Consider the following 71942-nt stretch of genomic DNA (forward strand, 5'->3'; position numbering starts at 1 on the left):
TGGAAACGAACAAGTACCAGCCACTGCAAAAACATACCAAATTTTAAAGACCACCAATACTATGACGAAATTACACCAACTAATGGGCAAAATAGCCAGCTAGCATCATAATGACAGGATCAAATTCAGACATAACAATATTAACCTTAAATATAAATGGGCTAAATGCCCCAATTAAAAGACATGGACTGGAAAATTGGATAAAGAGTCAAGTTCCATCAGTGTGCTGTATTCAGGTGACCCATCTCATGTGCAAGGATGCACATAGGCTCAAAATAAAGGGATGGGGGAGGATATAACAAGCAAATGGAAAGCAAAAACAGCAGGGGTGGCAATCCTAGTCTCTGATAAACTTTAAACCAACAAAGATCAAAAGAGACAGAGAAGGCCATTACATGATGGTAAAAGGACCAATGCAACAAGAAGAGCTAACTATCCTGAATATATATGCACCCAATACAGGAGCACCCAGATTCATAAAGCAAGTTCTTAGAGACCTACAAAGACACTTAGACTCCCACACAATAATACTGGGAGAATTTAACACCCTACTGTCAATATTAGACAGATCAATGAGACAGAAAATTAACAAGGATATTCAGGACTTGAACTCAGCTCTGCACCAAGTGGACCCCAAATCAACAGAATATACATTCTTCTCAGCCACTCATCGCACTTATTCTAAAATTGACCACATAATTGGAAGTAAAACACTCCCTAGCAAAGGCAAAAGAACAGAAACTATAACAAACACTCTCTCAGACCACAGTGCAATCAAATTAGAACTCAGGATTAAGAAACTCACTCAAAACCACACAACTACATGGAAACTGAACAACCTGCTCCTGAATGACTACTGTGTAAATAATGAAATGAAGGCAAAATAAAGATGTTCTTTGAAACCAATGAGAACAAAGACACAACATACCAGAATCTCTGGGACACATTTAAAGCGGTGTTTAGAGAGAAATTTATAGAACTAAATGCCCACAAGAGAAAGCAGGAAAGATCTAAAACCAACACCCTAACATCACAATTAAAAGAACTAGAGAAGCAAGAGCAAACAAATTCAAAAGCTAGCAGAAGGCAAGAAATAACTAAGATCAGAGCAGAACTGAAGGAGATAGAGACACAAAAAATCCTGCAAAACATCAATGAATCCAGGAGCTGGTTTTTTGAAAAGATCAACAAAAAAGATAAACCACTAACCAGATTAATAAAGAAGAAAAGAGAGAAGAATCAAATAGATGCAATAAAAAATTATAAAAGGGATATCACCACCAATCCCACAGAAATACAAACTACCATCAGAGAATACTATGAACACCTCTACATAAATAAACTAGAAAATCTAAAAGAAATGGATAAATTCCTGGACATATACAACCTCCCAAGTCTAAACCATGAAGAAGTCAAATTCCTGAATAGACCAATAAGTTCTGAAATTGAGGCAGTAATAGCCTACCAACCAAAAAAAATCCAGGAACAGACGGATTCACAGCTGAATTCTACCAGAGGCACAAAAAGAAGCTGGTACCATTCCTTCTGAAACTATTCCAGACAATAGAAAAAGAGGGAATCCTCCCTAAGTCATTTTATGAGGCCAGCATCATCCTGATACCAAAACCTGGCAGAGACACAACAAAATACTCACAGAAAATTTCAGGCCTTCATCCTTGATGAACATTAATGCAAAAACCCTCAATAAAATACTGGCAAACTGAATCCAGCCTCATTAAACTCCTTGCCTGTCATGAGTGGTGAAACAGGAGTGTCAAATGCATTTATTTTTTATTATGTATAAGTCTCTAAACAGTTTACACCAAAGACTATCAGTGTTCTCCATACTATTAGGAGTAGAGTCCTTAGCATTTTTCGGTCGAATTATATTAAGTAGCTAACTCCAGAAACCCCCAAAACAACGAAAGAACTTCATCCTTAATATTCTGTTCCTCTAGAACCACTCCTGGTACCAAAATCTGTATTAAGGTTCTCTAGAGTATAAAAACTAATAGGAGATATAGACATATATGAATTTGTTATATTATATAACATATATTGTATATAATACAATTTTAATATATATTATATTTATGTGAGTTTATTAAGTATTGACTTATATGATCACAGGGTCCCGCAATAGGCTGCCTGCTGCCTGCAAGCTTGAGAAGCAAGGAGAGCCAGTAAGAGTCTCAAAACTGAAGACCCTGGAGTCCGATGTTTGAGAGCAGGAAGCTTCCAGCATGGAAGAAAGATGTAGGCTGGGAGGCTAGGCCAGTCTCTCCTTTTCAAGTTTTTCTGCCTGCTTTATATTCACTGGCGGCTGATTAGATGGTGTCCCAATTAAGAGTGGGTCTGCCTTTCCCAGTCCACTGACTCAACACCCTCACAGACACAGCCACGACCAATACTTTGTATCATTGCATCCAATCAAGTTGACAGCATTTTTTTTTTTTTTTTTGAGATGGAGTCTCGCTCTGTCACCCAGGCTGGAGTGCAGTGGCACCATCTCAGCTCACTGCAAGTTCCACCTCTGGGGTTCACGCCGTTCTCCTGCCTCAGCCTCCCGAGTAGCTGGGACTAAAGGTGCCCGCCACCACGCCCAGCTAATTTTTTTTTTTTTTTGTATTTTTAGTAGAGACAGGGTTTCACCATGTTAGCCAGGATGGTCTCGATCTTCTGACCCCGTGGTCCGCCCACCTCGGCCTCCCAAAGTGCTGGGATTACAGGAGTGAGCCACCGCGCCCAGCCTAAGTTGATAGTATTAGGCATCACACACTGGTTCTCAATTTTTACCTCCTTGCTTCCACATAAGGAATCCCAGAGAGAGAACTGCCTAGCAGTGACCTAAGCCAGGTCCTCACACCTCTTCTTGTCCATCCCCACAGTGTATAAAGTGTGCTCACCCACCTATAAGGTACCTGTATGTATTTGTAAGTTGGCCCCACGTGTAAACAACACACATGAGAACAGCAAACCACAACCACATTGAAGGTACTAAATGAAAAGATGGGTATTTGAGTCCTTTGCCAAAACAGGTGCCATTTAGGAGATAAAATAAATAGATTTTCTCCATCTTTTTCTGGAGAAGAAAGCAGTTACCCTGTGAAATCCGCAGCAGGTTGGATGCAGTGTTGTATGAATTCTGGAAAAGCTGGGCAGAGAAGCAGAATAAATAACCTCAGGATACGTGAGATAGAGCAGGAAACTGATGGGCTGATCCTCACTGTGGGTTTCTAGAGACAGTTTACTGAACTTGATAGTTTACTCAGCAGAAAGTCCTTTCTTCCTATAAAGTGCATTGCAATGACGTGGATAATAAAACCTTTTGTGCTATTTGTCATTGGCCTCCATTAACCCCATTAGTTCTGATACTTTATGTACACCTAGCCGTACGTAGCATCTTCCCTGAAAAGCCTCTGGCTGTAAGTCAGCCACCCTTTGGCACTAAGGCATAAATTTGCAGAATTTTTTCCTATTCCACGATGATCTAATATCTGGTTATTGCCCGTTAAGCCTCCTGTGGTTGTTCTTAGATGTATTTATTGAGCTAATTAAGCCTCATTTATTATATTGTAGGCAACAAACTTTCCAGCTATTAACTCTTCAGTGGGTCAGATAAATGGCCTCCAACTGGATGAAAAATTAAGACCAAGACTCTAGATTATCATCAGGGGAAGCCAGATAAGGCTGATTTTTCCTTAGGTCCAGATTTACTTTTTCCTCTGTATCCTCCTACTGCTAACGTGGAGGCCTGTGTATTTCCCATCCCACAACCACATGGCAGCTGGCTCCTTGTGAGTCTGCAGTGGAAGGTATTGCTGGGAGATTGGAAGCTGGGAGGAGGCAGGAGTCATGTTTCTCTGCTTCTGACATGGCCTCTTGCAGTAACTGTGGCAGCAGAACCTGCAGAACCCAGCAGCCCAGCAGGGCCATGCGCAGTGTGAAGGCTGTCATTCCCGCTTAGGCGGATCAGTTCCAGAAAGAGCAGTGGTTGTCCTAAGACACCCAGGATGGTTCCTCTAAGCAATTTGGAGTCTCATCTGTTTCCCAGTCTAGCCACTTGGAGTCCCTTGTCTATAATAGACCAGGACTCTGGGGGCAACAGTGATGGGTTTCTCGGGGGTCTTCAAGAAGTTCTGGGTGTGGGTTACCTTATGCCTGAAAGATTTGAGGCATAGTTTGTCACCATGCTCAAGTTTGCTAAAGGCCCTTCTCTGGGAATGCCACACAGAGAAGCCAAGAAGAATCTGAACAGCAGGACTTGCTGGATTTTCCCACACCGTCTATTCGCATGAGATTATTCCCTTTTTGTCCAATCACATTTCTACACAGCTGTTACTATTAAATCTAACCTTTAAAATGAATAGTTTTCCCTTGGTTCTTTGTGACTTCATTTCTGAAGCTTTCCATGTCAAGTAAAACTTTGATTAAATGAACTCGTTATGCTTTAAAAAAAAAAAAACCAAAGGGGAAAAAAAATCCTCTTCTCGAGACTGTTCATTTTGTCGGCAATTTCAGAAGCTCTTATGTCTGTCACCTACCATTCACAGGGTCCCCTTTCCACTGCATGGGACTGACATGCTCGTACATAGGCTCATCCACAAGCGCAAACCTGGTTTTGGATGTGGGATGTTCCCTACGTAGCATGAGTATCCTGGAGTGGCCCCTTCCCTTACAACCTGTTGCCTCTCAAGCATGTATATGGCCCCCTCACCAAATGGTTCAGGCCCTTCTCTATACAGATTTATATTTTCTGCTACCGTGTGCCCAACTTCTAGTTCTTAGCTCTGAATCTCTTCTCCCTTTTCCTCTCTTTCAGGACCTTAAACCAAAGAGGGTGGCCTGTGGTTTTTGGAAGTTGTTGGGCGTAAGGCTTCATTGAGACTTTTGAAGGTCACAGTTATTTTACTGCCTTCATAGGCCATTTATCCACAAAAAAAATATTAAACTTTGTATTTTACAACTACATTGGTAAAATAGAGTATATATTCCTGGCTAGAGTCATTGATATATATTCATCACTGTTATATGCACTTTAGGAAATGATTCTTTAAAATTATTTCTTTTTTATGGTCCCTTACCGATATTGTGGGCCTGGATCCCTGCACCTGCCTTGCCTGAGAAAAGAGTCAGCCCTAGTGGAGCTGAGTTGTCCTGAGAAATAGACAGGGTCTTCTTGGGTGAATGGATGGCCCCAGAAAGAAGAAGGTCAAGCTGAAGCAAGAGCAGAAGAGGTGGCAATAGCCTACCCCTGGTGACAGGAACGCTGGGGACAGGACATAAAGGAGGCCCCAGGTTCCATATAAACATCCCCTGCTGTGCTGGGTCCCTGCATGGCACACTCACTCCCCTCAACCCTCATTGCCTTTGCAGCTCACTGTGGGGCAGGGGAGAATGGACCCCATTCCTACTGCAGAGACACGACTCAGGGAAACTCAGTAATTTAAGGAGGGTGCTATGAAACTCAGTAATTACATTTTTATATGCCTAAAATAATATAATATTATAAATGATACTTTAATGTAACATTTAAAGAAATTGAATCTGAGGCCAACATCCATAACGAGCAAAAATCATAAGTTAAAAGCCAGACACCATCCAGCCTGCTTTGTAGGTCTCCCTTCCCTGGCTGGCTCTTGTCTGGACCCTGCACACCTGGGGGAGGCCCAGGGACAGTGCAGAGGAGCCTGGCATGGCCAGCAGGGCTCAGCACACACAAGAGGACTGGAATGAAAGCAGGCCCTCTGAGCAGGACTCCACCTCAGAACCTAGAGCCTGAGAACCCCAGAGAGAGTCACGTGGGGAAGTGGTGGGATGCAGGTAGGAAACAGTCTTCAGAGAGAGGCCCAATGCTTGGGCAAGAGTTGAAGAGAAAGCAAGTGCTTCGCAGAAGCCTCGGTCCCTCACCCAGCACTTGCAAGGCCTGTCTATGGCCTGTCTGTGTCTGCCTCCCACAGGCAGCCTGACTGTGAGGCCTGGAAAGCCTCCCTTTCCTGAAACAACAAAAGAAACTTTATGATTTGCAGTTAGTTTATTGAAATGAGAAAGAATTTGAGGTTTCAACAGTTTCCCTGAAGTTTCCACAAAAAAAGGTCCAAAGGAAAAAGAAAACAAGAAAAATGGCAGTTTCTAGCTGTAGGCAGCAGTTTTCTGGCCATCTTCTCTCTCGTCTTGTCTGAGCCAAAGGTCTTGCATAAAGTTAGAAGGCCCTACACCAAGGGCTGTCGTATATTATTTTCTGGGAAACAAAAGCAAATAGACAATTAGATTTATAAATCACTCTTAGAAAGTGAAATATTAAGATACAGAAACTTTTCTTCATGTTGTTTTCCTGCATTTGTCCATGATCATCTAACACTCAGGAAAATTTGCACTGGAAGCAAAACAAGAATTTTCTTTTCATTTATTCTGTCATCCAGGAGACACCTTTATATTTTGTTAGTTTGTTTTTTGTTGTTGGGTTTTTTGTTTGTTTTGTTTTGTTTTTTGAGACAAAGGTTTCCTCTGCTTCCGAGGCTGCAGTGCAGTGGCACGATCTCAGCTCACTGCAGCCTCCGCCTCCAGGTTCAAGCCATTCTCCTGCCTCAGCCTCCCAGGTAGCTGAGATTACAGGTGGCTGCCACCATGCCCAGCTAATTTTTGTATTTTTGGTAGAGATGGGTTTTCGCCATGTTGGCCAGGCTGGTTTGAACTACTGACCTCAGGTGATCCACCCGCCTCAGCCTCCCAGAGTGCTGGGATTACAGTTATGAGGCACCGCGCAAGGCCCAGGAGACACTTATTCCTACAGGGGTGCTAACCGGGGTCAGGGTTTTAGGATCTTTTCCCTGACAGGATCCTCTTAATATTTTCTTCTCCAAAACTTCTATTCTTTGAAATAGTTTATCCAATAAATATGTGACGTACACTATTTGATGAAGACCTGCCAGTTTAAACTGATTCTGAGACCGCTCTTTCAACACAGAATCGTTAAAAACCTCAGCTCAAATATATGAATGTGATGGTTTGGAGTTGCTGTGTGGCCTTACAAGCGAGAAATATTGTAACAGCCTGAGGCACTCCACCACTACCTTGATATAGATTTAAAAATATTGGAGCTAGGTATGATTAGTCTGCTCCAGGTTTTTAAAGAAGAAATGATTCTACAAATATTTGGTAGGTCTTTACATTTTCTACCATAAAATCTTTCAAATGGAATTTTGGAATATTACGTAAATGTTAAAAATAGAATCTGTAGGTAGCATATTTTTTAAAACAGGCAGAAATACTTGTTGTTATAACCATTGAGTTTTATTTTAAAGAACTCCGGCACTCATGCTGTTTTGCATCCATGACCTGCACTTCTCGTTTCCTGAGGTGCTTAATTAAATGGTGCATGATCCCCAGTCATGTATGCTGGCAAATCTGGGCGTGAGTTCTAAATTCTTTATATTAGAATCTGTAGAATTTGCACAAATGGTATTTTCTGGACTGTGTAAAATTATTTTGAGAACATTTGTATTATTTATTATTGTGAAAGGGAAAAATTGCATTGTTGGTTGCTCCTAGTAGTGACTGGTTCTTTGAGAATCAGATACTTCCTCTTGATAGAAAATGTCCAGCCTCGCCAACATGGTGAAACCCCATCTCTACCAAAAAATACAAAATTTGCCTGGTGTGGTGGCGGGCACCTGTAATTCCAGCTACTCAGGAGACTGTGGCAGGAGAATCCCTTGAAGTTGGGAGGCGGAGGTTGCAGTGAGCCGAGATCGAACCACTGCACTCCAGCCTAGGTGACAGAGTGAGACCCTGTCTCACAAAAATTAAAGAAAGAAGGAAAAGTGTGTCTGTGTGTGTGTATGTGTGTGTGTGTGTGCATGTGTGCCTGTTAGTCTGTGTGTATGTGTTTCTTTTTGTGTGTCTATGTGCATGCGTCTGTGTGTTTCTATGTACCTGTGCATCTGTGTCTCTGATTCTGTGTGTGTGTTTCTGTGTGTTTGTGTCTATGTGTGTGCGTCTGTGTGTTTCTATGTGTGTGTGAGAGAGAGAGAGAATGGACTGGGGAGCTGATGATTTGCTCTGCCTTTTCTGGAGCTTGCTTTTTTTTTTTTTTTTTTTTTTTTTGCCTTTTCCATTTATCACTCCCTGAAGACTCTCAAAGTGAAGTGTCAAAGCACCGTAAGGACAAAATTAAATTAAATGATGTACAAAGAAACCTTGTTCACCAGATGCTTAACACTCCTTGTGGCACATTTAGAGCCTGTTTGTTTCTGGACAGTGATTTTAAAGGGCACATAAGAAAAAAATGAAATTACCATCATTAAATCAAAATTCTGCAGAGTTTCATTGGACTGGTTGAGGAAACACTGTTTGAATTCACCTACAGCCTCTTGATCAGCATCACTGTCTAGGAACTCTTGCAAATATTGCTGGTATTCTGATAAAGACACTTCAGGATCGATGGTCTTTTCAACCACATCATCCAGCAGTTGGCAGCCAGAACCAGAACCTGAGAAAAAGGCACAAGAACATGGGCCATCCCCAGAGGAGTGAACTCATTTTGGGCATGAGCCGTGAGGCTGGTCATCTTCTTACCTCCCAGGAGAGACCAAGGTTCAGAAAGATTATGGTGCAGCATGCCAAGTTCTCTTCTAGGAGCATAAACTCAGTCTGTGCAAATTCTCCCAACCTCTGTAGCTCAGATCAGCCCAACCCTGTGCATCCTTGGTGAAGAGGACCCTTGGGAAATGAGGTGCTCTGACTGGGGACACACACCAAACACTGCTTGAGCTTCTTTGGTTCAGAATCGTGCCATGCTTCCCTTTTATCTTTCCCAGCATCAAGTAGGGGTTCAATGACTTCAGATGAATTGGTCTAGGATATTGTCCATTAGTTCCATTAACTCTACTGCAATAAAAAGGAGCCTGAAACAGAACTTCTTGCTCATGATAGAATCTGAGGTGGCCCCCACTTTCGGGGAGTGGAAAGTGCTCAGGACTCGGATTCCTGTGAGCCTCTTGTGCTCTGGGCTCTGCTGTTTTCTATTTAGTTGACTGTGAGCTTGTTAGCTATTAACCAATTTGCACCTAATTTGGCAACAAATGAGGCAGAGTATGCAGGGTAAGCTTTGTGAATTGCACAAGGCAAGCCACTGACGGGACCTATCATTGCTGATTCCAGCTGTCTGGGCTTTTTCTTCCCACTGGATGTTCAGTGCTGGAAGAAGACTTCAGGGGGTGTGAATTCTCCTCCCCAGTCTGCCTTGAGCCTGAAGGAACTGGGATGGAAAAGGCATCCCAGAATGACTCCTCTGAGAACACAGAGTGAGGCCCACAGAATGCAAGATGCTGGATTACACTCTGCAGCCTGCGACTTCTGTTTTAAGAGGTTTGCTGTTTCTTTACACATTCAAGGACACCCATGATTGTTGCATTGATTGTGGGAGCACATGTCATGGGGCCTTCGTTCATGTCTCTCTCTTGCAACACTGAAATAGCTCATTTCAATATTCAGTCTTGAGACTCATCCTGGTTTCTATGGTCACTGTGATCATAGTGGGACCCTGAGTGCCATGACACACAACGTGAGGCTCCAATGCAGGGAACAGCTCATGAAGGCACAGCATGCTTGATTGTCAGGAGCTAAAGGGAACCCTAAGGCCTGTCACACCCAGACCCTTTGTACTGAAGCTGACCTGTGCTGGGAACTGGGGTCTGGGAGTTCTTTTACAGGGGCCTGGGTGACAAGCCCTAACTCTGAGGCAGCCCTCTCTACCCAGAACTCACCTGCATAGCAGAGCAGCGGGAGGGCCGCCAGCATGAGGACTATCAATAGCTTCATGGCGTGGCAGCTGCTGTCGGTGTTCAGTCGTGTGTGGCAGGGATCAAGGAAGCTGCTATGGAGGTGAGAACCCAGCCCTGCTCTATTTATTCCCCAGTTTGGCACCTAAGTCCCTTCCAGGAATGAAGCAATATGTTAACCTGGCATGGGACCGGGACACAATAGTGTACACCAAGGGGAACCCAGCCAGCCTGTGCTCTGTTTGTAAACACCAAGAAGGCAGTGATTTTTGGACCCCTGACAATTTGAGGACTGCAATAACGACACATGGCTCCAGGTAAATTGGATGTGACAGTGTTTTCCAAATATAAAGCAAAGCCCAGCAGTGTGGCCTTGTACTTTCGTCACTGTTGTGATTATAATTGTGTCTTCTCTATTCCTTCCTGCCTTGAGCTTCCTGCCGCCTCAACTCTTTCTTCTTCTGCTTCTCTTCACCTCTTCTTCTTCTCCTCCTATTCTTCAAGGTGTAGACAGCTTCATATCCTGTATGTCTGTCTGTCCTGGAACTATTATAGTTGGAGTAAGTGCGATACCTGTATCTCCCTCTGGGAGGTAGTCCTTCCTCACCCAGAGCCATTCCTTTTTCATTAAAGGTGTTTCAAGTTTAAAGGGAAATATATTAATATCTAATCTCTGGGTTTTTTATTGTTTTTTTTTTTAAGTTTCAGAGCACATGTGCAGTATGTGCCACTTTGTTACATAGGTAAATGTGTGCCATGGTCGTTTGCTGCACCTATCAACCCATCACCTAGGTATTAACCCAAGCATGCATCAGCTCTTTTCCTTAATACTGTCCCTTCGTGCTCTCCCACAACAGGCCCCAGCAAGTGTTGTGTCCCTCCATGTGTCCATGTATTCTCATTGTTAAGCTTCCACTTATAAGTGAGAATATGCGACACTTGCTTTTCTGTTCCTGTGTTAGTTACTGAGGATAATGTCTTCCAGCTTCATCCATGTCCCTGCAAAAGACATGATCTCCTTCCTTTTTATAAATGTATAGCATTCCATGAGGTATATATACCACATTTTCTTTATCCAGTCTATCATTGCTGGGAATTTGGATTGATACCATGACTTTGCTACTGTGAATAGTGCTGCAATGAACATACACATGCATGTATCTTTGTAACAGAATAGATTTCTTTGGGCATATACCTAGTAATGAGTTTGCTGGGGCAAATGTTATCTCCATTTCCAGATCTCTGAGAACTCACCACACTGTCTTTCACAATGGTTGAACTAATTTATATTCCCACCAACAGTGTAAAATCATTCCCACTTCCCCGCAACCTCACCAGCATCTGTTGTTTCTTAACTTTTTAATAATCGCCATTCTTACTGGTGTGAGATGATATATCATTGTGGTTTTGATTTGCCTTTCTCTAATGATCAGTGATGTTGAGCTATTTTTCATGTATTTCTTGGCCACTGAAAGTTTCAATGTTTTAAAAATAAGAAATTAACCCAAGTTGACAAATTCACTGTAGTAGAAGTCTATGAATTAATGATTGTTTATCTCTTTGGTAGCTTTTTTATTTTTGAGACATAGTCTTGCTCTGTCACCCAGGCTAGGCTGCAGTGGCACAGTCTCAGCTCACTGCAACTTCTGCCTCCCGGGTTCAAGAGATTCTCCTGCCTCAGTCTCCCAAGTAGCTGGGATTACAGGCACCCGCCACTGCGCCAGACTAATTTTTGTATTTTTAGCAGAGACGGGGTTTCACCATCTTGGCCAAGCTGGTCTTCAATTCCTAACCTCGTGATCCACCTGCCTCAGCCTCCCAAAGTGTTGGGATTACAGGCATGAGCCACTGCACCCAGCCTATTTGGTAGCTTTTTAAGTTTTCCCTCCCACTGATTGAAAGGATGCTTTGAGTTAATGGAGTAACTGACTTCCTGGGCAGGCAGTGCTGGGCAGTGGGCAGTGATGGGATTTAAGCTCATGCAGATGTGAGCTTAGATCTTGGAGGCCATATGTAGTCATGCCATGTCTCTGGACAAGTTACATGCTCGTTTCTCTAGGATTTTTTTCTCTCTTTTGTGAAATGGGTATAAGTGATACCATGCTACAATTTGGAGTGATGATGGATACCCTATGCCAAGTTTTTATAACATGGTGTAGCAAAAGAGAATTCTGAATACATGGCAGTTTTCATCTATGTACACATCTATTTTTGACCACATAACCCATGGGCTTCTCCGATGAGCTGGGCCAGACAAATTTCATGGTAGACAAAGATTCAATCAAGTACTTGTTTTCATGTAATTTTCTTTCCCAGAAGAAAGGCCAAACATAACCCTACAAATGAATGAGAGATATCAGGAAGTGAGAATTGCTGCAAAGAACAGCAGAATATCCATAATGGCAGAAAGCTGTCATGGACTGGAGGGTGATGGGCAGTGTCCTGTAAGCAGCCCCAGGCACCCTGGAGAAGCAGGTGTTCTTTCAGGGAGACTTAAATGAATGGACAGTGACATACAGAAACACATCCGAGGAAGAGTGTTCCAGGATGGGAACAGCAACTACAGAGACCTGAGGGCAGAGGGTACTTGGTAAGGTCAGGGAAAGTAGGGAACATGTAACTTTTGTGGACAAGAGGGCTTAACATGATAGAAACCAACCTTAGTTTATTTAGGGATAATATAAAGGCAAAAGATACCAGAAACACAAAGCTGGTTCAAGTTTAACAGGAAAAAATGAGACAGCCAGAATGATGAGTCCCTTCTTAATTACTCATGAATGCATTATTTGCTGTCTGGGTTACTTGTGACGTATTTTTGCCATCATTCAGCCAGAGCCTCAGATGACAAGAACAAACATAATTTTGTGAGGACAGAAAGTAGAAGAGTTGTGTACTTACCTGTGTAAAGAGTTGGCCATGGCTGGCATCTTTCCTTCCCAGGGGAAGTAAGAACTTTGATCAGGAAATGAGGCACTGTCTTTTCAGCTGAGACTTATTGGGTGTCTGCCTAATGCCACAGTCCCTATGGCCCTGCTCTGTTAACTCATGGGCCAGAGGTCACAGGTGCAGGTGCCCACACTAAAAAGCTTGTGTTTTCTTTAACCTCCATAAGGACATCTGAAGGGGATTATTCTCTCATGAGTCAAATAACAGTAACTCAAGCCTAAAAAGACTCACTGGCAATGCAGCCTTCCCAGGAAGAACTAGGAGAGCCCCAGAGCTCAGCATACTCGTGTTGCTGGTGCAGTTTTTTCTCTTCACAAAGGATCTTTGCTTGAGTCTCTTAACGAAGTTCACAAACTGGAGAATTCTAGTGTCCTTCAGTGTTGTGCTTGGTTTCACTAATATTTATTCATCACCTGCTGTGGCAAGCACACTACAAAGATAAACTACTTACAAGTTCTCTCTGGAGTGAGCTGGTGTCTCTAGAAAGAATGAAAGTCTTGGGTAAGAAATAGTGAGGTTTAGGAGGCAGTCAGTGGAGCCAAGATGGCCGAATAGGAACAGCTCCAGTCTACAGCTCCCAGCATGAGCGATGCAGAAGAGGAGTGATTTCTGCATTTCCAACTGAAGTACCGGGTTCATCTCACTGGGGAGTGTTGGACAGTGGGTGCAGGACAGTGGGTGCAGTGCACCAAGAATGAGCTGAAGCAGGGCGAGGCATCATCTCACCCAGGAAACAAAAGGGGTCAGGGAATTCCCTTTCCTAGTCAAAGAAAGGGGTGACAGATGGCACCTGGAAAATTGGGTCACTCTGACCCTAATACTGTGCTTTTCCAATGGTCTTAGCAAAGGGCACACCAGGAGATTATACCCAACACCTGGCTTGGACGGTCCTATGCCCATGGAGCCTCGTTCATTGCTAGAACAGCAGTCTGAGATCAAACTGCAAGGCAGCAGCGAGGCTGGGGGATGGGCACCCACCATTGCTGAGGCTTGAGTAGGTAAGCAAAGCAGCCAGGAATCTCGAACTGGGTGGAGCCCACCACAGCTCAAGGAGGCCTGCCTGCCTGTGTAGACTCCACCTCTGGGGGCAGGGCATAGCCAAACAAAAGGCAGCAGAAACCTCTGCAGACTTAAATGTCCCTGTCTGACAGCTTTGAAGAGAGTAGTGGTTCTCCCAGCATGGAGTTTGAGATCTGGAAACAGACAGACTGCCTCCTCAATGGGTCCCTGGCCCCCGAGTAGCCTAACTGGGAGGCACCCCCCATTAGGGGCAGTCTGACACCTCACACGGCCGGGTACTCCTCTGAGACAAAACTTCCAGAGGAACGATCAGGCAGCAACATTTGCCGTTCACCAATATCCACTGTTCTGCAGCCTCTGCTGCTGATACCCAGGCAAACAGGGTCTGGAGTGGACCTCCAGCAAACTCCACCAGACCTACAGCTGAGGGTCCTGACTGTTAGAAGGAAAACCAACAAACAGAAAGGACATCCACACCAAAACCCCATCTGTATGTCACCAATATCAAAGATCAAAGGTAGATAAAACCACAAAGATAGGGAAAAAACAGAGCAGAAAAACTGGAAACTCTAAAAATCAGAGTGCCTTTCCTCCTCCAAAGGAACGCAGCTCCTCACAAGCAACGGAACAAAGCTGGATGGAGAATGACTTTGAGGAGTTGAGAGAAGAAGGCTTCAGATGATCAAACTACTCTGAGCTAAAGAAGGAAGTTCGAACCCATGACAAAGAAGTTAAAACCCTTGAAAAAAAGACGAATGGCTAACTAGAATAACCAATGCAGAGAAGTCCTTAAAGGACCTGATGGAGCTGAAAACCACAGCACGAGAACTACATGACGAATGCACAAGCCTCAGTAACCAATCCAATCAACAGGAAGAAAGGGTATCAGTGATGGAAGATCAAATGAATGAAATGAAGCAAGAAGAGACGTTTAGAGAAAAAAGAATAAAAAGAAACGAACAAAGCCTCCAAGAAATATGGGACTATGTGAAAAGACCAAATCTATGTCTGATTGGTGTACCTGAAAGTGACGGAGAGAATGGAACCAAGTAGGAAAACACTCTGCAGGATATTATCCAGGAGAATTTCTCCAACCTAGCAAGGCAAGCCAACATTCCAATTCAGGAAATACAGAGAACACCACAGAGATACACCTCGAGAAGAGCAACTCCAAGCCACTTAATTGTCAGATTCACCAAGGTTGAAATCAAGGAAAAAATGTTAAGGGCAGCCAGAGAGAAACATTGGGTTACCCACAAGGGGAAGCCCATCAGACTAACAGCAGATCTCTTGACAGAAACTCTACAAGCCAGAAGAGAGTGAGGGCCAATATTCAACATTCTTAAAGAAAAGAATTTTCAAACCAGAATTTCATATCCAGCCAAACTAAGCTTCATAAGTGAAGGAGAAATAAAATCCTTTACAGGCAAGCAAATGCTGAGAGATTTTGTCACCACCAGGCCTGCCCTAAAAGAGCTCTTGAAGGAAGCACTAAACATGAAAGGGAACAACCAGTACCAGCCACTGCAAAAACATGCCAAATTATAAAGAGCATCGAGGGTAGGAAAAAACTGCATCAACTAACGAGCAAAATAACCAACTAACATCATAATGATAGGATCAAATTCACACATAACAATATTAACCTTCAATATAAATGGGCTAAATGCTCCAATTAAAAGACACAGACTGGCAAATTTGATAGAGTCAAGACCCATCAGTGCGCTGTATTCAGGAAACCCATCTCACGTGCAGAGACAGATATAGGCTCAAAATAAAGGGATACAGGAATATCTACCAAGCAAATGAAAAACAAAAAAGGCAGAGCTTGCAATCCTAGTCTCTGATAGACTTTAAACCAACAAAGATCAAAAGAGACAAAGAAGGCCATTACATAATGGTAAAGGGATCAATTCAACAAGAAGAGCTAACTGTCCTAAATATATATGCACCCAACACAGGAGCACCCAGATTCATAAAGCAAGTACTTAGAGACCTACAAAAAGAGACTTAGACACCCACACAATAATACTGGGAGACTTTTAACACCCCACTGTCAACATTAGACCAAAGAACGAGACAGAAAGTTAACAAGGATATCCAGGAACTGAATTCAGCTCTGCACCAAGCAGACCTAATAGACATCTACAAAACTCTCCACCCAAAATCAATAGAATATACATTCTTTTCAGCACCACACCACACCTATTCCAAAATTGACCACAGAGTTGGAAGAAAAGCACTCCTCAGCAAATGTAAAAGAACAGAAATTATAACAGTCTCTCAGACCACAGTGCAAACAAAATAGAACTCAGGATTAAGAAACTCACTCAAAACCGCTCAACTACATGGAAACTGAACAACCTGCTCCTGAATGACTATTGGGTACACAACGAAATGAAGGCAGAAATAAAGATGTTCTTTGAAACCAACAAGAACAAAGACACAACATACCAGAATCTCTGGGACACATTCAAAGCAGTGTGTAGAGGGAAATTTATAGCATTAAATGCCCACAAGAGAAATAGGAAAGATCTAAAATTGACACCCTAACATCACAATTAAAAGAACTAGAGAAGCAAGAGCAAACAAATTCAAAAGCTAGCAGAAGGCAAGAAATAACTAAGATCAGAGCAGAACTGAAGGAAATAGAGACACAAAAAGCCCTTCAAAAAATCAATGAATCCAGGAGTTGGTTTTTTGAAAAGAACAACAAAATTGATAGACCACTAGCAAGACTAATAAAGAAGAAAAGAGAGAAGAATCAAATAGATGCAATAAAAAACGATAAAGGAGATATCACCACCGATCCCACAGAAATACAATCTACCATCAGAGAATACCAAAAACACCTCTACGCAAATAAACTAGAAAATCCAGAAGAAATGGATAAATTCCTCGACACATACACCCTCCCAAGACTAAACAAGGAAGAAGTTGAATCTCTGAATAGACCAAAAACAGGCTCTGAAATTGAGGCAATAATTAATAGCTTACCAACCAAGAAAAGTCCAGGACCAGATGAATTCACAGCCGAATTCTCCCAGAGGTAAAAGGAGGAGCTGGTACCACTCCTTCTGAAAATATTCCAATCAATAGAAAAAGAGGGAATCCTCCCTAACACGTTTGATGAGGCCAGCATCATCCTGATACCAAAGCTGGGCAGAGACACAACAAAAAAAGAGAATTTTAGACCAATATCCCTGATGAACATCGATGCAAAAATTCTCAATAAAATACTGGCAAACCGAATCCAGCAGCACATCAAAAAGCTTATCCATCATGATCAAGTGGGCTTCATCCCTGGGATGCAAGGCTTTTTCAACATAGGCAAATCAATAAATGTAATCCAGCATATAAACAGAACCAAAGACAAAAACCACATGATTATCTCAATAGATGCAGAAAAGGTCTTTGACAAAATTCAACACTTCATGCTAAAAACTCTCAATAAATTAGGTATTGATGGGACGTATCTCAAAATAATAAGAGCTATCTATGACAAACCCACAGCCAATATCATACTGAATGGGCAAAAACTGGAAGCATTCCCTTTGAAAACTGGCACAAGAGAGGGATGCCCTCTCTCACCACTTGTATTCTACATACTGTTGGAACTTCTAGCCAGGACAATCAGGCAGGAGAAGGAAGTAAACTGTATTCAATTAGGAAAAGAGGAAGTCAAATTGTCCCTGTTTGCAGATGACGTGATTTTATGTCTAGAAAACCCCATCGTCTCAGCCCAAAATCTCATTAAGCTGATAGGCAACTTCAGCAAATCTCAGGATACAAAATCAATGTGCAAAAATCACAAGCATTCTTATACACTGATAACAGACAGAGAGCCAAATCAGAAGTGAACTCCCATTCACAATTGCTTCAAAGAGAATAAAATACCTAGGAATCCAACTTACAAGGGATGTGAAGGACCTCTTCAAGGAGAACTACAAACCACTGCTCAATCAATTAAAAGAGGATACAAACAAATGGAAGAACATTTCATGCTCATGGGTTGGAAGAATCAATATTGTGAAAATGGCCATACTGCCCAAGGTAATTTATAGATTCAATGCCATCCCCATCAAGCTACCAATGACTTTCTTCACAGAATTGGAAAAAACTACTTGAAAGTTCATATGGAACCAAAAAAGAGCCTGCATCGCCAAGTCAATCTTAAGCCAAAAGAACAAAGCTGGAGGCATCATGCTACCTGACTTCAAACTATACTACAAGGCTACAGTCACCAAAACAGCATGGTACTGGTACCACAACAGAGACATAGACCAATGGAACAGAACAGAGCCCTCAGAAATAATACCGCATATCTACAACTATCTGATCTTTGACAAACCTGACAAAAACAAGAAATGGGGAAAGGATTCTCTATTTAATAAATGGTGCTGGGAAAACTGGCTAGCCATATGTAGAAAGCTGAAACTGGATCCCTTCCTTACATCTTATACAAAAATTAATTCAAGATGGATTAAAGACTCACATGTTAGACCTAAAACCATGAAAACCCTAGAAGAAAACCTAGGCAATACCATTCAGGACATAGGCATGGGCAAGGACTTCACGTCTAAAACACCAAAAACAATGGCAACAAAAGCCAAAATTGACAAATGGGATCTAATTAAACTAAAGAGCTTCTGCACAGCAAAAGAAACCACCATCAGAGTGAACAGGCAACCTACAGAATGGGAGAAAAATTTTGCAAACTGACAAAGGGCTAATATCCAGAACCTACAATGAACTCAAACAAATGTACAAGAAAAAACAACCCCATCAACAAGTGGGCGAAGGATATGCACAGACACTTCTCAAAAGAAGACATTTATGCAGCCAAAAGACATTTGAAAAAATGCTCATCATCACTGGCCATCAGAGAAATGCAAATCAAAACCACAATGAGATACCATCCCACACGAGTTAGAATGGCAATCATTAAAAAGTCAGGAAACAACAGGTGCTGGAGAGGATGTGGAGAAATAGGAACACTTTTACACTGTTGTGGGACTGTAAACTAGTTCAACCATTGTGGAAGTCAGTGTGGCGATTCCTCAGGGATCTACAACTAGAATTACCATTTGACCCAGCCATCGCATTACTGGGTATATACCCAAGGGATTATAAATCATGCTGCTCTAAAGACACATGCACAGGTATGATTATTGCGGCACTATTCACAATAGCAAACACTTGGAACCAACCCAAATATCCAACAATGACAGACTGGATTAAGAAAATGTGGCACATATATACCATGGAATACTATGCAGGCATAAAAATGATGAGTTCATGTCATTTGTGGGACATGGATGAAGCTGGAAGCCATCATTCTCAGCAAACTACCGCAAGGACAAAAAAACAAATACCGCATGCTCTCACTCATAGGAGGGAATTGAACAATGAGAACACATGGACACAGGAAGGGGAACATTACACACTGGGGCCTGTTGTGGGGTGGGGGGAGAGGGGAGTGATAGCATTAGGAGATATACCTAATGCTAAATGAGTTAATGAGTGCAGCACACCAACATGGCACATGTATGCATATGTAACTAACCTGCAATTTGTGCACATGTACCCTAAAACTTAAAGCATAATAAAAATAAAAATAAAATGTGGCACATATATGCCATGTAATACTGTGCAGCCATACAAAAGGATGAGTTCATGACCATTGTAGGGACATGGATGAAGCTGGAAACCATCATCTGAGCAAACTATCACAAGGACAGAAAACCAAACACCACATGTTCTCACTCACAGGTGGGAACTGAACAATGAGAACACTTGGACACAGGATAGGGAACATCATACACCAGGGCCTGTCATGGGGTATGGGGAAGGGGGAAGGACAGCATTAGGAGATATACCTAATGTAAATGACAAGTTAATGGGTGCAGCACACCAACATGGCACATGGATACATACATAACCTGCACATTGTGCACATGTACCCTAGAACTTAAAGCATAATAAGTAGATAAATAAATAAATAAGCGATGACTGAATCAAAACTTCGGATTCAGAATATTGAGCTTGTCATAATGTGTAAGATGGATCATGGGGAGAAGACACTGGAGGAAAAGTGTCTAGGCAGAGACTGATAATATTTGTCCAGAGGGCAAATTATGAGACTCTACTTAGCTCAGTTTTCATGAGAGACGCCTGAAGAAATAAAGTCAAGAGACCCTGCATGAGTCAATCCTACATACTTGGTAAACCACATTCTCAGGTTTTTGAACTAGATGTTCTTCAAAATTAGTAATATCATTAGCAAAGAAGAAATCCTGAATGTCAATCAATGAGCACACGCCGGGTGCGGTGGCTCACTCTTGTAATCCCAGCACTTTGGGAGGCCGAGGCGGGCGGATCACGAGGTCAGGAGATCGAGACCACGATGAAACCCTGTAAATATAAAAAAATTAGCCTGGCGTGGTGGCGGGCGCCTGTAGTCCCAGCTACTCATAGAGGCTGAGACAGGAGAATGGCGTGAACCCGGGAGGCGGAGCTTGCAGTGAGCCGAGATTGCGCCACTGCACTCCAGCCTGGGCGACAGAGCAAGACTCCGTCTCAAAAAAAAAAAATCAATGAGCACATCGACACCGAGAAAGCTGACTATGAGATGCTGGCAGGTTTGGAAGGCGTTTCTAGGGGTAAAATACAAGCCCAGTTCCCCTGCAGTTACATTCCTCCTCCCCCTCAGAGAGTAGCAGTCCTTGCATTCTTTTATTGTATTGTCATTTGATGAAACTTTTCATTTCAATCATTTTTAAGTGTGCAATTATGTGGCCTTCAGTGTATTCTTGATGTTGTCACACTATACATTTCTGGGAAATTCTCATTCCAAACAGAAACCCTGTACTTCTTAACAATGACTTCGATACCCTCTTCTCCCTGTCCCAGCCTGAGCGGTCTTGCTGGATCCCACTTCACACTCTTTTAACAGCGTCTCTGGAAGGAAACTCTTACCGTATGTGATATGAATGTGATCAGCTTTGAATGATGAGAAGAGTGAGCACCTTGCGACCCCCAGGCTTCAAAGGCTATGGAAGTAGCTAAGGCAGCAGCCCTAAGTGACAGCCCTGGTGATGCCAGGAGTCCTGTGAGTATCATGGGGGACTCCTGTACCAGCTACTGCCTCCCCAGGTCACTGGATGACTGCACCTATAGAAGAGAGAGGTAAGAGAATGAGGACTGCGTGGGCTCTACTTATACACAGATTCATGTGTTCCAGACAGAGCCTGGGCGTCACCTGCTTTTGACAGCTTCCCAGTGGATTCCAAAACAGAGCCAGGATTAAGGTGCCCTGGGTAGGCATTGCTCATTCTCATGTTCATTAGTGGAAACAATCTTGGACCTTCCTGCATATTAGTGAGGACTAAAAAACAAAGGAAAAATGTTCCAGCAAAATTCATACTGGGGTGTTCAATAAATAGAAATTTTTATTAATTGCAAGCATTCGAGTAATAATTTCTACGATATATTGAGTGCTTTATAGTATTAAATTACCTAATGTGTTCTCACAACAATGCATTCTATTTCACAGGAAAATAAGTGAATGATTAAAAAGGATATCTATGCATGTGGGTGCATGTGTGTATAAAGATGTAATGTAAGGTGTGGGCATCCATGGGGGCCTCACAGAGAAGGAGACATGTGAAGTGCATTCTGTGGATGGAGTGGTCAATTGTCTGAGGCAGGTAAGGCCATAAAGGCAAAGGAAAACCTATATGCCCTGGTGCAATGATGTGACTTATGTGATGTATAAGAAATGAGATATAAACAACTGCGGCTGAGGACAGAGCACCCAGGAAAACAGAAGATGAGGAGACAGGGCTCCCAGGAGCAAGGTCTTGGAAGTCCTCATGTGGAACACAAGGCTGTGGATGTGTTCCTCCAGCAGTGGTTCCTCTCTGGTGTTCTCAGAATGTAGCCTGTGCTCTGGGAATCCTTGTGTCTCTCTGTGAATCCTTGTGTGTGTCTGTGAATCCTTCTGTGTGTCTGTGAATCCTTGTGTCTGTCCATGCACAATGTGTAGGCTAAACTGGTCATGAGTTTCACACAGTTAGGTTCTATTTTTTTAAGTGTCAATATTTTCTGGTGTTATTAAAATACAAATTTCTTTTAAAAGCAAAGTATAATAATAACCACTGTTATCTACTATTTTCTCAGTTGTATAAAAACAGGTATTTTTATATAAATATGAGTTTAGGGTAAAAAATATCTTCTCTTACTTGAAACCCTTGAGAACATGTGCCCTCTGGTCATTTAGGGTTGTTGGAGGATAGGACCATTTTTCAGTTTTGGGAGGCTCTCATTGGCATGAATAAGGAGGATTTATCACAGGAAGGGCTCACAGAGGCTGGGAGACAATTAAGGAGACATTAATCTGAGTTGAGTTTAGAAGGACTCGGACAAGACTGTTAGGTGGCTGTGTGATGGGAAAGAAGGGACTCATGGAGGTGATGCTGTGGCCATGGAGTAAACAGAACTTAGGGTACGGTGAGGAGTCAGGAGGGAGGGAAGCTGTAGTTGGCTTATTTATGCCTCCATCTCCCAAAAGATATACACATTCTAATCCCTGGAATCTGTGAATGGCCCATTGCAAGATGAAAAGGCATTATGTAGACGTGATTCAGTTAAGGATCTTGAGATGGGGACATTATTCTGAATAATCTGGTGCTTCCTAACCCCAACCTCTGTATTTTGTAATAAAAAGTCAGAGAGGGATTTGACATGGAAAGGAAAGGAGATGGGAATGTATCATGGAGGCAGAGGTTGGAGTGATGTGGCCACAGGACCAGGATGGTCAGCAGCCAAGAAGCCGGAAGCAGCCCTTAGTGAACTCGCCCGGAAAGCCCCCAGAAGGAACAGAGCCCTGATGCCCCCTGACTTCCCCACAGTGATACCAGTGTTGGGCTTCTGACCTTCAGATGTACAAGAGAATCCTTTGTTTTAAGCCACCAAGCTTTCGAAGGTTTCTTGCAGCAGCCACAGGACATCAAGCCACGAACCTGTGGCATCTCCCTGTGTCCTGGTCAGGGGACTTGCTAGGTTGGGTGCATTAGTCTGGATGGGCTTATGGAAGGGAGAGCAGGCTGGGGGCAGATCCTGTGCTCAATTTTACATCCTGCTCCTGAAATGACTGTGGAGTGCGCACTGGGAGCTGTCCAGTGGGCAAGGGGTGCTGGACTCTAGAGCTCTTGGGAGAGCTCGAGGAAGGAAGCATTCGCCTCAGGTGCTGGTGAGTAAGGCAGACACTGAGGAGTGCTCTCAGTGTGGGGAGTAAAACAATGTGAACTCCAGGTTGAAACCTGGAGATGCCCTCAAATTGTGATAAATGGAAAATAAAGTATACTGGATATGACTGGGTGCAGAGAGAGCACCAAGCAGGCTGGCTGTGCCTCTGAGGGGACAACAAACTAGGGCTAGGGCTGCTGCTAGTGGGAACCATGTGCCTGGACACCAAGGCAGGCTGGGAGATCCCTCAGTCCAAGACCAGCAGGACCACTGTAATTGCAGTTTTTCTATTGCCATGGTTTTCATTCGCGAATGCAGGATGGGAAATCTGTAAGGAATGCAGGATGATTTCTGCAAATATTTCCTTCTGGGATGCTTGCATTCAAGCCCCATTAGTAACAGATGCTGGTTACTCTAGAGTTGATTGTCAGCAACAGCAAAAGGCCGCTCGCCTATGGAAACCACCCTCAACTCAAGGCCCGAGACTGCAGGATCATAACAAGACCAGTGGAGATGTGCAGGGCAAGTGATTTATTAAAGCAATATGTTGAAACCTTTACAATTTTTAGTGAAGATCAGGGTATCGTTGAAAGGCTGTGGAAACCAGGTTGAGCATTTTTACGTGTCACACACCACATTTTTCCACTATTCTCAGCTGAAATCCAAAAAAAAAGAAAGGAAGGAAGGTGAGGTCAGTCATGCTGCTGCTGGTGATGATAGGCTAATATCAAAGAGGCCAATGGGATTTTGCCCCAATGGCAATTGGAAAGGCAGAGGAAAGAACTCAGTTTGGGAAACTGAGGCCTAGACCTGGTGGCCTTACAACACCCATTCTGGTGAGAAAGCAGCCTTTCCCCACCAGACCAATAGACCTGGGAAGACCCAGGAGTTAGGCCCAGGGTTTTCATGGAGGAGTAGGTGGGGTGTTGACAGTGCAGCCAGAGGTTGTTGTCTGGGCTGTCCCAGGACTGTGGAGTCTCCTGATCCCTGTAATGGGGGACCCAGGGCTCTGAAGCCAGGCAGGGCAGGGAGGGCCTCTGGGAAACACAGCTTCCAGGAGACTCCAGCCTTCCCATGGGAGAATTCTGCCTAACGGCCAAGGGTCTTATCAGCCCTGACCCTGAAGCTTCTGTGGGTATTTGCAGCCAAACCTCAGGACAGCAATCCAGAGGCAGCCAGGCTGAGAGGGCCCTGGAATCTCTGATTTCTTGAGAAAGACATAGTGAGAACATCCCACTTGCATGGCATTGCAGGAGGTAGAGCAGCGAAAAAGTCTTGGCCCACTGGCTGTGGTCAGGACAGTGTCATGGATGAGGAGTGGATAGTGGCCCTGAGGAGCTGCAAGGGGCTCCTGGCTCTGCAGAAGCTGCAGAGGAGCCCAGTTCACCAGCACCCTGTCTGTGGAAGGCCCAGCTCTAGGTCTCCTCAAGCTTTCTCTCCCTGTTCAAATCTCCCACACTCCCCGGGACATTCCACAGTGACTGTGTCCACTGCGTGAGGGTAGGTTGACCTCAGGAAACCTCCCAGCAGGTAGGCGGCCATGCTTGGCCCTTCACCATCCCTGCCTTGGCCCTAGATCACTCCCCATGTCCTTAGCACACTCTGGGGACACAGCATCCAGGCAGGTGACCTGACAAGAAACATGCAAGAGGCTGTGTGCAGCTGAGCTGAATTCTGCCTCTGCATAAAGGAGAAAGAAATTACCAGGATTCTTCCAATGAGAATTCGTTTCCTCAAAGGCATCTGATCCGTGCAGTGCTTCACTTCCAACTTGGCTGCAAGAGCTTCTGGAGGTGGATTAAATTTGGCAACTATTAACTTTACCACATTGTCACTTAAGAAGAAGAAGGCTGTGATCTCAGAAGCAAGAGCTGGGCAGACAAGAGCATTGGCTGCAGCACAAAAATAAAAATATTGTTGATGTTAGGAAAGTCAATTTTTCTCTCATGGCTCCCTGATGTTACACCAGACGGGATCCCCTGGGTTCTATGTTTCTATACCATTATCATGCTGATGACAATACCAGAAACTCCAGATGTGACTTTCTCAAGGTCACGCAACAAAGGGAAGAGCTTCATATCCTCAGCTAGACTTCTTTTTCTTTTTTTTTGAGATAGGGTCACCCAGACTGGAATGCAGTGGCACAATTCTCGGCTCACTGCAGCCTGAATGTCTTGGGCTCAAGCGATCCTCCCTCAGCCCCCAAAGTGGCTGAGACTACCAGTGCATGCCACCATGCCCAGCTAATTTTTGTGGGTTTTTGGTTTTTTTTTGTAGAGATGGGGTTTTGCCATGTTGCCCAGGCTGGTGCTGAACTCCTGAGCTCAAGTGATCTGTCCACTGTGGCCCCCAAAGTGCTGATTACAGGAGTGAGACACGATGCCTGGCCCACAGCTTGACTCTTGACAACCATAACCTTACTTCATTCTCATAGCCACTCCTGGCAGAAGCTTTAACCTCCTAAGAGGAGGCTCAAGGAGGGTGAGCACTGTGCCCAAGATCAAGGGGTGGGAAGTGTCGAAGCCCAGGTTCACCCCAGACCTCACATTACATCATCTGACACAGATCCCATTCAGAAGTGAAGCTCAGGCAGAAGAATTCCTAATATTTGCCCGAAATGATTTTTCTATAAAACTTCTTAAATACTGGGGATTAGAAGAAATAGCTCTAAGCAGCCAGGGGCGGTGGCTCATGCCTGTTATCCCAGCACTTTAGGAGGCCGAGGCGGGCAGATCATCTGAGGTCGAGAGTTCGAGACCAGCCTGACAAACATGGAGAAACCCCATCTCTACTAAAAATACAAAATTAGCCAGGTGTGGTGTCCCATGTCTGTAATCCCAGCTACTCAGGAAGGCTGAGGCAGAAGAATCACTTGAACCAGGGAGGCAGAGGTTGCAGTGAACCAAGATCGTGCCACTGCACTCCAGCCTGGGCAACAAGAGCAAAACTCAAAAAAAAAAAAAGGAAGAAGAAAGAAGAAATAGCTCTAAGCTTTATGAATCTTATTCAACAAGCACAGAAAAGGGTCTGGAATTTTGTTTGGTTTTGTGCAGACCCCAACCCAAAGCACAAATAGGTGATCTTGTGCTCAGAGGAGGTGCATCCCAGGGGCTTTTGCTGGACTCATGACTGACGTACTCACCCTGGTAGGAGCAAAGGGCCAGCGAGACCATCAGGAGACACACCGACAGCCTCATGTTGGCTTATTCGGCTGTGAGCTCAGCTTTCACAATGAGTGATTTGGATTCGACTCCAGGAGCCTGTGTAGTCAAGGAGGCCAGGGCTATTTGTACCTAGGAAGACTGGCTGGTCCTACCTACTGGGGCACCCGGTAGGTCATGAGGCCTGGCTCCCAGCCCGCCCTTCCAAGCCAGGGCTGCTGCCATCCATCAATGTCACTTCCTTAGGAATCTCTGCATCTGAGTGGGGAGGAGCACAAGACAGCAGCCTTGTGGGAACCTTGCTGTGTGCTCCAGGTGAGTGTTCAGGTACATCTGGAAATGTTCCTAGGTTTCTCAATTTCCTTACGAGCTTTTGCTGATTAGTTCTTTTTATCTTTGTAGCAGTGCAGGGGCACCGGTGAATTATGGCTTCGCAAGGCACAGGAAGCTGGAAGGCTGTGTTCTTGTTATGGGAGAGCAGGGACATAAGGAAACCCTGCTTTGATCTCCCTGCATGTCTGACAACCAGCAGGATTGTTTCATTTGCACATTGGGCAAGTCTCCTTCCCCTCAGCCCCTTCCATCACCACCATGTACACTGCATAGGTACTGAAAACATAGTTGAATACATCCCACCTGTAGAAGATCTGATAATTAAATAACCCAACTCTTTTTCTCAAGAGCTTTTGGAGTGTTCAGAGCCAATCATACATCAGTGGGGCTCCAGGCTGGGAAGATAATAGAAGCGAAGAGACAGAGGAACAGGGTGGGTAGTCACTTCCCCCTAACCCCTAGGCTCAAGTTTTCCACTTCAAACCTAGCTGTGCTGCCTGGGCCAATCCCATTTCTAAGGGAAAGTGAAGGAAGCCCCCAGACAAAGCAATACACACCCCCCTTCCATCCCATTGCCGTGCCTTCATGTTGTGTGAGTTTAATCACCAGAAATTTGTCTCTTAAATAAACTTACATTTGAGAGGAGTCACAGCCCAGGCCATAGATTTCCATTCTCAGCTATGCAATCAAATCACTTGGAGCTTTTAAAATATACTGACCCCACAGTCTTCTCTCTCTGGAAATTTTGATTCAGTAGCATTGGGGTGAATCCCTCCTTTCTGTACTGTTTAAACTGCTCTGGTGTTTCTCACAGACAGCAGGGCTGAGAATCAGCCAGGAAAACCTTTAAGAAGGAAGGGGACCCTACGGGTTTGGTCATGAAAGACACATTATCAGGTTTACTTGAGTCCAAGCTGAGGGCAACAGTGGATCTCACTTTCATCACATAGGATGACGAGGGAGTCCCTGAGTCATCCCTGCTGCCACCAAGGAGGAGGAGGGTTGGTGGTGAGGTTTACGGCTATGAGGGATCAGATCCTCATTTATGGGCTCCTGGAGCTTAGGAAAATTATTCAGTTTATGTAACCCCAGTTTTCTTATTCGTCAAAGTAGGCTGCTAATGGTGCCTACATCATTGGGTTGATAGATGATCAAATGAGTGTGCTCATGGGTGGGTGGGTGTGTGGGTGTTTAAAATATACCAAGTTCTTGTACATAGTCGTTCTCAATGTAAACTGCCATTGTCTTGTCCCATTTGTCATATATGTCATGGTTTGCCAGTAGTTCCTAATTTAGAGCACAGCCAAAATCCACAGAATCTCCTACTTGCAGAACTACATGGACACCTACATACACCATTTCTCTCTGAAATAAATGGAAAAGGAAACCCAGCTCATGGTCTTGGAAGCTACAAACCCATGAATATGGGCTTCAGGACTGAGGCCTCTTTTACAGCAGACAGTTCTGTGAGGCACCCACCCTATTTGTGGATGACAGTTTATCCTCACACAGGTTTGACATTCACCTTGTCATCTGTACAGTCCATTGGGGAGGATGTGTATCTCTGAGAGAGGATTGTTTGCATGTACTTTTATTAGTCCTACCACGATTAACACCTATGCAGGGTTTTTTTGTTTTCATCATTGATGCTTTTTATGGCTCCCTCCTTTTTACACAATTGACTCAAGATTTTAGTTTATTCTTTCCATCCATGGACATTGTTGCCTGACCCCGATGACTTGGTCAATACTTCCCTTCATAGACTCTGCTGGAACCATGCACCTCTCATTTGCAGCAACCTCAAGGCTGTTGTATTACAAATGTGTAATCATTTCATTGATGCAAGTTTTTCTTGACTGTCAGCTCCATAATCAGGGGGTCAGTATCTGATTTTGTTCATCCTGGCTTAGCACAGTGGCTGGCATGGAGAAGAATATCAGCAAGCCATCTTTTAACAAATTAATGATAAATGTATGAATCAAAAAACTGCGAAATGGCCGGGTGCGGTGGCTCACACTTGTAATCCCAGCACTTTGGGAGGCCAAGACCGGCGGATCACGAGGTCAGGAGATCGAGACCACAGTGAAACCCCGTCTCTACTAAAAATACAAAAAAATTAGCCGGGCGTGGTGGTGGGTGCCTGTAGTCCCAGCTACTCGGAGAGGCTGAGGCAGGAGAATGGCGTGAACCCGGGAGGTGGAGCTTGCAGTGAGCCGAGATTGCGCCACTACACTACAGCCTGCGCGACAGAGCGAGACTCCGTCTAAAAAAAAAAAAAAAAACTGGAAAATGGGTGATGGTCATGTTTATTGTAAAACAATGCTCATGGGACTGGTTTTCTGTAAGCAGTTGAGGGTGAAAGTTGAGTAGCATGGTGGTGACTGTGAAACTCATCAGTCTTCCACATCACTAGAGAGAACAGTGGCAAGAGGATGGTGCTGCACCAACCACCCAACCCCTAATCTTCTAGTGCAAGCCAAGACTTAATCTCGGGGAAATTTAATATCAACTCACCAAGCTCTATATCCACTAACAGGAACTCCTCTTTAGTTTCTCTTCCAATTAGGAGCATCACAGCTTCTGAGTTTCCAGGGTCACAGCAGTAGAGCAGCCCATGGGGATTATTCTTCTGCCTCTCCCCAGCCATGAGCAGAGTGCTCCCGGGAAATACAGGGGAGGCATGGAATGTTCTGGGTGAAGGCATTGAGATGTGAGGCTTGGAATACAGAGAAGTGTATCTAAGTCCTGCTCAGGGACACATAGCAGTTGATTCACAAAACAAAACAATGTGGAAGAATTGCACAGGGAATAGCATGAGAGAAGTTGACATGGCATAAACAAAGTGGCTTGTGAGGGACATCAGATAGCCAGGTGAGTCTGAAACAGACAGGTGCCCATGCTAGAACAGGGGAGGGTTTGTGGCTGGAGAACAGGATTGGGCAAATGGAGGGGAGCTTGCAAGTTCCTCTGTGGGTCATGACAGCAGAATGGGTGGGAGAGGTGAGACACCTTCAGATTTTGTTACCCCACTGATTTTTTTTTACATTTTCAAATCTCAGGTCAAAATAACACATATTTTCATACCCAATAGGATAGCTATTGTGAAACAGATAAACAGGTAAACTAAGAATTTTGAAAATAACATTGTAACAAGGATGAGCAGAGGTAGCAATTCTTGTTTACTCTTGCTGGGAATGTAAAATAGTGCAACCACCATGGAAGATCATGGGGGCCTCTCAAATTAAAATAGAAAATATCATAGGGTCAAGGAATTTCTCCTCTCATGATACAGCCAGGAGAACTGAAGTCAGGATCTTGTAGAGATATTACATACACTTGTCTTTAAGGACACTATTCTCATCAGTCAGGAGGGGGAACCAACCCAGTGTTTATCCCCAGATGAATGGATGAAGCAAATCTAGGTATTCATGGAATGGAATCTTATTCAGACTTAAAAGAAAATTCAGACACAGACTGTAGAATTCAATACAGATGAACTAGAGTACATTGAGCTATATGAAATAATCCAGTCACAAAAACAAATATAGTATGATTCCACTTATTTGTGGTATCTACATTAGCCAAATTCACAGAAACGGAAATTAGAATGGTGGTTTCCAGCGGCTGGAGGAAAAAAGATATTAGGAGTTGATGTTTAACAATACAGTTTCAGTTTCACAAAAAACAAGTTTCTGGAGATTAATTTTACAACAAAGTGAATATACTTAATACTACTTAGGTGCACACCAAGAAATGCTTAAGATGATACCCTTTACATTTGGGTATCACCGTGAAAAAAATTTTTTTTTTTTTTTTTTTTTTTGAGACGGAGTCTCACTCTGTCGCCCAGGCTGGAGTGCAGTGGCGCGATCTCGGCTCACTGCAAGCTCCGCCTCCCGGGTTCAAGCCATTCTCTTGCCTCAGCCTCTCAGAGTAGCTGGGAGTACAGGCGCCCGCCACCACGCCCGGCTAATTTTCTGTATTTTTAGTAGAGACGGGGTTTCACCGTGGTCTCGATCTCCTGACCTCGTGATCCGCCTGCCTCGGCCTCCCAAAGTGCTGGGATTACAAGCGTGAGCCGCCGCGCCCGGCCTCACAGTGAAAAAATTTTAAATCACCTGGGTTTGAAGTCAAAATTACACCTTCCAAGCACCTGAATTCTGAGCTCCCTCCTTCTGTAAATTCAAAACCAAGAGGGCCTCGAGCACATTCTCTTTCCTAAGCCCGTTCTTTCTATTGACTCATCCATTCTGCAAACCATTAGTAATCCTTGAGCACACAAACATTGGCTTGGTTTCATAGAATAGAATGTTCCGTGAAAATCCAGTCACCAAACTTACAGTGAGCTCATTCTATTTGGAAACATGCAGGTCCTGCGGGTTGCAAAAACTTCTGTAGTTAATGAGAATACTGATAATGAAAAGACTAACAATGGTTTTTAGTTTCTATGTCCATACCTGCAAAACACAATTTATTATATTCACATCCTTATTACCAAAGTATAAGATATAAGCTGTTATATTTCCAATATTATAGTTGAGGCAACTGACTTACAGAAAAATAAGAAAGCTGTCTACATTTGCACAGTTTGAAAGCAAGGTCTGGCTCAGGCACTGACGGTGTGTGAGCTGTGAAGTCACATATTGGTCCTCTCAGTCCATACATCTGGCAGTGGTTACATGTGAGGTGGGCTAGATGTGGATGCAGATTAATTTCTATATTTGCTGCTCCTTGCCTTTCACTTTTTGACTCCAATGAAGTCTTCTAATCAGTGGTGTCTCACACTAGCTCCTTCATTAGTTCATTTCTTTTTTTCTTCTTTTCCTTTTAAAAAAAGATCTTATACGGACAACTCCAGATGCTGGCAAGATGAGGAGCCACAGGAACTCTCATTCAGTGACTGGTGGGAATGTCAATGGTACAATTTGGAAGACAGTATGGCAGGTTATTACTAAAGTGAGCATATTGTCACTATAAATTCCAGTAAGTGTGCTCCTTGTCATTGGCCTAAATTAGTTACAATTTTATTTCCATTAAAAAAATGTGGACACAGATATTCATAGCAGTTTGATTGAAAGTTGTCAAAACTGGGAAGCAACTGAGAAGCCTTTTAATAGGTGCAGGAATTATGACACTTTGGCACATACAGATGGTGGAATATGATTCACCGCCAAGAAGAAATGAGCTATTACGCCATGAAAAGACAAAGAGGACTCTCAAATGGGTATGACTAAATGAAAGAAGCCAATCTGAAAAGGTGACCTACTGTAGAGTCCATGTGACATCCTGATAAGCAAATATGGAAGCAAAGGTCAGAGATTGGCACAGGTTATTGGGGAGGGAAACATGAAAAGAGAGAGTGCAGAGGATTTTTAGGGCAGGGAAATCATTCTGAATACCTTTTTTGAAAAATTTTTATTTCCATAGGTTTTGGGGGAACGGGTGGTCTTTGGTTAGATGAGTAAGTTCTTTAGTGGTAATTTATGAGATTTTAGTGCACCCATCAACAGAGTAGTATATACTGAACCCAGTTTGGAGTCTTTTATCCTTTACCCCCCTCCCACCCTTTCCCCTGAGTCCTCAAATTCTTTTGTATCATTCCTATGCTTTTGCATCCTCATAGCTTAGCTCCCACTTATGAGTGAGTGTATACAATGTTTGGTTTTCCATTCCTGAGTGACTTCACTCAGCAGAATAATCTCCAGTTTCATCCAGGTTGCTGCAAATGCCATTAATTTGTTCCTTTTTATGGCTGAGTAGTATTCCATGGTGTGTGTATATATATTATATATATATATAGAATATATACATAGAATATATATATTCTATGTATATATTCAATATATATATTATTTATAGAGAGAATATATAGAGAGAATATATATATAGAATATATAGAGAGAGAATATATATTATATATCACAATTTCTTTATCCATTCATAGATTGGTAGGAATTTGGGCTGGTTCCATATTTTTGCAACACAAATTGTGCTGCTATAAACATACATGTGCAAATATATTTTCTTATAGTAACTTCTTTTACTCTGGGTGAACAGCCAGTAATAAGATTGTGGGATCAACTGTTAGTCTACTTTAGTTCTTTAAAGAATCTCCACACTGTTTTCCATAGTGGTTGTACTAGCTTACATTCCCACTAGCACTGTAGAAGTGTTCCCTTTGTACTGCATCTATGCCAACATCTATTATTTTTTGATTTCTTGAATCTGGCCATTATTGTGGGAGTAATGTGGTATCACATTGTGGTTTTGATTTGTGCTTCCCTGATCACTAGTGATTTTGAGCATTTTTTCATATATTTATTGGCCATGTGTATACCCTCCTTTGAGAATTGTCGATTCGTGTCCTGAACCTACTTTTTGATGGGATTGTTTCTTTCTTGCTAATTTGTTTGTGTTCCTTGTACATTCTGAATGTTAGTCTTTTGTTAGGTGTAGAGATTGTGAACATTTTCTCCAACTCTGTGGGTTGTCTGCTCTGCTGACTGTGCCTTTTGCCATACAAAATTCTTCAGTTTAATTAGGTCCCAGCTATTTATCTCTGTTTGATTGCATTTGCTTTTGGGTTCTTGGTCATAAAATATTTGCCTAAGCCAATCTCTAGAAGGGTTTTTCTGACATTATCATCTAGAATCTTTATAGTCAAGCCTTAGGTTTAAATCCTTGATTGACCTTGAGTTGATTTTTGTATAAGATAAGAGGTGAGGATCCAGTTTCATTTCCCTACATGTGGCTAGCCAATTATCCCAGAACCATTTGTTGAATAGAGTGTCCTATGATGGCATATACAAGTCAATACACATTTCTCAGAATTTGTAGAATGTAGGAGAGTGACAGTGAACCTTCACATGAACTATGCAATTTGGATGAAAATAATGTGTCAAGGTGAGTTCATCAATTATGTATATCACTCTGGGTTAGGCTGTGAATAATGAGGGAGGCTGTGCATGTTGGGGGCAGAGGTGAGACATGGACTCTAGTTTCTACTCAATTTTTAGTAAATCTGAAAGTTCTCTAAAAAATAGTCTTTTAGAAAAAAAGAACGATAAAATTTGTAAAAATATTCTCTTTACACAAGAAGAAAAATTCTTATTCAAAAAAGCTGAGTCAGTGAATTCTACACTATTATAGATTGTGGATCAACTCTGATGAAAATCTAAGACAATCTACTGAAAAAACATATTAAAAGAAGAGTACATGATGTCAGCTGAATACAAGATCAAAATATAAACATCAATTGCCTTCCTGTAAGCTAGCTACACCATTACATTCCATAATGGAAAAAATGACACAATTGACAAGATTACACATAGCAGCCACAAAAATATATTGAAATCTACCTGAGTGGAGATATGCAAACCTCTAAGAATAAAATCATGGAACTTTAGTCATCATACAAAAAGGAAATCTAAAGAAATGGACACCTGGTCCCTGCAGGAAAGATATAAAATTTAAACAGGTGCACTGTGCTCTGTTCTTCTATAAACTCACTGTCACCTCTAACAGATATTTTTTTAATTTTTTTACTTTTTATTTTAGGATCAGGGTACATTTTGCAGATTTGTTACATAGGTCAACTGGTATCATGGGGATTTGTTGTTCAGCTTATTTTTTCACTCTGGTATTAAGCTTAGTACCTAATATTATTTTTCTGGTCCTCTCCCTCCACCCATCCTCCAAGTTTGGCCCACTGTCTGTTGTTCCCCTCTATTTGTCCATGTGTTCTCATCATTTAGCTCCCACTTATAAGTGAGAACAGGCAGTATTTTTCCCTGCATTAGTTTGCTAAAGATAATAGCCTCCAGCTCCATCCATGTTCCTGGAAATGACATGATCTCATTCTTTTTTATGGCTTCATAATATGCCGTGGTGTATATGTACCACATTTTCTTTATCCAATCTGCCATTAATGGACATTTAGGTTGGTTCCATGTCTTTGCTATTGTGAATAGTGCCACAGTGAACATATATGTGCATGTGTCTTTATGGTAGAAAGATTTATTTTCTTTTCGGTACATACCAGTAATGGGATTGCTATGTCAAATGGTAGTTCTGTTTTTAGCTCTTTGAGGAATTACACAATGGCTAAACTAATTTACACTCCCAGCAACAGTGAATTAGCATTCTCTTCTCTCTGCCACGTTGTTAGCATCTGTCTAACAGAATCTTACTAGGGCAGTTTGATGTTTTGTTTAATTCCGAAATGCTGTTTGGATTTTTCAAAATTAGCACATATACATCCATTGAGGAGTAAGGAGAAGCTGATTTTGGGACTAGACTACCTGGCTCAAGCTCAGCTCTGGCATTTTCTACTTGTGAGTTCTTCAGCAAGTGGCTTAGCCTTGCAGTCGTAATTTTTTTCATTTAAAAATCAGGTGATAAAAGCAGTGTCCACATCACAGGATTTGCATAAGAAATAAAAGAATTAATAGAGAAAAAGACACATCACAGCATCTGAGCACTAAATGTCAATTCCTACAGTTGTGTAACCAAAGAAAAATATAAATAATAAGTCAAAGAAAATGAATTAACCAATCAGTCTTCCTCAACTAAAATATCAAAGTGAATCTAACCAATTCTGCCTACCAATGTTCATGTACCCTAAGGGCTAACAAAGAGTGCTTCAGAATCTGGTTCTGGTTCTATTGAGATGTCCCACAGTTAAGATTATTACTTTTTCATAACATAATTTATTGTTTTATGGTAAGATCAAAGTGACTATTATTATGATGTTGTTAATGTCCTTAATAATAAATCCTGGACCTATATCTAAGGGGGAGGTAAATATTATTGATCCCCAAGGCACACAGAGTCCTTGGACTTGTGTCCTCATCAGGATGTTTTGGGTCTGGTATCCTTCTGCCTGACATTACCACCCAGGGATTCTCTAGGGATTGATCTTCAAACTGGTGAACATCTTTTTAAAAGATGGAAAGATTTAGAGGACCAATCCAAATCCTAATTCCAAGGACTTTGAACATACACTTATCAAGCGGTCACTCTGGTTCTCATCTCCACCTCCTCTTCCACATAAAGTTCTCTGAACTGCCTCACAGAGAACTGGGCCAGGTCCTCACACCTCTTCTTGACCATCCCTATAGTCCATAAGGTGTGCTAGCCCATACCTGACGTACCTACATGTCTTAGTAAGTTAGCCCCACATGTGAACAACACACATGAGGACAGCAAGCCACAGTCACATCAGAGGTATCACACCAAAGATAGATGTTTTAGTCCCCTGTAATAACAGGTGCCACTTAGGATGATGAAATTATGTAGATTTTCTCCATCTTGTTCCAGAGAGAAAAGCAGTTGCCCTGTGGTGCTCACAATAGGTTTAATGACGTGTTTCATATATTTTGGAAGAACTGCATGGAGAAGCAGAGCAAATAACCTCAGGATATGCGAGATAAACCAGGAAACTCATGGGCTGATCCTCACTGTGCATTCCTAAAGACAGTTTACTTTGGTGAACTTGACATTTACTCACTAGAAAGGCCTTTCCTCCCCAACAGTCTGTTGCATTGAAAGAAATACTAAAAAAAAAAAAAAGAAAATTAAAAAAAAAGAGAGATTTTATGCCATGGATTAAAGAAAAAAATTGTTAAGATTTGGTTGCAGTCTTATCTTTTTAACTTTGATACTTTTTTTTCTCTTAACCTTGGAACCTGCAATAGGATGGTGTTATGTCTGAAAGGAATTTGGAAATTTATCTGTAGTTGTTACAAAGGTGACTTGTAAATTCTGTAACCAAATTCCCATGGATTGTGCAAAAGATTCAATTCATTTTCTTATTAGCAAAGTCTCAGAGCTTAAAAAATACGTATTTTTACAGTACTATGCCTTCTGAGTTTTATTACAAAAGAAAACATTGAATAGTAAAATGACATCTCTATAAACTCTGTGCAGATGGATTTTGTACATGTGGGCACCGTCTTTTTTCCTTCCATAAAAGAAGATAAGTCTGATTATAAGGATTCTGTCTGTTTTGCTTTCTCAATATGCAATGCCTAACAAATTATGTTATGGTTGTAATGTATTCATTTTCCACCTATAACAGGCTTTGTGGGTAGAAACTGTAGACCCTGGAATTTATTGCAGGGGTTACCTGGAATTCTGAAACCACAATGTTAGAGTGCCAATATGAGAGCAAGTATTTGATCCTGAGAGGATATCCAAGCTTGAAGAGATGACAGCCAGAGATATTAATATCATTAAATATTAGTAAATTAAAATCTGATCCTTCATCTCCCACATACTGCATTATTTCCTGGGATAGAATGGATTGCTGAGGGTACAAAAGTCTATTTGTTTTTAGGCTTTTTGTGCTTGGGTCTTTTTACCTTATACTTTTATATCTTTCTTGCACCTCTCTCCATTATTAAAAAGGATGCATTACCTATACTTAAAAAATTATGTTACAATTATGCCACTTCCCTCCTGAAAATGTGGCTCCCATTGCACCTAGAATTAAATTCTCTTAGCATACGTGGCAAGGCCCTGTAGGACCAACTCTAACTCTATCTACCTCTCTTATTACTAAGTTTGGTGACACTAGATGACTTTTCATTTCTTGAAGATAGCTTGCTCACTTTTGACCTTGCATCTGTGAACCCGTATTCCCTCTGTCTGGAATGTTCAGAGCCCAAAATTTCAAGTGACTTGTTCCTTCTCAATGTTCCTTTCCTCCCTACCCAGCTAATGTGGCCACATACCCCTCCAGTCCTTCCACATCACTTTAACCTATTTTTAAATGCCAATTTTGAAAATGGATTATTTATTTATTTACACATTATGACATAATCTCCATTAAAATGCAATTGCCATAAAAAAAAAAAAGAAAGAAACACTAAAAACATTTTGTACCATCTGTTATTGGCCTTCTTAATGTTATTGGATCTGATACTTATAGGCAACAAATTTCCAGCTATTAACTCTTCAATAGGTCAGACAAATGGCCTCAACTGGCTGAAAAATTAAGACCAAGACTCTAGATTACAATCATGGGATGCCAGGTAGGGATATTTTGTAGCTCCAGATTTGTTTTTTCTAATGCGTCTCCTCATTGCTAAAGCACAAGGTCTGTGTGTTTCACATCCCAGAACCTTGTGGCAGTGGCTCCTGTGGGTTCTCCAGTGGAAGGCACTGCTGGGAGACTGGAAGCCTGGAGGAGGCAGAAGTCATGTTTCTCTGCTTCTGACATTGCCTCTTGCAGTGATTACAGTAGCAGAGCCTGTAGCACCCAACAGCCCGGCAGGAAAGGGTGCACAGCGATGTCTTCCATTCCTGCAGAGGTGGCTCAAATTCAGCAAGAGCAGCCTCCCCTTCACCTGCAGTCTTGGGATATGGGCAACACCATTTTTCTTTTTCTCTCCCAGCCCTAGGATGATATGGTCTTTCTGCCATTATTCATTACTGGGTATCCTTTACAACACCTTTTTTCTTCTGCAACCCTTCAAACCCACAAACACCAACTCCTCTATGAAATTTTCTCTGTTCAGTTTACCTATAATATTTTCTATTTCTTGACTGGACACTAACTGATAAATACCAGAAAATAATATCTTAAATGAGTGTAGACTTGGAGATGCATGGTTTGCAGAGTGAAAAAGGGAAGAGAGAAGTCCTATCATGGGTAAGGCTGTCTGTCACATTGCCTGCCAATTACAAAGAGAATTAATGAGTTACCAAACACTATGATCCTGAGGTTTCACATTTTCTGAATAAATATCCTCACATCTTTAAAAACATGTGATCACCACCCTTGACCAATGGTATTTTTGCTATTATCTTTCCTTGATAGTTAGCACTACATAGTATTTATTGACCCCGCATTATTTCAGCTTGATCACCTGATCTTGGGAGTTAAAGTAGCTATGGAAAATCAATTGTCCAATTTGTACTCCTGTCTTGTGTTGAGAAAAACCTCTTATTGAGGAAGGACAGAGGGAACTGGAATGAAATAGCTGCTTTTATCTGATTGTATGTTTCTACTCTTATCCTTTCCTGCTTCCAGCTTCAATAATTATCCAAGTTGTGACCTAAACATTGTTTCCTCTTTTCTACCAAAAGCTTCTCTATCTAAAGGTTGGTTTTTTCTGCAGCATATATTTGTACTTCAGTTTTCTCCAGCCTCATTTCCCTGTAGAGTGCATGCTATCTGCTCTCTGACTGTCAAGAAATCTTAAACATTCTCATCAAATATTGTCACTGTTTTCTTTCTGCCACACTCTACAGTTTACCACTTTGTTGTTGTATTAATTTATTCATTTTTGAGATTTCATAGGAGGATTGTCAGAGACTGAACACATGCTCAGGCTGTGGTCTTGGTCCATTCTAAGGAGATATGTTTTATTTGTTGATTTCCATTGTGGTCACATGCTTTGACAGAAGGATAACTGTGAAGATCGTGGGACTCCTATGGCAAAGAGATGTTGTTTCTCTTTGTTCTTGTTTTTGTTATCAGGTTTTTTTTTTAAGTGACAGAGTCTTCCTACGTTGCCCAGCTTTTCTCAAACTCCTGGCTTCAAGCATTCCCTGGGGCGAGCCTCCCAGGTAGCTGGGATTACAGGGAAGGGCTACTTTTTTTTTTTTTTTTTTTTGGAAACAGGATCTTACTCTGTTGCCCAGGCTGGAATGCAGTGGTGCGACTGCAGCTCATTGCAACCTCCACATGCGAGGGTCAAACAATTCTCCAGCCTCAGCAACCCAAATAGCTGGGACTACAGGCACAATCGGCCAATGCCCGGCTGATTATTTTTGTATTTTTTGTAGGGACTGGGTTTTGCCATGTTGCCCAGGTTGATCTCAAACTTCTGAACTCAAAGTGATCCGCCAGCCTTGGCCCCCTAAAGTGCTTGGATTACAGGCATGAGCCAATGTGCCCAGCTCACAAGAGCCACCTTTATTTATTTATTTATTTATTTATAAGTCTTGCTCTGTCTTGCACAGTCTTGCTCTGTCACCAGGCTGGAGTGCAATGGCGCTATCTTGGCTCACTGCAACCTCCGCCTTCTGGGTTCAAGCAATTCCCCTGCCTCAGCATCCCAAGTAGCTGGGACTACAGGCATGTGCCACCACGCCCGGCTAATGTTTTGTGTGGGGCGGAGGGGGGCAGTATTTTATTAGAGACAGGGTTTCACCATGTTGGCCAAGATGGTCTGGATCTTCTGACCTTCTGATCTGTCCATCTCTGGCCTCCCAAATCACTGAGATTCCAGGAGTGGGCCACCACACCCAGCCAAGAGCCACCTATTTTTAATTTTATTTTTTGTTTATTTATTTTTGTATTTTTGTATTTTTGGTGAGACAGAGATGTACTCTTGTTGCCCAGGCTGGAGTGCAATGGCTCAATCTCGGCTCACCTCATCCTTCGCCTCCCAGGTTCAAGAGATTCTCCTGCCTCAGCCTCCCGAGTAGCTGGGATTACAGGCATGTGCCACCACACCCAGCTAATTTTGTATTTTTAGTAGAGATGGGGTTTCACCGTGTTGCCCAGGCTGGTCTCGAACTCCCGACCTCAGGTGAGCCACCCGCCTCGGCCTCCCAAAATGCTGGATTACAGGTGTGAGCCACTGAGCCCAGCCAGAGCCACCTATTTTTAAAAGCAAAAGTAACTCCCTCGAAATCTCCTTTTGAAATTTGCTCCTGTACTTAGAAATACTCATCTCTCTGGATTTGTATTAGTGACAAAGAGGAAGATAATTTCAGGAAAAGAATTTCTAGCAACAGGAAAGAAATGTCCTCCAGCATTGTTTAAGTAAGTTCAGCTCTTAAAATACAGGTTAAAATACGTCTATTTGTAAGAAAGCAAGAATTGAGCATCCTACTATACTCCCATGATAAACAGGAAAGAGAAAAAGAGGCAACTCAGTGAAAACAAGACTGTAAGATCTGGAACTAATTTTCCAACTCTGGACTACGTACAGACTATTTAGGGTGGACTATGTCAGTTTGGGGTGGGGGCACAGAATCTTTCTATCCTTGGTAAATTAAGACTACACTTTTTTTAGGTAAAAGTCATACAGACTACATAATAGTATTTTGATACATGCATACAATGTTTAATGATCAAATCAGGATAATTAAGATATTCACATCTCAAAGACTTAGCATTTTTAATGTTGGGAACATTTCAATCTTTTAGCTGTCTTGAAATATAAATTAATTATTGTTAACTACAGTTACCCTGCAACTGAATATCAGAATGTATTCCTTGTTTCGAACTATGTCTTGCACCCATTAACCAACCTCTCTTCGTTCCTCACACTTTCCACCTCATTCAATTTTCTAACTCCACAAGATCAACTTTTTCATCTCCCATGTATGAGTGAGAACGTGTGCTATTTATGTTTCTGTGTCCTTTTGCCCATATTTTCTTATTCCTTCCTCCACAAGTGTGAAATCCAAGGAGACAGCGCTTACATACACCTGCCAGGAGGATGCAAAACCCTCTTTTGACCCAAAGAGAAAAGCTGGTCAGTTGTTTTGAACACATAGAACCCAGCGAAACTATCATTTCATTTTAATCACTTTCAGCTTTGCATCTGTTTATGGGAGTAAGGTCTCCCCCTAGTGACTGGTGGCGTCTTGCAAATGATCAAGGAGATTCCAGATTTTACACAAATGGCGCCACCTTGAGGTTCACATTCATGGTCAGTTCAAGGAGACCTCATTATTCCGGTCCTGGTGTTAGACTTAGTGATTTGAAGATTACAAAAACACATTTATGCACCCAAAGATACCAATCTTCTGGGAGAAGCAGACTCATAAATATATCCCTTAGTCACTATTGTACTGAATGCAACTGAACACCCACGAAAGTAATCTATAAGTGAGCTCAGTGCTTGAATGGAGCTGTGATCCAAAAATTATGAGAACATGGAAAATGATTACCTAAACCAGAGGGGCACTCAGGGGAGGGTTTGTAGGGGGTATGATATGAAAAGAAATGAAGGCTCTAGGCTGGAATAACAGTCAGCCTTCAGCAAATTCGCACACAATGAAAACAGGAAGACCTGATAGTAGTGCATTCTGAGAACTGAGCAACATGGACTTCTGGGGTAGGAGAGAAACTGTAAGTGGGTGAAACCAAGATTGATGAAACAGCCATTCCTTCAGTCTAGATAGTAGGATCCAGCCTCTGCGTGTGTGTATGTAGGTAGGTGTGATGAAGGGGTTGACAATAACCAGGCATGAAGTAAATACTCCATGAATTCTAAATGCCAGGGAGGAATTAAGTTCCTGTGAAATCTCTGGATCTGTTTATTTTGTTTTTTTTGTTTTTTTTTTTTTTTGAGATGGAGTGGGTTTTTTGGTTTTGTTTTGTTTTGTTTTGAGGGGGAGGGGTTGCTCTTGTCACCCAGGCTGGAGTGCAATGGCACAATCTAGGCTCACTGCAACCTCTGCCTCCCAGGTTCAAGTGATTCTCCTGCCTCAGCCTCCTGAGTAGCTGGGATTACACGTGGGTGCCACCATGCCTGGCTAATTTTTTTTATTTTTAGTAGAGACAGGGTTTCACCATGTTGCCCAGGCTGGTCTCGAACTCCTGATCTCAGGTGATCCACCCGCCTCAGCCTCCCAAAGTGCTCGGATTACAGGTATGAGCCACTGCACCCAGACACTCTGGATCTATTTAAAAAGGCACACAAGACCTCCCTTGTGAGTTAGAACAAGATAGGTGTGACTTGAGGAGAAGTTCTGGGGTGTGCTACAAGCTCATTGTGGACTAGAAATCTTGAGTGGTTTGGCATCTGGTCAATAAGAAGTCATTCGAAATTCCTGCAAGTCTGGCATCTGTGGTTTGCTCACCACTGGTAATGGAGGATGTTGTGAGTCAGGGATCAATGATTGGTGATTTTTCAGCCGCCAGAGATTCACTAAGGAAGAGCATAGAATCTACTTCCTGCATCTCCACTAATGAACAAAATAACCACTTTTACTGGTTTATAAAAGTCCTGATGTCTTCTTCTGACCATTATCAGTATATCCACCTTCTACCCACATGCAAACATAAGCATTAGTGCCTGTCCTAGATTGCAGTAAAAACAGGCCAAGGTCTTTAGTGTTCTAAACTCCAGAGCACCTCCCATGCTAGGGACTGTGGATGATGCCAGGGACTCGGATGATGCCAGGGACTCCAGTGGATCAGAGAACAAATATACCTCAACCAGGACAGAGCTAGACTTTCCTCAGAGGACTGGGGGCAAAGGAGAAAGGGTGAGAAAAGTACACAGGAAAAAGAAAAAAAATGTAAAGAAAATGACAATTCTTCTCCACAATTTGGACAACTTTATACTTAAGAAAACAAAGGATAGCAAACAACTTAAAAAAAGACTCAAAACACCCACAGAAAAAAACAATTTACTGTGGGAAATGGGAACTATCGCCCAATGTCAGGGATAACAGTGACAATGGTGAGGATAGTCAATACCCAAAGAATAATGGATTCTGAGACAGGGACTGGTAGCATCATATCTGCTCTTCCATAATCCCTATGAACAAAATCCTCATTCAGAGAGATGGACTTCATCAGTGACTCAACACTGCAGCCAACAAAGAACACAAAATCATGCCTCATTCATGGCAGATGCTCATTAAATATTAGATAAACATATCATTGGAGTTCATATTAGTCTGCTTTGCTGGAACCTAGACTAGTTTCTAAACTTAATTTGTGTTTCTAAGTTAGTTTCCCTAAAAAGAGAATGAGCTGTCCCAAGGACAATTTTTGACCTTCTTGGCCTTCTCATTTCTCCCTGTAATTCTAAGTTGGAACACTGTCCTACAAATCACTCTTTTGGGGGAATCTAAGGTTTTGCGATTCAATGCAATCAAGGTGTCACTGCAAAGGTTCTGAATAGGTTAGGTGAATGGTAAAATCAAGGAGCAGAGGTACACAGAATTCAGCAACACAATGGCATACATGAATTCCAAAATAAATTGTTGTGGGGCCACATTATAAGAAGCAGATTGGGCTGGGCGCGGTGGCTCACGCTTGTAATCCCAGCACTTTGGGAGGCCGAGGCAGGTGGATCACGAGGTCAGGAGATGGAGACCATGGTGAAACCCCGTCTCTACTAAAAATACAAAAAATTAGCCGGGCGTGGTGGCGGGCGCCTGTAGTCCCAGCAACTTGGGAGGCTGAGGCAGGAGAATGGCGTGAACCTGGGAAGGGGAGCTTGCAGTGAGCCGAGATTGCGCCACTGCACTCCAGCCTGGGTGACAGAGCAAGACTCCGACTCAAAAAAAAAAAAAAAAAAAAGAAGCAGATTGTACCTTTTGCTGGCTCATGGAGGTGTCTCAATCTAAAGAAACCAAGATCCAAGATTCTGGAAGTTTGCCTAAGTGGTCCAGTACATAACATGGCAACTGTCCACCCAGGCTGTAGATGTGTGTTCGCCTCCTAGCCATTCAACTTCATTTGACCTTGGAATAGGATGAGAAAAAAGTGATCAGTTGGCCGGGCACGGTGGCTCACACTTGTAATCCCAGCACTTTGGGAGGCCGAGGCGGGCGGATCACGAGGTCAGGAGATCGAGACCACGGTGAAACCCCATCTCTACTAAAAATACAAAAAATTAGCTGGGCGTGGTGGCGGGCGCCTGTAGTCCCAGCTACTCGGAGAGGCTGAGGCAGGAGAATGGCGTGAACCCAGGAGGCGGAGCTTACAGTGAGCCAAGATCATGCCACTGCACTCCAGCCTGGGTGACAGAGCGAGACTCCGTCTCAAAAAAAAAAAAAAGTGATCAGTTGCAGAAATATACCCACAGGTACATAACTGTAAAACTTCTTTACAGTTTAATACCAAACATTTCTGAATGTGCATCACTCTTAGGCATTTATAAACTCATTGCACAGTAGAAGAAAAATGGGAATAAGAGGGAACATACATACATAAAATGGAGGGGTCTCAAATAAGACAACAATGACAGGTGAGATCATAAATTGTGGAGCAGAATTAAAACAATCAGTACTTGCTGTTAAGATCTTTTTTTTCTAAAGGGGAATAAAAATGGTATGTATGCATGAAAATACCAAGAGCATATGCAAAAGTCAGACTGGTAAAGGAAAAATGAAATTAAACACATCTCATTCAGTGCAAAAAAAGGAAAGCAGAGAAAAAACATAGAAAAAGCATCACCAATGCCGCACTGGGACCCTGTGAATTGCAAATTAGAAAAAATCTACAAGCCTCTGGCTGAAGGCGAGACAGTATTTGGAGAAAATAAAAGGGAGCTGCCAAGATTACGAAAAATACCTTGGCCTAGATCTGGCCAGGACACAGGCATAGGGAGATGACCGCATATTTGGGACTGGTTGTCCTCAGCAGTTGCAATCCTGGGGATAAGAGTGACGGCCAACACGTTCCTGTGATAGGGCAACTGAGGTTGCAGTTTAAGGTCTGCCTATGGATTGATCAATCTAAACCCCTCACTTTGTATGGAGACAAGCCTAGGAATAAAAATAAAATAGAAGACAGACCCTTGTAAGGAACTAAAGCTCAGTGCAAATGGGATAAATGTGATCACATAGTGCAGTGTTCCCAGGCATTCTGATTCATCCATAGTTGACTGTATGAAGAAAATGTAGAGAAAGATGATGACATCTCAGGTCTCATAATTTAAGAGAATAGTGCTGTGCTTCACAGACCCTAATGCTCTCAACAAATCAGAGGGCATCTAGGAAGCAAAAGAGCATTGTCCCCCAACTATCCCAGCGGGAGGCCAGAGTAGAGAAAGGTTTATCCACTGTCCCTGCCCATACATCTCATCCCAGGGCTGGACACAGACACTTTCACAACAATTTCAAAGAGTATTTAATCACCCATTAATCCTTTAGTAGTAGAGTGTTTCATTTCCAAGTGACTGGAGAATTTCTTGTAATTCTGTTCTTGATTTTAACTGAACTCAATTATGGTCACAAAACATAGTTTCTATGCTCTCAGCTATCGTAAACCTGTAAAGGTTGGAGAGACAACCCCAGGCAGTCACGGTCCTGGCCCCCAATAGTCTCATTCAGTGGTCCATGGACCACTACATCCAGCCCCTAAAACTGTGGTCGGGCCCTGGGCTGGTCACAACGTCTGTATCCCTGCTCCCCCTGGAACTCTCCACACAGTCAGTGCTGGGGCTGGAGCCATTCACAATCAGTGTCCCTCCCAAAGCGCACCACTCCAGTCCTCAGTCTCCACACCTCTTCATCCAGTTCTGCCTCAGGGCCACAGCATCCATCCCTGCCTGAAGCAGGTAATTTCCATCCCACTGAGGAATTCCTCAATGGGCCATGTGCTCCTCTCAGCTGAAACACACAAGTGATCTCCAACAGGCACGACTCTGAGCATTGCTCTGAATGTGCTGTTTCTCTTTGCCCAACCAAAATGGGCTTTCCCCATCATTGTCAAAAGTTACCTTGGATGGTTGGTCTAAGCTACTTGGAGTGTCATCTGTTTCCCCAGTGTAGCCCTTGGAGACCTGTATCCCCCACTGAGCCAGGACACTGGGGAAGAGAGTGATGAGTTTCCAGGGGTCTTCGGGAGGTGCTGGGTGTGAGCACCTTATGCCTCAAGGACCCGAGTCATACTTTCTCATCACTCTCATGCTGGCTTAGACCCTTCATGGGTATTCATTTTCCTGGGCAATTTCAGAAGCTCTTAGGTCTGTCTCCTTTCCTTGAGTCATGTCCTCTGTCAATTACACGGGTCTGAATGCTCTGGCACAAACTCGGCCACCAGAGCAAACCTGTTTTTCCTTATGAGATGCTCCCAATGTAGCATGGGAATCCTGGAGCAGCCTCTTCCATTGGAGCCTCTTTCCTCTATAGAATGTATTTGGCCACCTCCCCAGGGGCCTTCACTGAACAGATTCGCATTTTCTGAGTACCATATGCACATCTTCCAGTTCCTAGCTCTGAATCTCTTCTCTGTTTTCCTCCCTTTCAGAGTCATAAGCAAAACTGTGGTTTGGGGAAGGTGCTGGGGACAAGGCCTCATTATGACTTTTGTAGGTCATAGGTATAATAATATTCTTCGTAAGCCACTTCTCCATAAAAACATAATTACGTTATTTGGCAACTGCATTGCTAATATAGTTTATATATTCCTGGCTAGATCATCGACATGAAGTCACTTTAGAAAATTTTTTTTAATTATAACATTATCATGGACCCCAATTGTGGCCCTGAATCCCTGCACCTGCCTTGCCTGAGCGAAGAGTCAGCTGGTGGTGGAGCTGAGTTGTTCTGAGATATAGGCAGGGTATTCCTAGGTGAAGAAATGACACCAGAATAAAAGAGGGACAGGCTGAGGTGAGACCAGAAGAGGTGGCAATAATCCTACCCTGATGACAGGAATGATGAGGACAGGACATGAGGGAGACCCCAGGTTCCATTTAAACCTCCCCTGCTGTGCTGGGTCCCTGCACGGCACACGCACTCCCCTCAACCCTCATGGCCTTTGCAGCTCACTGTGCGGCAGGGTCCTCCCCTGCCCCATTCCTAGTGCAGAGACAAGAATACAGGAAACTGAACAATTTAAGGACTTGCTGCTAAACTCACTAATCATATTTTTATGATTAAAATAATAACACAATGCTGTCATATATGATATTTTCATGCAACTTTTTTTTGTTTTTTTTTAGAGATGGAGTCTTGCTCTGTCACCCAGGCTGGAGTGCTGTGGTGCCATCTCAGCTCACTGCAACCTCTGCCTACTGGGTTCAAGTGATTCTCCTGCCTCAGCCTCCCAAGTAGCTGGGATTACAGGTGTGTGCCACCACCCCCAGCTAATTTTTTGTATTTTTTTTTTTTTTCCAGTAGAGACGGGGTTTCACCCATGTTAGCCAGGCTGGTCTCAATCTGCTGACCTCATGATCCACCTACCTTGGCCTCTCAAAGTGCTGGGATTACAGGCGTGAGCTGCTGCGCCCAGCCACAACGTCTTTAAAAATAAAAACTGAGGCCAACATTCATGATGAGCAAAAATCAAAGTTTAAAATCCATACAGGAGCCACCCTGCTTTGCAGGCATCCCCTCTTTAGCTGGCTCTGTTCTGAGCCCCGCACACCTGAGGGAGGCCCAGAGACAGTGCAGAGGAGCCTTGCATGGCCAGCAGGGCTAACCATGTACAGGAGGACTGGAGTGAAAGCAGGGCCTCTAAGCAGGATCCCACCTCAGAACCCAGAGCCTGAAGACCCCAGAGAGTCACATAAGGAGGTGGATGGAGACAGAGAAACAGTCTTCAGAGATAGGACCAAGACTTGACGGACAGACAAAGGAAGCAACTTTTTTGCTGTCTTCAATCCATGACAATGAGTTCCTTCATAAGTGAGCGTGTTTGTGCACACGTGTGCACATAAGGGGGTGATATGGGATGAGGCCCTCTAAAGCCCCGTTTTTTTATGGAAGAAAAAATTGAAACTTTAGTTTTTAAATTAATTTATTGAAATGAAAGTGAAAAGCAAGTTTCAACAATTGTCCTGCAGTTTGTAGTTAAAGGACTTAAGATTTAAAAAACTTGTGGGTTATAGAAATTGGTAGTTGGTTTCTCACTACACTGTAGTCCTATGAGCCAAAGGCCTTGTGGAAAGTTAAACTAAAACACAGAAACTGCTGCCATGTATTGATTCCTAGAAAGCAAAAACTGAGATGTCACTTAGATTTCAGCACTGTCTAACAAAATACAATCTTAAAAAACAGAAACTTCTCACTGGTTTCCTGGGTTTGCCCACAAATATCTAGCATCCAAAAAAGCTAGTGCTGGTAGTAAAATGACAATGGCCTCCTTGTTAATGCCATCATTCAAGAGACATTTATTGAAGTCAAAGAAGTGCTGCTGATTCTGGATCATTTCCCCACCATCCAGGATTGTTAAAATCTCAGCTCAAATGCAAGTAAATGTGAAGGTTTGACTTGTATGACCTTCCATTGTAGAAATATTGGCAGCAGTCTGACACCCTCCACCACTACTTTTGTGCCCTACAAATTATTGGCACTGTAGACTATGAGTAGTCTAAGCAAGCTTTGAAAGAAACAAATCCCATCACACTTCACTGCAATGGAGATTTAATTTTTTTTTTTTTTTTTTTTTTTTTTTTTTTCTGGAGTGCAGTGGCGCGATCTCGGCTCACTACAGGCTCCGCCCCCCGGGGTTCACACCATTCTCCTGCCTCAGCCTCCCGCCGTAGCTGGGACTACAGGCGCCTGCCACCTCGCCCGGCTAATTTTTTGTATTTTTAGTAGAGACGGGGTTTCACCGTGTTAGCCAGGATGGTCTCGATCTCCTGACTTCATGATCTGCCCGCCTCGGCCTCCCAAAGTGCTAGGATTACAGGCGTGAGCCACCGCGCCCGGCCGGATATTTAATTTTTAATAAATTGTTAGTTGGGGTAAAATGTACATCTCATCAAATTTGCCATTTTAAACATATGGTTCAGGAGTGTTCTGAATGTTCACGTGGTTTTGCAACCCAACCCCAGAATATAATTTTCCTGCACACCTGAAACTCTGAACCCATTAAACACAACACCCTTTTCTCCTCTGCACGCAAGCCTTGACAACCACTCTGTTCCTTTCAGTGTCTCTGACTTTGACTCTGCAGATGTTCATGTGCATGGGTCATGCAGCATTTGTGTTTCTGTGACTCCTCATTTTACTCAGCATTATGTCCTCAAGATTCATCCATGTTGTAGGAAGTGACAGGATTTCCCGAGGTGATGTTCACTTTCATTCTTATGGGGATTTTTTTTGGTATATTTCTAACTTTTCTACCATGGAAGGATTAAAGCAGAATTTTAGGATAGTGAATAAATGCTAGAGAAAACTCTCAACAATATCTACGCTCTGCCCGGCCACCCATCGTCTGGGAAGTGAGGAGCGCCTCTGCCCGGCCACCCATCGTCTGGGAAGTGAGGAGAGCCTCTGCCCGGCCACCCATCGTCTGGGAAGTGAGGAGAGCCTCTGCCCGGCCGCCCCGTCTGGGAAGAAGTGAGGAGCGTCTCTGCCCGGCCGCCCCGTCTGGGAAGAAATGAGCAGCGCGTCTGCCCGGCCGCCCCGTCTGGGAAGTGAGGAGCGCCTCTGCCCGGCCGCCCCGTCTGGGAAGAAATGAGGAGCACCTCTGCCCGGCCGCCCCGTCTGGGAAGAAGTGAGGAGCGTCTCTGCCTGGCCGCCCCATCTGGGAAGTGAGGAGCGCCTCTGCCCGACCGCCCCGTCTGGGAGGTCTACCACGGAGGCCAGAAGCAATGTGGGGGCTGGACGTGGTGGCTCACGCCTGTGGTCCCGGCACTCTGGGGGGCCGAGGCGGGTTGATCACTTCAGGCTAGGAGTTCGAGACCAGCCTGGCCAACATGGCAAAACATATGAAAAATACAACAGACAAACCAACAAACCCAGTGACAACAAAACAGGTCTACCCTGGAGTCATACTCTAATTTTTTCTATTTTCCTCCCTTTCTGATCCTTTATCCCACTTTCTTTTTCTTCCTCTTCCTTCTCCTTCTTCTTTGTCAAATAGAGGATTGAGTTATTGTCACTGATCCATATAAAGTCCCTCTCTCATTTATTTCAATTCCCACTCCCCATTTCTATTCCCCGTCTTCCCATGTGCAACCTTCCTAATATGTTTGATACGCATCTTTTTGTATGTATTTTTAGAAAATGTTTATTGTTTTGTGTGCAAAAAAAAATTAATAATAGAAAAAAACAATGTCTACATGTAATTTGAAAGAAATACAGTGAAACTATTGGATTTTGTTTTAGAAAATTCCTTCCTCTGTGGTGGTTTCATACCCATGATATACACTTGTCTATTGAATAGTCCAAGGTTTCTCATCATTTCTGCTAATAAATTTTGATTGCTTGGAAGTGCATTTTAACTTATTTTCATTAAGCTGTATAGAATCTTGCTCAAATGATATTTTCTGAACTCTACCCAAATATAATGCTTTTTAATGAACACTTGTAAAATTTTTTTTTCTTGAAGAAACAGGAAAAAGAAGAGGACTTTTCTCTGCAGATTGCCTCTATAGGTGAGTGTCTTCTGGAAAATTATTTTTTTTCTAGAGAGAAGATGTGTGTTTGTGTCTGTATATTTGAGTGTGTTTGTGTGTGTCTGAATGTGTGTGTCTGTGTGTTTCTGTGTTTGTATGATCGTGTCCGTGTCTTTGTGTATTTGTGTGTCTGCATGTGTATGTTCATGTGATTGTATCTGTGTGTTTGCGTGTTTCTGAATGTGTGTGTCTGTGTGTATTTCTATGTTTCTGTGATTGTGTCTATGTCATTGCCTGTCTTTCTGTCTGTGTTTGTGTTGTCTGAATGTATGTTGTTTGTGTCATTGTGTCTGGGTCTGTGTGCTTGTCTTTATGTTTGTGTATGTCTGAATGTGTGTGTGTGTGTTTCTGTGTTTGTGTGATTGTGTCTGTGTTTCTGGGCATGAACTGGGGAGCTCTGGGGATAGGTAAGCATTTCCCTAACCATCCTTTTTCCTCTTTGCCCTATTCATTTACCATCCACTGAGGATTTTGTGAGTGGAGTGAAACACAGAGTCCCTGGATGGTTTTCTTGATGACAAAGTTGTTAGACTAACCATTCAACTAAATTAACCAATGTAAGAAAAGGCTTGCTCACCAGGGCTTTGCATTATTAGTGAGAAATAAAGAGTTTGCTTGACCCCAGTCAGTGGTTTTCAAAAGCACTAAGAAGAAAACAAATTACCATAAACACTTCAACATTGGCCAGAGTTTCATCTGACGGGTTGAAAGACATTGCTTCAATCCATCTGCATCATTTTCAGTGGTATTGTCATCTATAAACTCTTGAAGAAATTCTTTGTATTCAGTCTTAGACACTTCTGGAGTGATTGTCTTAGAAAGCACCTCTTCCAGAAGAGGGCGGCCTAGAGCCTGGGAAGGAAGCACAATGAAACAGGCTCAGCATGGAAGGTGTGAAAGGTTTGGGGCAGACCTATTATCTTCCTCTTTTTCTTACATCCCAAGAGACATACACTCAGAAAGATAATGGTGCAGGATCTAGGTTTCTCAATTCTGGGAAAAAACCTCAGGCTCCAGGATTTCCTATGAGCCCTGCAACTTCCACCTCTCCCCTCCCCAGGCCAGAATAGCAAACTTCATGCAACCTCAGTTAATGAGAAGGCTTGAGAAATGAAATACCACGATTTGGTGGAGCATATCAAATACTATTTGGTCTTTCTTTGTTCAAAGTCTTCCAAGTCATACGCTACTTCACTATTATCAATTAGAACATCCTATAAGATTTCCAAGTATTTTAGATGAATTGGTCTAGAACATTGTCCATTAGCTCTGTTGACTCTAACTGCAATAACAAAGAATGTAAAACAGAACCTATTGCTAACGAAGAGATGAGAGGTGGCAGCCCCTGTAGGGTACGAAAAACAGCTCAGGACTTGGATTCTCATGAGCTGGTTGTGCTCTCAACTCTGAAATTTCTGTTTAGTTGACAAGCAGCTTGTCACCTTTTTACCCATCTGCAACTACTTTGGGAAGAAATGAGGCAATTTTAGCACATGGAAGTTCCTGGAGGGTGGCACACCCAGGGAGGGCATGAAGCTCTGCACCCCTTGCTAAATCCTTGCCCTACACGTATCCTCATCTGAATCCTTTGCAGTATCCTTTATAATAAACCAGAAAATGTGAAAAAAAATAATGTGTATAACTCTGGGTCCGAATGTGAGTCATGGGGGAGGCTAGGCTATTCCCGTGTGGAGACAAGGGTTAGATGTGTAATCAATATTTTGTACTAAATTTTGCTGTGAACCTGAAAGTCCTCTAAAAAATGAAGTGTTTCAGAAAAAATAAATGGAGGGAAGCATGTCGTTTAGAATATTCCCTGCACACAAGAAAAAAATCCTTGTTGAAAAAAATTAAATCAATTAACTGTACACTATTATAGATAGTTGATCAACTGTGGAAAACATCTCAGATATCGACTGGGAAGTCTTTTAAAATGAATAAGCTGAGTCCATTATGTCAGTTGAATAAAATAATATAAGAATCTATTGCTTTTCTTTCAGCTAGCCCATAATATAATGTTAAAACTGGTACAATTTGCAAGAATAAAAATAGCAACAACAATATATTGAAATCTGTCTAAGTAGAAACATGCAAGTCTATAAGAATAAAATTATGAAAATTTAGTCACAATATAAAGAGAAATCCAAATAAAGGGAGGCACACACCTGATTCCTGGATGAAACAGTAGAAAATTTAAAGATGTCAGCTACGTTCTGTTCTTCTATAAATTCAATGTAACCTCTATGTAACCTGTAACAGGATCTTACTAGGGCAGCTTTGTGTTTTGTTTAATTCTGAAGTGCGTTTTAGATCTTTCAAAATTAGAATGTATCCACTGATTGAGAAATAAGGAGAAGCTCAATGTGGGGTCCAGACTAGCTGGGCTCAGCCTCAGCTCTGGCATTTTCTATGAGTTCTTCAGCAAGTTGCCCAGTCTTGCAGCCAGAGTTTCCTCATCTGTAAAAAATAGTGATAAAAATAGTGTCTACGGCCAGGCACGGTGGCTCACGCCTGTAATCCCAGCACTTTGGGAGGCCGAGGCAGGCAGATCACCTGAAGTCAGGAGTTCAAGACCAGCCTGGCCAACATGGTGAAACCCTGTCTCTAGTAAAAAATAATAATAATAATAATACAAACTTTAGCCAGGTGTGATGGCAGGTGCCTGTAATCCCAGCTACTTGGGAGGCTGAGGCAGGGAGAATTGCTTGAACCTGGGAGGTGGAAGTTGCAGTGAGCCGAGATTGCACCACTCTACTCCAGCCTGGGTGACAGTGAGACTCCACCTCAAAAAAAAAAAAAATAGTGTCTACCTCATGGGATTCACATAAGGAATAAACTAATTAATAAAGGAAAAATACTCCTCACATTGAACACTAATTGTCAATTCCTGCAGTTATGTAACAAAATGAAAAATATAAATAATAAGTCAAAGAAATCAATCACCTCCTTCTCAACACAAAATATTAAACTGAATCTAATGAATTTTGCCAACAAGGAGTGTTTATTTACCGTGTGTCCTAACACAGAATGCTTCTGCATCTGCTTTTGGTTCCACTGGGAATTCCCACAGTTAAGATGATTAGTTCTTAGGGGTTTCTCTTTGTTGGAATCCCCGCTCCCTCTGTCTCTGTACAGGGGAGCTGTTTTCTTCTTCCTTCCTTCTTTCTTGCCTATTAAACTTTTCGCTCCTTAAAACCACTCCACGTGTGCCCATGTCATTTTATCCAAACTGGTGCAAGGACCAAGAACCCTGGCCTTCCTCCACTCATCGGAGCCGTATCATTTTGGTGCATTGGCCAGGAAAATGAACTCATTCATCAGACTGGTGAGTATGGAGTGAATATCAACTTTAAATCTGTCCTTTAATCTCAAGGCTCTCTTCCAGCTATCCTGCGGCCAAACTTTCTCTCTCTGTCTGCAGTCTCTTACTGTCTCTCTCTCTCTCTCTCTCTCTGTCTAATGTGCAGGAATCTTTACAGTTCAGGGAAACATGTCTGTTAGAAGAGACCACAAATCACGGCGGGCAGTAACTCAATAAACATCTCTTTGTGGTTTCTCTGGTAAACACATGGTATTTCTAAGCCACCTAGTGGAAATAAAAATCGTCTTCATGACACACATAGCTGGTTCTCTGTGGTACATTGCTGCTTCACAACTTTTCCATTTTGTGCTTTTCTACTTATACTTCTGTGGACAGGAAAGCTCTGCTTTCAACAATTAGGGGTAAAATGTCTTCCACAGCCAGATTTTAGTCCCGAGATTTTCTCATCAGTAGGAAAACGGCCATTCAGTACCTACGTTCCTTTAAGGCACCTATTCTGTCTCTAATTAAGATAGTACTTAATTAGTAAGGGGACTTTTTTTATTTTTTTTTGAGACGGAGTCTCGCTCTGTCACCCAGGCTGGAGTGCAGTGGCACGATCTCGGATTTTAAGCCCGGAAGTTAACCGGAAGCATTTTTCTATGGGTAAATGCTTTATTGCATGCCATAATAGCAGGTTATAGAGTTCAATCTAGCATGTCCCCTCCGTTAAAGGGGCCTTGCCCAATTACGTGGTTTACGTGGTTTTTCTTGAAATCCATGTTTTTAGGAAAACGCATCGGCCACACAAGTGTAGGAGGTCAAAGGGAAATAAAAGGCAGAGGACTAAGACTGCTTGAGGAAGGCATGACTAAGGCCCAAAAGTTTAGTTTCTCTAGTGCCATGGCTTGGAGGGTCACACTTGCAGTCATGGGAGGCACATTTTAATGGGTGCTGGGATTCAGGAGCCAAGGAGAAAAGATAGTTGGGTGGACTCCGCCTACTGTTTTTGTCTCCATCTTGGATCACATATTGAAACAAAGGAGACTAAAAGGATGCTTTTATCCCCACTTCTCTTTTTTTGTTTTTTTTTTTTTGAGATGGAGTTTCACTCTTTTTGCTCAGGCTGGAGTGCAATGGCGCCATCTTGGTTCACTGCAACCTCTGCCTCTTGGGTTCAAGCGGTTCTCCTGCCTCAGCGTCCCGAGTAGCTGGGATTACAAGTGCCTGCCACCACACCCGACTACTTTTTTTTTTTTTGTATTTTTAGTAGACATGAGGTTTCACCATGTTGGCTAGGCTGGTCTTGAACTCCTGGCCTCACTTCACTTTCTAGATGGGTAACAGATCGTCTTTAATAATGCACTCCTCTGGAGTGTATTTTAAAGCACTGGGACTCCTTCAGCCCTGAAACTGAAGAAAAAGTGGCTTATTTCCTTTTGCAGAAGGGCACGGCCTTTTCACTAGACCTTTGCAAGTGTTGAAAATCAACCCAGCTCTTTTAGCAATCATATCAGGCAGGCCCAAATAGAATAATTCCCCAAAATTAGAGAAGCAAGCTCTAGGGAAACCATCTGAGGATTCCCTTATTTGAGGACCCTTCAAGTTCCCTTCTCATTGCAAGACCTTAGGCAAGTAAAGGGTGACTTAGGCTGATTTTCTGACAACCATGATAGGTATACAGAAGGTTTCCAAAATTTAACTCAGGTATTTGACCTCTCATGAAAGAATGTTATGCTGCTCCTAAGCCAAACCCTAACTGCTGCTAAAACAGGCAGCTCTGAAAGCAGAAGAAATTTTGGAGATGATAGCCGGGCGCGGTGGCTCATGCCTGTAATCCCAGCACTTTGGGAGGCCGAGGTGGGCTGATCACGAGGTCAGGAGATCGAGACCATACTGGCTAATGGTGAAACCCCGTCTCTACTAAAAATACAAAAAAAAATTAGCTGGGTGTGGCGGCATGTGCCTGTAGTCCCAGCTACTGGGGAGGCTGAGGCAGGAGAACGGCGTGAACCCGGCAGGCGGATTGTGCAGTGAGCCGAGATCGCACCACTGCACTCCAGCCTGGGTGACAGAGCAAGACTCCATCTCAAAAAAAAAAAAAAAAAAAATTTGGAGATGAACGATATGTCTCCTACAGTAGGCCAACAGAGAAAACAGAAGAGAAGAGAAAACAGGGAAGGCAAAGAAATAGGGGAAACACCATTCCCAATAGGAAGGCTTGTCGGTTTATCTGTGAGGTAACTTTTTGTAAAGTTCAAAAGCCAAAAATCTTAATGGCTTGGTGTGGCTAAAGTCAAGTAACAAGGAATTTAAAAGGATTTTCTTTAAAAGCGCTCAGCTTAATTAGAAGTGGATATGTTCAAGTTATAGGTATATTTAAAAGGCCTTTATGCTTTTCTCTTCTTGAATCTTGTTTTTTGGGAAAAAGGCTCTTTTCTTCTCAGTCAACTGAATTATTTTTCTCCATTTTTCATCTTACCATTCTCAATGCACGCATGAGAAGCCCTAAGATAACTTCTGGTAGCATGGGACCCTTGGCCGGGCGTGGTGGCTCACACTTGTAATCCCAGCACTTTGGGAGGCCGAGGCAGGCGGATCATGAGGTCAGGAGATAGAGACCACAGTGAAACCCCGTCTCTACTAAAAATAAAAATAAAAATAAAAATAAATTAGCCGGGCGTGGTGGCCGGTGCCTGTAGTCCCAGCTACTCGGAGAGGCTGAGGCAAGAGAATGGCGTGAACTCGGGAGGCGGAGCTTGCAGTGAGCCGAGATTGCGCCACTGCACTCCAGCCTCGGCGACAGAGCGAGACTCCATCTCAAAAAAAAAAAAAAAAAAACAAATTCTCTGTTCTGTTACGTATTGTGTAATCTACCATTCTGAGTTTTGGGGGTGTCAAATTACTTCACATTATGAGAGAACTTTGGTGTGTAATAACTAGGTAGAAAATTCAATGCAAGGAGTGGCTAATAGTAGTTATAATCAAAGAAGTGTGCTCTTGGCCACCTGAAAGATATGGCAACATCCTCACCCCCAACTAAGAGATGAGAATCCCATGGGGAATGGGCTAATTACAAAATAAGCCAATTGGCTTTGGGTTCCCTTGCAATGAAATGCATGATAGAACCACTACACTGTCTTCTCCCATAGTAACTCCCTCCTTTTAGGGACCCAAGATCCGGTATAAAATGGCACCCTTAATTTTAGGGATCTACCTTTGCCTTCAGCTGTGTCTGTTTATTAGGTGTGCTACGTAGCCCTGTTCCTTCAAGGGCTCCACCCTAAAGCCAGTAATCCAATTAAGAAACTGCCAAGTGAAAAATCTTACAAGTGCTTAATCTTCTGTTTCTTAGTGTTGCTATATATGCGCTGTGTGTGATGTCTATAAAAAGAGCTCTAATTGATTGGCTTAAAGAAAAATAAGTGCTTAAATCAAATGTTTTAGTTCACATGACTTTAAGAAATAAAAATAGTCTGAAGGATTATTAGTAAAAGGCAAGTGAAATCAAAATGCAAATAGGTTGTCTAAATCATACAATTTAAATACCAGGTTTGCTAAATATTCCAAGATTGTATACTGACTGCTTTACAAATAGGTAAGGCCTGGGACTCATGGAGCTAGAAGCTGAAAATTCAGACTTTATCTGCACTTCTGTCTGGGTCCTAGGATCCACAGCTGGAACATAATTAAAATTGCTCACTAACCAGGTTTTTCACCAAAAATAAAAGGTGAAGGATAAAGTTATTGTAAACCACAGAGATAAACAAACTTCATTGTCAGTCGACGGGGTTTTCTAAATATACAAACATGTCATCTGCAGACAGGGACAATTTGACTTCCTCTCTTCCTATTTGAATACGATTTCTTTCTTTCTCTTGCCTGATTGCCTTGGCCAGAACTTCCAATACTATGTTGAATAGGAGTGGTGAGAAAGGGCATCCTTGTCTTGTGCCAGTTTTCAAAGGGAATGCTTCCAGCATTAGCATGGACTAATTTCATTCTGCTTGTTCAAAAGTTATGCATTCTATTTTTGCTGTTCTGGTGATCGTCCCTAACTTACTGACCTATACATAGGTATAATTTTTCCATCAATCCTTTAACTTATTAGTACCTGTGTTGTTCCCCAAATAAAATAAGGGCACTAACTCAGTCTCACCTCCCTTCAATCACTCCTACTTTATAATTCCATCCTCACCATTTTTACACCATCTAAAATTAATCCCTGTTTGTCTCAGTTCACTTTCTCTTTTATTAGTTCTTGTTTTCTTGGAAAACAATAAACTTCACTAAAATATTTGCTTTCCCACACCTCTCATATCAGCATTCTGGTTTCATTTCTCTTCTTTTTTTTTTTTTTTTTTTTTTGAGATGGAGTCTCGCTCTGTCGCCCAGGCTGGAGTGCAGTGGCACAATCTCCGCTCACTGCAAGCTCCGCCTCCCAGGTTCACGCCATTCTCCTGCCTCAGCCTCTCCGAGTAGCTGGGACTACAGGCGCCCGCCACCACGCCCGGCTAATTTTTTGTATTTTTAGTAGAGACGGGGTTTCACCATGTCTCTTCTTACTGAAGTTCTTTCTTTAAGATTCTGTCCACAGAAAGTTTTTGTGTGGCAAGTCATATTGGGCTGTGTATTAGTCCATTTTCACACTGCTATAAAGAAATACCTGAGATTGCATAATTTATAAAGAAAAGAGGTTTAATTGACTCACAGTTCTGCAGGCTGCACAGGAAGCTGATGGCATCTGCTTCGAGGTTTCAGGGAGCTTTTAGACATGGCGGAAGTCAAAGTGGGAAGAAGCATCTTACGTGGCAGGAGCAGGACCAAGTTGGGGGGGAGGGGCCACACACATTTAAACAACCAGAACTCACGAGAACTCACTATTGTGACAACAGCACCAAGGGGAAATGACGTTAAACCATAAGAAGCCACCCCCATGATGCAATCACCTCCTGCCAGGCCCCACCTTCAGCACTGGGGATTACGTTTCAATATGAGATTTTGGTTGGGACACAGATCCAAACCATATCAGGCTACGTGTATCAGTTAGAAATATGTTTGGCTACAAATAACACCCAAATGACTGACATAAACAAGATGGTGGTTTCTTTTCTGTTTTGTTTTTTTGAGACGGAGTTTTGCCCTTGTTGCCCAGGCTGGAGTGCAATCTTGCGATCTTGGCTAACTGCAACCTCCACCTCCAGGGTTCAAGCCATTCTCCTGCCTCAGCGTCCAGAGTAGCTGGTATTACAGGCGCACGCCACCATGCCTGGCTAACTTTGTATTTTCAGTAGAGATGGGGTTTCACCATGTTGGCCAGGCTGGTCTCAAACTCCCAACCTCAGGTGATCCACCCGCCTCGGCCTCCCAAAGTGCTGGGATTTCAGGCGTGAGCCACCGCGCCCAGCCAGCTTCTCTTCTTTAATTTAAAAGAAATCTGGGAGTAGGCGGTGTAAAGTTGGTACATTGACTCCATAATAATCGATTTCCCAGGCTCCAGGCTCTTTTTTCTGTGTCTGAATTTTATCCTACTCAGTTCAGGGTTTCAATACTCAAGGTGGCCTCATATTCTAAGAATGCCAGAGCTCCAATAATCATGTCCATGTTCTGGGAAGGGACAAGGAGAAAGAGAGGGAGAGCAAGGGGCACATTTCCCGTCCAGATGCGCTGCCTGGGCTAGGTGGGTGAGGGCTGCCAGCAGGGCAGAAGTTGTCCTGGAGAGTTACACATCCACCACACAGAAGCTCATCTGAGTCTCTGGCCGAGTCCTGGCCACCCGGCTGCAGTAGCTTTTTCCCTGTGAAAGTTAATCTTCAGGAAATGGGCAACCCACTCTGTGTGTGGCAATGAAGTCCAGGGCTTTCAGGTTGAAGCTCCTCTGCCTCTGTCACCCACAAACATGAGGCAGCAGCAGGCACTCAACAGGACCGGCCCGCGGTGCTCTCTGCCGCTGCGCCACAGCACCACCTGCTGGTCAGGAGACTGCTCGGCATCCCCGCCGTGGCTGGAACTCGTCAGGTCAAGATCAAGTGGAGCCTCTCCTGCAGAAAATGCACGATGAAAGGACGTTACAAGGGGCTGGGCGTGGTTGCTCACACCTGTAAACCCAGCAGTTTAGGGGGCCGAGGTGGGCAGATCAACTGAAGTCAGGAGTTCGAGACCAACCAGGCCAACATGGTGAACACCCTGTCTCTACTAAAAATACAAAAATTAGCCGGGCATGGTGGCAGGTGCCTGTAATCCCAGCTACTCGGAAGGCTGAGGCAAGAGAATCGCTTGAACCCGGGAGGCGGAGGTTACAGTGAGCCAAGATCGCACCATCGCACTCCAACCTGGGGGACAAGAGCGAGACTTAGTATCAAAAGTGCCACAGCGGGCTGTGTCCTCTGCTCTGAGGAAGCGCCACAGCGTGCTGGGCCCTCTGCTCTGGCTGGTACTATAGAAGGAGGCATGTAGCCCTTGACAGCATTTTCAGGACAGGGTAATTCCCCATTTTATGCTCAATCGCAAGACCTTAATTCTTTTCTTTTCGTTTCTTTTTTCTTTTTTTTCTTTTCTTTTCTTTTTTCTTAGATAGAGTCTCATTCTGTCATCCCGGCTGGAGCGCAGTGGCACAATCATAACTCACTGCAGCCTCAACCTCACCAGGCTCAGGTGATTCTCCCACCTCAGCCTTCCAAGTAGCTGGGACAACAGGCATGTGCCACCACACCTGGCTAATTTTTGTATTTTTTGTAGAGACGGGGTCTCATCATGTTGCCCAGCCTGATCTCAAACTCCTGGCTCAAGCAATCCACCCACTTTGGCTTCCCAAAGTGCTGGGATTACAGACACGAGCCGCCACATCCAGCCTGGCCGTTAAGTCTTAATTCAAGGCAACCAGTTCTTTCCAATCCCTACACCCTACCTTCCAGGCCAGCCCAGAATAAGACTAGCACCTCCCACCACATGAACCCAGAACTACCCTTCTTGCCTCCTCAGTAACCAGCCCCCGACCCCAGAATGAAATCATTTATCATTTAAGCCCTCAAAATACACAGGGTTTATCATAGTCCTCTCTTCAGATGCATGGGGCCTCCTTCCCTACTCCTGTGCTTCCAAGGATGGCTAATGTGATGGAGGTCTTGCATTGGTACCCACCCCACCTATCATCATAATTCATAATTCTCTATCCTGCTCCAGGACCTGGTGGGCTAACCTGCATGTTCTACACAGACAGACCCATTTGACCTCTGGATTCCAGTTGGATTTGGCCAATGAGAAGCACTGGCAATAGATAAGGGAGAGAGCCTGGGCCCAATGGCTCACACCTGTAATACCAGCACTTTGGGAGGCCAACGCAGGTGGATCACCTGAGGTCCAGGAGTTTGAGACCAGCCTGACCAACATGGCAAAACCTAGTCTCTACTAAAAATACAAAAATTACCCTGGGGTGGTGGGTGTGTCTGTAATCCCAGCTACTCGGGAGGCTGAGGCAGGGAGAATTGCTTGAAACCAGGAGACAAAGGTTGCAGTGAGCCAAGATTGTGCCACTGTACTCCAGCCTGGGCAACAGAGCATTACTCTGTCTCAAAAGAGAGAGAGAGACAGACAGACGGACAGACAGACAGAGAGAGAGAAAGAGAGAGAGATGAGGGAGAGAGGAGAAAGAGATCAAGTTTTTATTTCCCCACCTCCCCACTTGTAAAGTGGCAGCATCCCTTGACCAAAGGCCACAGCTCATGTCAAGCAGCCTCCTCTGCAGAGCTCTTTCTGTCCCCAGGTTCTGGTAACTGCTTATTTCCTTTTATCTTCAGGGCTAGGTGTGGTCACAGAGCCCTGTCGCTCTGGTCCTAGGGTACTGTGCTATCCCTTGTGTTTTCTACCTCCTGCCCACACCTTTGTAAAGAGTCCTCCTATGTATTTCTCCTCAATCTGAGTGTGCTCTCTCCTGCCAGGAGCCTAATACAGTTACCTTCAGTGGCAGTGGTTTCAAGGTGGTTTTCTGTACCAGGATGCGCTGCAAAAACCTAGAGCTTTTCTTGCTAAAGAAAAGAATAATCACAAACTAATCCCAAGCAGGACAGCCCTCTACAGAAATTTTCCCAACCTAATTTACAGAGATGATATTCACAAGTGTTATGTCTTTTGACCCTAAATTTTTATTTACCATACAAGCAAAATCATATTGATTGCTACGTGGTTAGCTAAGTCCCCTTGATAGCTAATTGGCTGACTCCCTCCCACTAACCTTGAAACATGAATGATTTTACTTTATACCTCAACAAAAATGCAAATTTCTGGTGATATTCATCCTGGGAAGGCCAAGAGTAACCAGCTTCAGAAGGAAAAAACAGTGACCAAAAAGGCACAGGACACTGTCCTCAGGCCACCAGGTGAGGTCATGCAAACCATACCCCACCCTCCCACACATGGGACAGCATCTCAGAGAGAAGCAGGGGCAGGGTGCAGGCCAGCTGAAAGTAGAACAATTTTATCCAAAAGAGGGTGAACCCTGCCTAAAGGTGATTTGCTAATCAGATCCTAAGTTTTTAACTGGATTGGACATTTAGTGAATGTTTTTTTTTTTTTTTTGGTAACTAGTAGGTAGGGGACTTAGGAGGAAGGCCAGACAAGTTACAAGAAAAAAATTTTTAATTATACTTTTTCTATATTTCTAAGTTGTGATATAGGTTAAATTTCTGCAACCTGTTACACTTACTAAGGAGCATTTCTGTCAAGGAAATCAAAGGGAAACATGACTTGGAAAAGAGTCTTCCGGCAAGAGTAAGGAAGTGGGAGACCAACTAGGGGCTGTTGCCAATGTAACTATAGATACTATATATATCCTATATATACATGCTATACCATATATTATATATAACATACTATTAGTATGTATAATAGTATGTACACTATAGTATACATACTGAGTATATCTGAGTAATAATATTTACTGTTTATACATAAAAATAATTATATATTAATTATGTAATATTTATATGGTAGATTATTATATACATAATTATTAGTTATTCTATTAGTATAACTATTAGTATAATAATACTTTATATATAAAGATATATAGTTATATATCATATTATTATATATAATTATAGTTATTACATAACTATATATACATAGCTAGTTATGTATATGATAATCTATCATACAAATATAATTAAATTATTATACAATTAATACATAATTATTGTTACGTATAAACAGTAATATATTATTACAGTTTTATATCTGTATACGCAATAGTATATAGATACACACTACACACACACATACGCACACGCACACATGCACATACGCAAATGTATACATCCAAGTGTTTCTGGTGCTATCTCCATATATTAATACTTTGGGTGGGAATATTCAATTTGGAAGGATCAAGAGTAACCAGCTTCAGATGGAAAAGGCAGTGACCAAAGGAGACACAGGACACTATGCTCAGGCAACCTGTGGATATTTTTCTTTTAACAGAATTTGAATATTCTGGTTACACCTGCATTTGATATTTCAGGTAAAGCTGTTTCCACAGATCTTAGCCATTCCCTTGATGTTTCTGACCCAAGCACAGAGCTGTTTGTGGCTGGCTTGCAAAGTAAGGCGAGGACACAATAGAAGTTTCTCCAACCCCAGCCCTTTCCCTCCAGCAGAAACCTTCGCAGATCCGCTTGGAGACTCAGGCCCAGCAGCAGGGTTTTGGGAGCCCCTTGACATTCTCTTGGTTGCTGGTACCTGGCCCCGCCACGAGCACTGCAATTGGAAAGCCGCAGAGGTAGGGGCCTCACATGCACCTGGAGGGCAAGGTTCTGCAGCTTACATCCCACTAACGGGGTCACTGATGGCTTCTTGGCACAGTAAGGGCGGCACATGGAGTTCCCAAGGGTGAGGAGCTGGACTTCAGTCATATTGGTCTTTGGTCTTGTCTTCACACCCTCTCCTTGAATCTCCCTCTCCCTCTGCCAGGAAAATTGCAGATCCCTTCAAGAATAATCTATGGAGCCTCCTTATCAAAAAACTCTCACACCTCAACATGATCTTTCGATGCTGAGTTCCCTTGATTTTATGGTCTAGAGCCTCTTTACTGGGAAGGGTTTGGGAGAGGCAGCTTGCTCCCCTACGGAGATGCTAAGAAGTTGACAGGGGCAATATCGGGCTGTGGTGAAAAGCACAGGCTCAGACATCCATTGACTCTTGATCCCAGTCCCTTGCTGTGTCACCATGAACAAGTTACTGAACCCATCTAATCTTGATTTCCTCATTTGTAAAATAGAGGAAATAATACATACTTCATATAGTTATTGGAAGGATCGGCTGAGATGTGCCTGGAAACTACCTATCACAGTTTCTGGCCCTTAGTAAACAGTAAATTATTGTTATAATTATGACTGCGGGGAGCCCTCTTCTCCCCATTCTTTCCAGATGCTTAGTGAGGACCACTGTGCATAACAGAATCTTCCTGATGGGGACCTGTGGCCCTTGTGAACCCTGTGAAGTCAGAACAAAGATCTAGAACCATTGCACTCACCAATTCTGCCCAACCTCATACATTTGGGCACATACACTTGCTACACACACTAGACTGAAAGTGTCTTGCAGAAATGTCATATTCCTTTTGTATCCTCCACAATGTCTACAAATCCCAGAGTTGGGCATGCTATTAATATTTGATAAATGCTTGTTGATGAATTGTTGGTAGCAGTACACTGGAAAGTAATTAGGATAAACAGTGCCCTATCAACATCGGAAAGCACCTGGCATCATGGAAAATTATTTAGTGCCTACCATTCATCCATTTAGTAGAAATAGCTCCCTGCTTATAAATTAGAAACCCTAATTATCTTGATGGATGCCTCTTTTGCAGCCTCAGGTAGTTTGATTTTGCTTACTGTTAAGGAGGTGTTCAAATTATTTAAAACAGTTATTCAAATTGTTTTGCAAAGCCTGGAGAGCATCATAAAAGCTCTAGATCATAAAGAAAAACAAGACAGAGGTAAAGTCACAGGTGTGACCTTTGTTTTCAGTATTCTTTCCAATGAACAGCTTGTAACTGCCACGATGTCAAAGCCATGGCAGCCTTAGTTTTCATGTAAAGTATTTCTGCCTTTTTCCAATCAATGAACAGTGTCCACTATGGGCCAGATTCTATACTGAACTCTGAGGCTATAACAGTGAAGAAGATGGATAAGGCCCCTGTCCTCCTGGAGTTTCACAGTCTTATGGCCTTTGTGTTTGGGCGGGGTACTTGTGTCCTTCAAAGATGTGGTCCATTAACCTAGGGATTAGTACATTGTACCATTGTGTGGTCACTTTTAGAGAGGCAGCTCCCAAAAGACAGGGCCCATGTGAGGTCCATGGTATGATGCCTATAATGTGCCACATGGGGGGTTGCCCCCTGCAGCCTCCAGCCTGGGAATAGAGGAGATGCAGGACCGAAAGGAAAATGGGATCTGAACAAAAGTCTGCGTCCACAGGAGACATGCAGGAGAAAGTGAATATCGAGTGAGTGAGAGAAACAAAAGTCAAAATGAGGCTGGGCGCAGTGGCTCACTCCTGGAATCCCAGCACTTTGGGAGGCTGAGGCAGGCAGATCACTTGAGGTCAGGAGTTCCAGACCAGCCTGACCAACATGGGGAAACCCCATCTCTACTGAAAATACAAAAACTAGCTGAGCGTGCTGGCGCATGCCTATAAGCCCAGCTACTCAGGAGGCTGAGTCAAGAGAATCGCTTGAACCTGGGAGGCGGAGGTTGCAATGAGCCGCGATCATGTCACTGCACTCCAGCCTGGGTGACAGAGACTCCATCTCAAAAAACAAAAAAAAAAAGTCAAAATGGATGCGTCTTCAGGAGGTGAATCAAAATCCATCCCTGCCTGTGCCAGGCCCCATGGATACACAAGAGAGCCAGAGAGCCACACAGCTGACAATGCAGCAGGGGAGAGCAATCATAGACTCCAGCTACACAGTTACTAATTTCAGCTAGGAAAGACTCTCCGAGGGAGAAACAGGGGTTCTACGAGCGCATCTTACAGGGACCTATCCTGGCCTGAAGGGACTGCTATATCCTTTCCCAGAATCCTAGACATAAAAGACGAAGTAAAATAAACATGATAGAAGAACTGGACATGCGAGTGGGTAAGGAAAAACCAGAAATTCCGACTTAGCAACTGGAAACATGACGGTGCTGTTTATGAGGTGGGGAATCCTGGAGACAGAAAAGGTTTGGAGGAACGATATTAAGTTCAGCTTGGGATGTACTGAGCTTGAGATGCCTACAGGACATCAGAGTAGCCAAAGTGATCATATAAATTGTTCCATAGATGCTGGGCGCTGTGGCTCATGCCTGTAATCCCTCTTTGGGAGGCCGAGGCAGGTGGATCACCTGAGGTCAGGAGTTCAAAACCAGCCTGGCCAACATGGTGAAACCTCATCTCCACTAAAAACACAAAAATTAGCCAGGTGTGGTGGTGCGTTCCTGTAATCCCAGCTATCAGAGGCTGAGGCAGGAGAATCACTTGAACCCGGGAGACGGAGGTTGCAGTGAGCCGAGATCATGCCACTGCACTCCAGCATGGGTGACAATCTCAAAAAAAAAATCGTTCCATAGAACCTTCCAGTGGCTTGGCAGTGGAAGCCACACTTAAGATGCAAGCCACACTTAGTATAAAAAACATACTTTTTTTTTTTTTTGAGACAGAGTCTGGCTTTGTTGCCCACACTGGAGTGCAGTGGCGTGATCTTGGCTCACTGCAACCTCTGCCTCCCAGGTTCAAGTGATTCTCCTGCCTCGGCCTCCTGAGTAGCTGGGATTACAGGCATGCACCATGATGCCCGGCTAATTTTTGTATTTTTAGTAGAGACAGGGTTTCACTATGTTGGTCAGGCTGGTCTCAAACTCCTGACCTCATGATCTGCCCGCCTCGGCCTCCTGAAGTGCTGGGATTACAGGCATGAGCCACCGTGCCCGGCCACGAAGCCACACTCCTTACCAAGGCTTTCGGGGTGGTGGACCTTACTGGCTAGCACAGCCTCATCTCATGTTTCTCTCTCTCTTACTGTGCTCCACCCGCAGCAACTTTCTCTCTCTTTCTTGAGCACACCAAGCCTGCTCCTCCTTGCCTAGACTGATCTACCTCTGGATTTTGCACAGCTGATTCTCTCTTACGTTCACATTTAAACCTATAAGTCCCCTTGTCAGAAAGAGCTTTCCTAACTATAAGAGGTATCCATACCCTATCACCCTGTTTTATTTTCTTCGAATGCCTTTTGCTCTCTGAAATTATCCCGTACACTCGTTTGTGTCTGCCCGTCGACACCCTAATTTTACCCAGAATGTAAGCTGGTCCATGTGGGTGGGGGGACCAACCTGTCTTGTTCAATGATGTACTATAAGTACTTAAAACATGGCCTGGAACATAATGGAAGCTCAACAGCTATGGAATGAATGGATAAGATATTAAGGAAGAAGTAATATATGTGGATTCGCAAGTGAGATAACAAGGTCTGACTACAGGTGAATACCTGGGAGTTGTCAGTGTACAGATAACAACTGAAGCCAGGGAAGAAGTGGGTCTAGGGAGAAAGATTAGAGCTAAAAGAAAAAAAAAAAAAGCCAGTCTAGGCTGGAGCCCTGAAAAACACCCAATAGGTCAGGTGGGGCTCATAATGGAAACTGAGAAGGAAGATCCAGAGAAGGAGGGAGGAAGAGGCCTAGGACAGTGAGAGGACACAGAGAAAGGAAGAGGAAATTTGGAGGACAGAGCAGTAAAAAGATTCAAATGCTATTATGAGACCAAGCAAGACAAGAAATACAAAGTGTATTTTAAATGTAATAGCTTTTTAAAATTTTTTATTTTTAATTTTTATCAGTACACAGTAGGTATATATATACACATATAATTTATGAGTTACATGAGATATTTTAATACAGGCATACAATGTATAATAATCACATCAGTGTAAATGGGGTATCCATCACCTCAAGCATTTACCCTTTGTGTTATAAACAATCCCATTATACTCTTTAGTTATTTTTAAATGTACACCTGAATTATTATTGACTATAGTCACCCTGTTGGGCTATCAAATACTAGGTCTCATTTATTCTTTCTATTTTTTGTACCCATTAACCATCCCCACTTCCTCCCACCACCAGCCCCCACTACCCTCCCCAGCCTCTTGCAACCATACTTCTACTCTCTTTTATTTTCTTTCCTTTTTTTTTTTTTTTTTTGGATCTCACTTCTGCCAGGCTTGTCATGGCACGACTCATCACTGCAACACTCCTCCAATTCAATGATTCTCCTGCCTCAGATATCGCGCCACTGCAAACTCTGCCTCCCGGGTTCACGCCATTCTCCTGCCTCAGCCTCCCGAGTAGCTGGGACTACAGGCGCCCGCCAACACGTCCGGCTAATTTTTTTTTGTTTTGTTTTGTTTTGTATTTTTTTAGTAGAGACGGGGTTTCACCATGTTAGCCAGGATGGTTTCGATCTCCTGACCTCGTGATCCACCCGCCTCGGCCTCCCAAAGCACTGAGATTACAGGCTTGAGCCACCGCGCCCGGCCCCTACTCTCTATCTTTATGAGTTCAATCGTTTTAATTTTTAGCTTCCATAATTAAGTGAGAACATGCAAAGTTTGTCTTTCGGTGCCTGGCTTGTTTCACTTAACATAATGACCTCTAGTTCCATCTGTGTTCTTGCAAATGGCAAGATCTCATTCTTTTTATGGCTGGACAGTACTCCCTTGTGTATATGTACCACGCTTTCTTTATCCATTCATCTTTGGTAGACAGGTTGCTAATAAATCTTAGCTATTGTGAATGGTGCTGCAGTAAACCTTGGAGTTAGATATCTCTTCAAAATCCTGATTTCCTTTCTCTTGGGTATACACCTAGCAATGGGATTGCTGGATCGTATGGTAGCTCTATTTTTGGTTTTTTGAGGAACCTCCAAACTGTTCTCCATAGTGGTTGTAATAATTTACATGCCCACCAAGAGTGTACAACGGTTCTCTTTTCTCCACATCCTCCCCAGCATTTGTTATTACCTGTCTTTTGGATAAAAGCCATCTTAACTAGGGTGAGGTAATATTTCATTGTAGTTTTGATTTGTATTTCTTGGATGATCAATGACGTTGAGCACCTTTTCATTTGCCTGTTTGCCATTTGTATGTCTTCTTTTGAGAAATGCCTATTCAGATCTTTGACCCACTTTTAATCAGATTTTTTTTTTCCTATAAAATTGTTTAAATGTAGCCAGGCACGGTGGCTCACACCTATAATCCCAGCACTTTGGGAGGCCAAGGTAGATGGATCACTTGAAGAGTTCGAGATCAGCCTGGCCAATATGGCAAAACTCCATCTCTACTAAAGATACAAAAATTAGCCAGGTCGGGTGCAGTGGCTCATGCCTGTAATCCCAGCACTTTGGGAGGCCGAGGCAGGCGGATCACGAGGTCAGGAGATCGAGACCATCCTGGCTAACACGGTGAAACCCCGTCTCTACTAAAAATACAAAAAATTAGCCGGGCGAGGTTGCAGGCGACTGTAGTCCCAGCTACGTGGGAGGCTGAGGCAGGAGAATGGCGTGAACCCGGGAGGCGGAGTCTGCAGTGAGCCGAGATCGCGCCACTGCACTCCAGCCTGGGTGAAAGAGTGAGACTCCGTCTCAAAAAAAAAAAAAAAAATTTGCCAGGTGCAGTGGTGGGTGCCTGTAGTTCCAGCTACTCGGGAGGCTAAGGCGGGAGAATTGCTCGAACCAAGGAGGCGGAGGTTGCAGTGAGCCAAGATCCCACCACTGCACTCCAGCCTGGGCGACAGTCTCAAAAAAAATTGTTTAAATGTAATGTTTGAGCAGACAGGTTGACCTTGGAGGGAAGAGTTTGGATGACAAGTGTGCCGGTGGCAGGAATGGAGTGGGGTGAGGAGTCAGTGGGTGGTGGGATGGGGACACAGGGAGAGAAGAGGTTTTTGGAGAGAAGATAACATAGTTGGCAGATTCTCTAGAGCCTATCAAGGCATTATCTTGTGGGATGAAGTCATTATAAATTTGGGGTCTCAAAAAAACAATGGACATAGGGATCATGCAAAATCCTGAATTTAGGCACAAAGCCTCATCTGCCCACGTATAAAACAGGCCAGTGCGAAACTCCCACTTGCCCATGCTTCTGAGGAGAGTGTCTGTTCATCTGAGGCTAAGGCAACACTGACCTTTATAGCTCCCACCGAAAGCTGATGGTTCTGGCTTTCGAGTCAGGGAGCTGTGGTTATCAGCCCTGGATAAATTTGACAAAGAGTGATGGGCAGAATTGCCTGGAGCAGTGATGAGAAAAATCCAAAACCACAAAAGATATATAGGATGACTCCTCCGGGATACTTGAACATGCGCCCAGAGGCCCTGCAGTTAACCTGCATATGGGAGGGGAGCAGCCTGGGATTCTGTGGCTGACACTCCAGCTTCTGTTGCATCCCCTCCCCACTTTTCCCAAAGGCACAGCAACTCCTTGGGTCATCTTACGTTGGCAGGAGGAAGCTGGGTTTGCCATCAGACAAAGAGGACGACCTCAGTTAACAAAAGTAAAATATTTGGGAGGCCAAGGTGGGTGGATCACCTGAAGTCAGGAGTTCAAGACCAGCCTGACCAACATGATGAAACCCCATCGCTACTAAAAATACAAAATCAGCTGGACATGGTGGCACATGCCAGTAATCCCAGCTACTTGGGAGGCTGAGGTGGGAGAATGGCTTGAACCCAGGAGGCGGAGGTTGCAGTGAGCCGAGATCTCACCATTGCACTCCAGCCTGAGCAACAAGAGCAAAACTCCATCTCACAAAGAAACACAAACAAAAACAAAAATAAAACAACAGGAATGCCAACGAGGAAAGGCAGCTCTGGGTCAGCAAGCACACCCTTCTTTGTCTAAAGGGCAGAACCCAACACAAGCAGCAGAGAAGGAGCCCAGGATAACCTGGAGGAAGACATCAGCTGGCAGCTGGAAAGGCTGCTCCAGGGTGTGTCAGGCAAACTAAATGAACTCAGCCAAGCCTGTTTTATAAAATAACAATCATGTCCAATATATTATTCTAGTCTACATCTCATAAAGTACTTTCACATACATTATTTCTTCTCATTAATCAATGGGGAGGAACATATTCTAGAGTGGCTCCTGGAAGAGAATGGTCTAGATTTATTTGAGCACAGGGAGGATAACAGTGTTGGTCCAGCTCAGAAGAAGCAAGTGAGGCTGCCAGGGTCACCCCAGGCAGGCACACAGCATGGAGATTTCAGCATGGGCCCTTGACCCTAAGAGGCACAGGAATGGAACACTCAGGCTTCATTTTAAGCTTTCCCTGCTTGTGAAGGTTAATTTCAGGTGTCAGCTTGACTGGATTAAGGGATACCCAGATAGCTGGTAAACCACTATTTCTGGGTGTGTCTGTGAGGGTGTATTCAGAAGAGGTTGGCATTTGAATCACTGGGAAGATCCACCTTCACCCAGTGTGGGCCCAATCAGCTGAGGACCCACATAGAACAGAAAGGCAGAAGAAGGGTGAATTTGCTCTTGCTGTCTCTCTGCTGGAGCTGGGACACCCTTCTTCTCCTGCCCTAGGCCACAGGAGCTTCAGGTTCTCTGGCCTTTGGACTCTGGGACATACATCAGCTGCCTCCCAGTTCTCAGGCCTTCGGCCTCAGACTTTCATTTCACAATATCAACTCATCTTGTTCTCAGGCCTTTGAACTTGGACTGAGACATATTTCAGGCTTCCCTCGTTCTCCAGCTTGCAGTTGGCCTTCCATGGGACTTCTCAGCCTCCATCTGCACATAAGCCAATTCCCCTAACAAATCCCCCTATATATTTATACAAATATATAGTTATATATAATCTCCTATTGGTTCTGTCTCTCTAGAGAACCCCAACTAATACACTCTTCTACACAGCTCTACAGTAATGGAGGTCTAAATGATAATCTAAGTAAAATGTTTGCTAACTACCTGCCATCTCTAATTAGCTACACCATTAGCTAGATCAAATAGCTAATCAACTAGCTAGACCAACATGCAAAGGAGAGAATCCTCCTCTCATTACACATA

The 71942-nt window shown here is 43.3% G+C and overlaps 2 protein-coding genes across 4 annotated transcripts; both read right to left on the bottom strand.

Moving 5' to 3' along the window:
- Nucleotides 1-6184: 6184 nt before the first annotated feature.
- LOC116468235 (mammaglobin-B-like) lies at nt 6185-9822 on the bottom strand. Its single transcript, XM_032151842.1, has 3 exons — nt 9768-9822; nt 8298-8491; nt 6185-6241 (listed from the first exon to the last, which is right to left on the bottom strand). The coding sequence occupies exons 1-3, from the start codon at nt 9820-9822 to the stop codon at nt 6203-6205; spliced, it is 288 nt and encodes a 95-aa protein (XP_032007733.1). The 3' UTR covers nt 6185-6202.
- Nucleotides 9823-23509: 13687 nt separating this feature from the next.
- On the bottom strand, nt 23510-58697 carry SCGB1D4 (secretoglobin family 1D member 4). 3 transcript variants are annotated; one of them, XM_032151843.2, is made up of 5 exons: nt 58563-58697; nt 51215-51402; nt 26140-26257; nt 24702-24889; nt 23510-23652 (listed from the first exon to the last, which is right to left on the bottom strand). In XM_032151843.2, exons 3-5 carry the CDS (start codon nt 26192-26194, stop codon nt 23623-23625), a joined length of 273 nt encoding a protein of 90 aa, XP_032007734.1. In that variant the 5' UTR covers nt 26195-26257; nt 51215-51402; nt 58563-58697; the 3' UTR covers nt 23510-23622. The 3 variants fall into 3 exon arrangements, 1 of the variants encoding a protein (XP_032007734.1); XR_009213765.1 differs by lacking the exons at nt 23510-23652; nt 26140-26257 and having other exon boundaries at nt 24746-24889; XR_009213766.1 differs by lacking the exons at nt 23510-23652; nt 24702-24889; nt 26140-26257 and adding an exon at nt 43893-43936.
- Between the last annotated feature and the right edge of the window lie 13245 nt (nt 58698-71942).

The sequence above is a fragment of the Hylobates moloch genome, unplaced genomic scaffold (assembly GCF_009828535.3).
Source record: "Hylobates moloch isolate HMO894 unplaced genomic scaffold, HMol_V3 SCAFFOLD_5, whole genome shotgun sequence".
Lineage (NCBI taxonomy): Eukaryota > Metazoa > Chordata > Mammalia > Primates > Hylobatidae > Hylobates > Hylobates moloch.

Bases quoted from the DNA above. Each gene is read 5' to 3' on its own strand.
- LOC116468235 (XM_032151842.1), bottom strand. From the start codon at position 9,822: ATGAAGCTATTGATAGTCCTCATGCTGGCGGCCCTCCCGCTGCTCTGC. The intron at 8,492-9,767 runs GTGAGTTCTGGG...CCTTTTTCTCAG, and splicing joins CCCGCTGCTCTGCTATGCAG to GTTCTGGTTCTGGCTGCCAA. The intron at 6,242-8,297 runs GTAATTTCATTT...TTTGTTTCCCAG, and splicing joins AGAATTTTGATTTAATGATG to AAAATAATATACGACAGCCC.
- SCGB1D4 (XM_032151843.2), bottom strand. From the start codon at position 26,194: ATGAGGCTGTCGGTGTGTCTCCTGATGGTCTCGCTGGCCCTTTGCTCC. The intron at 24,890-26,139 runs GTGAGTACGTCA...TTTGTGCTGCAG, and splicing joins GGCCCTTTGCTCCTACCAGG to CCAATGCTCTTGTCTGCCCA. The intron at 23,653-24,701 runs GTAATTTCTTTC...TTTGGATTTCAG, and splicing joins TTCTCATTGGAAGAATCCTG to CTGAGAATAGTGGAAAAATG.